General features: G+C 41.7%; 4 protein-coding genes across 10 annotated transcripts in view; 3 read left to right on the top strand and 1 right to left on the bottom strand.

Annotated features, from left to right (window-relative positions):
* The window catches only part of WDR63 (WD repeat domain 63), a gene marked incomplete at its 5' end in the record, with an annotated part of 23,967 nt that extends 18,589 nt beyond the window's left edge, over nucleotides 1-5,378 (bottom strand). The window contains 4 exons of the mRNA XM_032192252.1: nucleotides 231-335; nucleotides 810-991; nucleotides 4,106-4,144; nucleotides 5,249-5,378. Of these exons, the coding sequence (XP_032048143.1) occupies nucleotides 231-335; nucleotides 810-991; nucleotides 4,106-4,144; nucleotides 5,249-5,378 (456 nt within the window). The remainder of the gene's footprint in view (nucleotides 1-230; nucleotides 336-809; nucleotides 992-4,105; nucleotides 4,145-5,248) is intronic.
* A 4,708-nt stretch (nucleotides 5,379-10,086) lies between these two features.
* MCOLN3 (mucolipin 3) lies at nucleotides 10,087-25,066 on the top strand. The gene is made up of 14 exons (XM_032192816.1): nucleotides 10,087-10,106; nucleotides 11,029-11,258; nucleotides 13,053-13,220; nucleotides 14,562-14,715; nucleotides 15,189-15,273; nucleotides 15,354-15,450; nucleotides 16,056-16,155; nucleotides 18,147-18,259; nucleotides 18,332-18,481; nucleotides 20,406-20,507; nucleotides 20,619-20,741; nucleotides 21,328-21,534; nucleotides 21,817-21,946; nucleotides 23,818-25,066. Exons 2-14 carry the CDS (start codon nucleotides 11,031-11,033, stop codon nucleotides 23,835-23,837), a joined length of 1,677 nt encoding a protein of 558 aa, XP_032048707.1. The 5' UTR covers nucleotides 10,087-10,106; nucleotides 11,029-11,030; the 3' UTR covers nucleotides 23,838-25,066.
* A 2,843-nt stretch (nucleotides 25,067-27,909) lies between these two features.
* MCOLN2 (mucolipin 2) lies at nucleotides 27,910-46,438 on the top strand. The gene is made up of 14 exons (XM_032192803.1): nucleotides 27,910-27,959; nucleotides 30,424-30,583; nucleotides 32,909-33,082; nucleotides 35,584-35,728; nucleotides 36,223-36,310; nucleotides 36,445-36,541; nucleotides 36,983-37,082; nucleotides 38,574-38,689; nucleotides 40,080-40,229; nucleotides 41,794-41,895; nucleotides 42,004-42,126; nucleotides 43,852-44,058; nucleotides 44,595-44,710; nucleotides 45,999-46,438. Exons 1-14 carry the CDS (start codon nucleotides 27,910-27,912, stop codon nucleotides 46,033-46,035), a joined length of 1,665 nt encoding a protein of 554 aa, XP_032048694.1. The 3' UTR covers nucleotides 46,036-46,438.
* Nucleotides 46,439-48,192: 1,754 nt separating this feature from the next.
* On the top strand, nucleotides 48,193-64,893 carry LPAR3 (lysophosphatidic acid receptor 3). 7 transcript variants are annotated; one of them, XM_032192665.1, is made up of 3 exons: nucleotides 48,193-48,308; nucleotides 57,389-58,146; nucleotides 62,667-64,893. In XM_032192665.1, exons 2-3 carry the CDS (start codon nucleotides 57,411-57,413, stop codon nucleotides 63,014-63,016), a joined length of 1,086 nt encoding a protein of 361 aa, XP_032048556.1. In that variant the 5' UTR covers nucleotides 48,193-48,308; nucleotides 57,389-57,410; the 3' UTR covers nucleotides 63,017-64,893. The 7 variants fall into 7 exon arrangements, with proteins under 7 accessions (XP_032048556.1, XP_032048561.1, XP_032048563.1 ...); XM_032192670.1 differs by lacking the exon at nucleotides 48,193-48,308 and adding an exon at nucleotides 48,602-48,625; XM_032192672.1 differs by lacking the exon at nucleotides 48,193-48,308 and adding an exon at nucleotides 48,646-48,666.
* Nucleotides 64,894-70,102: the final 5,209 nt, after the last annotated feature.

Here is a 70,102-nt window from a genome sequence, read left to right as displayed (position 1 = left end):
AAATTCAGCACTCAGTTATGCTAGCCATCTGAAGTCAAATACAAAGTCTGCAGAAGGTATATTCACAGTGATACATCTATTTTTCATGATCAGATTAACCTTCGGAGAAACATTCTGGATTACCAAGCATATCAGATGTTTATGAATACAACATCAATCCTGAAGTATATATTTCAGACAAGATTCTGAATTACTGATAGATAGAGCAATGCTGTGGTATATTTCCTTACCTTCAGAAAGTTTTCCTTGGCTTCCTCAGAAGCAACAAGGTAAAAGTTTTGTCCATACTGGAAATTTGCATCAAAAACTACCAGAAGTTCCTCCCCTGGATATTCCTATTTTAATTAAAACAAACATTGGAGAAGTGAAAACAAATAGCATGCAAAAAGACGTAAGACTATGACTGCTAAAACTACCATTAATGAGATTATGTAAACTCAGAATCTTTGGTTAATCTTGTGATTTTAACACAGAATTTCACGTGTCAAATTAAACAACAAACTGTTTCAATAGTTTTCAGTAAGTAGGCTATGAATCAGAGAAAGCCAAAATATGTTCAGCTCTATTCACAGAATCAAAATTAGTATGACTTACTTTACTTTTAGCCTATTTTCAATCTAAAATTGTTGTTGTTGTTGTTGTTATTATTTAGTGCATGGTGGGCCATGACAAACTTCTAGAGTTGACAGTGGTCCATGACCTTTGGATATAAGTGTTAATGTTTTTACAGAGTCAAACAAGGACAGAACTTATCATTAAAAGAATATATGCTCTGAGAGTTTGAAGTGGGAATGAAATAAGCTACATACTAGAATAACTCTTTTGACAGGGTGGAAATCGGAAATAGCAGCTCTTGTTTTCAGGTCCTGAATTATGTCTTCTTTTTTAATAAGTTTGAAACAATTTTCTTCTGTGACATCCTCATCAACTCGGCAATTAAAGATTTCTTGGGTTTTTGTAGTGAAGACTAAGGGAAAAATTTCTGGGTGGCCTATGAAGGAAAGCAAAATTGCATGATAAACAAATTTAGAGTGTTCTTTAAATGTAAACGTATCCATTAATAACTCCAGGTCTTTACTGTTTCCTAGCAGAATGCCTTTGAATCTTGCAGCTTAGTTTTTGGTATTTTTGAAGGTGTGGAATACAAATTATATTACATTTTGCTTATCTCGGAAATGACTGTACCTAACATTTTCTACTTAATGAATATGTGTTAGTCCTAGTATGAGTGTTTTTCTTTTGATCAACAGGTGGTTATGAATTTTATGAATATATATTAAGGACACAAGAGCGTTTGATTATATACTTTAGTCCTTCCCTGTAGAGCAACGCCATGTTAAGCCACTGTTCAATCTAAATACAGCTTCAATACCACCCCAAATAAGGACGCCTCTCTGATTTTGGATTTAGGCCTTCCTCTCATTCAGTTTTGACTGTCATTGAGTCTATTTTTGAGCTAGTAGGTGAGACTGAAGTGCAGTCACTAAGATTCAAACCAGGTACAAGAGGTTTTTTTTTTAAGCTTGGCTGGAGAATATATAGTATAGTACAGAATATATAGAAGGAGGCTCAGGGGAGATCTTATCTCTCTGTATAAGTACCTTAAAGGAGGCTGTAGCGAGGTGGGGGTTGGTCTATTCTCCCACGTGCCTGGTGACAGGACGAGGGGAAACGGGCTAAAGTTGCACCAGGGGTGTTTTAGGTTGGATATTAGGAAGAACTTCTTTACTGAGAGGGTTGTGAGGCATTGGAATGGGCTGCCCAGGGAAGTGGTGGAGTCACCATCCCTGGAGGTCTTTAAAAGATGTTTAGATGTTGAACTTAGCGATATGGTTTAGTGGAGGACTTATTAGTGTTAGGTCAGAGGTTGGACTCAATGATCTTGAGGTCTCTTCCAACCTAGACAGTTCTGTGATTCTGTAATGAGGCCAAGATCTGGATTCTACTTTTGCTTATCAATTTTGGCAATGAGACCGGACTCAGAAAAAGTGCATAGTCTGTGTTGATTTAAAAAATTTAATCTTTTTAAGAAACTGCAAAAGTTGATCTAGAGGACTCCCAGGTCATCCTAACCAAAGACATGAGGCCTCATAAGGAAATGGACTGAAACCGAAGTACAAATTACAACAGAACAGATAGACTTTACATTTTGATATATTGGAGCCATAAATTAAATCTCGTTTTGCAAACTGCGTTTCTTAAAGCATATCTGATAAATTAGTAAAAAGGGGTGCAGAAAAAAAATAATGCAAAGACAAAACACAAAAACAGTAGTGGGAGGTGAAACAGTCCCCTCTTGCTTACAGTGGGAAACCTTCCATCTGAAAGTATGACTAAGAAGGTATGACTATCCCTTTGCTGTGCTCTTGACATAAGCCAGGAGGATAGAAACCTAGAGTTGCCTACAAAAAAGAATGCAATTTCCATCTCTGCCATACACAACTGGCTCACAGGACGGTATGGACAGGAAAGGCTATGGAAGAGCAGATTTGTATGTATCACAGTCTTCAGAGTTGGTTATGTGGCTAGTGCAATTTAGAGGAGTAGAAATTAAAAATTTAGAAGCATAATTTGTTGATTGTTTTGTGAATTTCTAGTAGAAGATTATTCCCATGGCTCGAAGTATATTAAAGTAAAATCGAACAATTAAATTTTTGATACATAAAAAAAAGTTAAGTAGACATAACTTTTTTTCATGAAGCTTGTATGATGACTTTTTTTTTTTAATGCTGAATCAGATGCAAACAGTCTTGTCCACAAACACTAAAGTTAAAATCTTCTCAAAGAGATGGAGGTTTCAATGTCAAGAGAAACAATACAAGCATGCATTAAAGTTAAAAGTTAAAGTTAAGCAAAATACAATAGACATCATTATGAGAGAGAGCAGAGTAGGACAGATAGTCTAAGTGGTGTTTTTTCACTGTTCAACTGCTGTAGGTTCAAGTTAAAAACAAAGCAGGCATCAGATTTAAAATGTGAATATCTTTTAGTCAAAAGTACTAATATTCTGTATTATAGAATTGTACTGTACAACATTCTATATTATAGGTCACATGTTACAGATTCTTGGGATCTATATGTAGATCTATATTGTAGATTCATAAGGAGCTGTTATTGGAATTCTTACCAGTATGAACATTTTTATTGAATGCTGTTTTCCAGTAAAAAGTATGTAGCATATATACTTCATATTTTATTCCAATAGTAAATTGTATTCATGTACTTTGAAAAGACCATAGCTCTTTGTGGTGTCAGCACTTCACAAAGGGCCAAAAACTCTACAAGAAGTAAAGAACATTTGGAGGTCTTGCACTAAGGAGATACGGTGGATACAGTTTAAATCCTGCACAGACAGTGACTAAAGAGCATCATTTTTTCATTTCTACTGTCAGATTAGGTATTACAGATCTAACCTTATTTGCCACTAGGTGGAGCTAACATTCTCTCAGTGACAAAACAAAGAATCTCCAGGAACACCATGATTTTAATTTTAAAAGTACCACTTTCATGATCTGAGCAATCACTTGTCCATTTTCTTTAATTGCAGATTACCCATTTTGGTGAAGTTAGTCAGAGTGCACTTTTCACTTTCACCTACATTTGGATTTCACCTACATATAGGATTGTGTACGAAGGCAAGTGATATACGAAGTCTTTAATAATTACCAGGTTTGTATATTCCTAGCTTGTCATGTAATATTAAATAATCAGACTTAATAATGATTTGACAAAATCAAAGATTAAAAAATGATTAAAATGCCTTTTTTTCTTACAATTACTACCTATTATTAAATGCAAACATTTTGTATCCCATAATTCTGTTGCAATGCTCTTTATTTCCCCTGATCACAGCTCCTCTCAATCCAAGATAAAAACATCTACAGACCCTTATCTGCTTCTTTTCTCACTGTGCTAGTGCTACTCAGAGAATGGTACTGTTTGTAATCACTATTGTAATAGACATGCTTCTTCACAGTTTCTATTTTTTCCCATTCATATATTATTTTTTTCCTTTTCATTCCATGGCATTAGTAACACTGAAACTTCAAAATGCTGAAAATATTCCAAAACTATTACTTTAAAGCCCAGTCATCATAGCACTTACCTATTCCTTCCATAGAAAGATCAACTTCATCTTTTTTATCTGAAATACAACGACATGATGTTATCAGTAATTTTTCTTCCTTAAAAAACAAAACAAAACAAAACAAAACAAAAAAAACACACAAACATGAATAACAGTCTTTTCCTTGTTTGGACAATGTTTATAATCTTAAAATTGTGGGGCAATCATCATGCAAATCGTGTCATGTGAGGAGGTGATAAACAGACAAGGCTGGCTAATGTGGTACAGTAGCAGAACTGGCAGGTGTGCGGGTAGGAGTAGATGTTCCTCCTCCTAACAGTGGAGAAGTCAGGCTTGCTCTGAGTGGCAGGGTACTGCAGGAGTTGGACATTCATCAGCTCCTGAGAGAGAACCTACAAACTCCATGGAGGGGTAGGATAGGAGGAGATTACCACTGATGAGCAGAATATTCTCTGCAGCACAACAGCTATTAATCAAATGGTGGCAAAAAGGTGATTAGAAGGGAAAACCAACTTATGGAAGTTGGCTGTTGTGGCCAAAAAAAACAACGAACTACCAACAAGAGATTTGTATTTAGCAAGGCCTTTTTCTAGCCTTATGCTTCCTTAACTGCACTGTAAATGACACAAGTGGTGTAGTCTCTCATCGCATCTCAGAAAAATACAATAAAATGCACTGCAATTAAATTGCGAGTCTTTGGTTTATTTTCAAAGTGGTGTTGTTGATCACTTTAGCGTGTGATTCTGAGCATCTAAACTCCAGCTGTGGGGGCACCTTTCTCCGCCATGTGTTCTGTACCTGGACTAAGTTAGCTCTTGTAAATTTCCACCCTTAAATGTATGAAGTCTCCCCATTTCCCATTCAATACTGGTTTTATGATGCAACAAGCTATTACATCTAAACTACGAAGTGTAAATAGACACAAAGTGTACAAAGTGTAATAGACACAAAGACAAAGTATAAATATTGTAATGTGGCTTTATGTTCCATATTTTGGTTACAAAGACATTATCTGTAATCATAGATCGTTCAGTTGTTTATAAAAATAGTATATTCTAATTTATCTCATGTTTACTTAAATGCCTGGGCCCAAAATAATTAAGGTAGCTGTTACGCAAAATCAGATAACTGCTTTCTTTATATCTGCAGTACCTTACATACCAAGCTGTTTTTGTTTTCCTTTTGAGGACCGCTTAGCTTTGTCACCTTTCTGTTTCTTTGGTGAGGTTTTTGGACTTTTCGAGGTGGTCTTGCTGGATCTGAGATTTCCTGACATGTTTTCAGATTTTCTAGAGAAAAATATGTATCATCAATAAACAGTAGACAGGCAGTGGCATGCACTGTGTATGAGTGAAAATTTGGCCCTTTATGTAGTTTATTATTATAATTGAAATTTTAGCCACAGCCAAAGGTATGCTCCAGAATTTTAAATCATAATCTTTATTTTTATATGATATGTGATAGTTGGAAATACTCCTTCTGTCCAGGGTCATTAAGGATGGAAACTGATTTTCCAAAACAGTAGGAAGTTAAAATAGAATAGGCATTGCCCTTAAAGAAAGCTAAAGAACCTGAGCCACAGTGTGAAAAATATAGGTGAAAATTCTACAGCTGCACATATTTGTCCCGGTGTCCTCAAGTATAAAATCATTGCACAGCTGCACAAACTATTTTTGTGCTTCTGCATTTCCATTTCATTTTTCAGTGTAAGTCTGTGGAAGACAAACTTGGAAAGAAATTGTATGCATGAGTACATGCAGCAATCACACAGCTGGAGACTATACTGCATAGAAAGTTACTTTTATTTCATTTACTCCCCTTCTTCCAAGTATCTAGAATAAGCATAAGAACAACAGTGCGGAAAAGACTCCATTCCATTGCAAAGAAGAAAACGAAACATAGCCTGCCCACACCCTACAGACTGGACAACACACCACCAAAAAATAGAGCTCCAGCACCATCATGTGGAAGATGTACTTGTAGCATCTGGTAAAGCTACACCAGAATGCTCCAGAATTTGTTATGAAAAGTATTGAAAATTGATACTGTTACTGAACAGCTGGAGGTATTCACCTGGGATAAGGACAATGGGACTCCCAGTTTTTGTGCTCCAACTATCCCTGGTGACAGGAAAGAAATTTGAACCCTCTCCCCACTCCCATGTCCCCACTTTTTCTTAATACTGTAAACTGACAGGCAGAGGAACTGTTTCTTAATATATACAGAGCAAATACAGTATTTGGGTGCTACTATCATTCTGGGTTGGTCATTCACTCCCAGACTGTGAAACATGGTGTTTATCTGTTTTATAACACAGCTCTCAAATCCTTGAGAAGCTAGCAATATAATTTTAGCTTCCAAATTATTTTTTTTTAGTTTGAAAATAACCACTGAGGGCAAGATGGAGGTCACAGATTATAGCCTGGTGGTATAGCCTGTATTTGGGACCTATGTTAACTTCACATGAATTCAGGATAAGTTTTGCTACTGACTTTAATGGCAGCAAGATTTAAACTCTTATTACAGTTATGCATTTTTATCCTGCTCCAATTAAAATAGAAAAATACTTTCTAAATCCCTGTGCTCCTTTCTCTGGATCTTGCAGATCACAGGTGATAAGTTGCAGGCATTTCTCTGTTGTCTATTTATTAACACAAATACAATCTCCTTGCTTACTCCATCTGAAGACCTGTAGCAATTTAATCTTCTGTTTTTGCCAAAAAAGCAAGATAATAACAACACAACAAGTTATTGCTTCAGAATTCTGAAACTTTTGACTTGCAGTAGCTGATGGTTTTGGAAGTTTTTTTTTAAAAAAAAGTATGTACTGTAAGGAGAAACTTAGGAGGTTTTTTCTGCCCTCATTCTTACAGTCTTTTTGTCAAGTACAGGATTACAAACATTGACAGTATATTTGTTATGTTCAACATTCAATATATTTTCTCAGTTATAACCTTTTAAAGGTGCTTCTACACTGGACAATGCCTAGTTTACAGTTCGGAAACACTTGGGGCTGCCTAACTTAGAGGGCATGCTACTTCAGATGGTTAAGAGAGGCTAATTTTCTCATTTAATGAAAAAAAAGGGTATTTTCTATCCATTTCTTTGTATATTTTAAGTAAAATCTGTTACACATTTTACAGAGGGATTTTGTGTCTATTCTAACTTGAAACCAACCTTGGTACTTCTGAATAAAAGAGACAGTGGCCTCCAGGATAGGAGAGGACAGTTGTTTTAGAAATTATTTGAAGGGCACTACGAACCATCTCATATGCATTACAGTCACAGCGTCTTACTTTCCTGTTTCCTGATTATACTCTGAAACAAAGCCACTTTGGAAAATTTGAGTTCTTCTGAGTAACCTAAACCCTAAGTCACATGCATGGAGGAAACATTGAAAGGGCAGAGATAAATCACATGGCTATTTTTAGTAGAATAACTTGCAAGTAAAAACAACCCTTTTCCTTTGAATTACTTCAAGAATATTATACCTAGAAAAACAGTTAAAATTTTTGGAAGTTGTCTCCAAGTAATGCAGTTCTTCTTCCTTTAACTGAAAGAATCAGCTGTATTATGGAGATATGGGGACCGTTGGTGAAGGCAGGGAGGGTGACCGTGTATCTATCCTATATGTTAACGGCTGCAAACGAATACAGCAATCAATAAGGACTGCTTATGGTTCCATCTGTGGTGACAGAACCTCACCAACTGGAAAGCAGATATATCCAAAACAGTTAGAAAAATACAAGTAAGTAAAATACAAAGTAATTATCTCTTTTTACAATATCCCTAATAACACATTGCATCTGCCTGTTTGTCATCTTGTGGGCATATGATTATGGTTAGGAAACATTTACAGTCTCCAATGAAAGCCAAAGCAGAACTTCTGAAAATTTCTCTGGAAGATTATCTAGGCTATATCCATTTACAAACTGTACATGCACATTTTTTAAACTTTTTTTTTTTTAAGTTAAAAAGCAAACAGACAAAACCAAGAATTATGCTACTAATCAATAGGTGCTCCCTGTGGGAAACTGGCACCAGCAGAGAACTGTAAAATATGAGCTGACCAGCAATCTTCTACTCCCCAGCTCTTCCAAAAAGAGTGAGCACATGGGGAACCCGCGGCCAGGTGCTACAGCAGACCATGCTGCCAGGCAGGGCTGGGCCTCGGTAATTTTTTGCATCAGCACACCAGGCACTGGCACCGTTGCTCCTATTCAATGTTGTGTTTTACTTCATGGGAAAAAAAAAGTGTTTGGAAAAAAAGCACTTGCATACAGTGTGCTGATTTACCTCTTGTTAAGTGTTTAGACTGTGAGACACGAGAAAATCAGTTGTTTGGCTGGTGGAAATCTTACAATCTATATTGATTTCATACAATATAAGGTCTTAAATGTGAAGAGAATTTTTTAAATCCGTGGTTAGCTCCTATCCTGTTAGGGATATTGCTGTGTTGCTTCTTTAGAAAGAACTCTATAATACAAATATTTATCCACAAACAGGCAAGAAAACATTATACTTTCGATTAATGCTTACATAAATCTATGATGCTGTGATTGAAAGTGAGGTTAGAAACAGCGTTTACATTAACAAATTTTGAAAAATTTAAAAGTGCAAAAACTACTAAAAATAAACCTTGAAAATCAGTTGTCATGTACACTACCCTATATTTTATTTTTTTAAGGTAACGTGTTATTAAAATGCTTCATTAAATATGTTCAAACTAATTTTTCAGTAAATTTTCAGTGGAACACGGTGTCACACTTTAATTGGTAATGCCCAATTAAAGCTGCAAATGTTTGACAACATCCTTTGACATTTTGTAGCCTCATTTATTTTTCGTTGGATTTCATATCCTGATCTGCAGGGTCAAGAGAAACAGCCGCCTCAGAATGTTCTCTGGTGTGTAATGGGCTGAGACAGTCACAGTTACAAAACAGGTCCACAAAGTTGCTAGGTACGGCAAAAGGGGAAAGTTAATTAGCTACCGGTAACACAAAAGCTGCTGTCAGAATTGAGGTTGGAGTGATTCATTGCTTGCCTAATTGGATGATTTAAGATCCAGCTTGTGTGCATTACTAATTTAGGCCTGTAATTTGCTACGGTTTGGAAATGACAAAACGTGAGTCCATTTGACAAAAGCACTGCGAGGAAATTATTAAAAACATGCTCTATTTTTGTGGCTTTATGGGGGGTTCTTTAGGTTGTGGGACTGTCAAGCTAAAAACCACGCTTCTGTCTGTCAACATTTGGGAACCCGTTAAAAATACCATCTTATGATCCAGTCTCCACGTAGGTTCTTGTACAGAATACATACGCAGCCTGGTCTCTACAGCAGTTCACGTTCAGTACACGCAGCGCAGCACACGGCGCTGTGCCAGTTGTCGGGAGGCACACCGCGTTCTGCTCTGCCCTACGGCGCTAACGCTACATTGACTGAACGCCTGAAGCTTGCGTTACGCAGCGCTCGTACATATTTGGACACGACTTCTGTGTGGGTGTTGAGGGGAGCAGAGCCGGCGTTTGGGCCTCTGGTTTAGTTACGTCCTGTACACACGCACAGCGGGGCCCCGCACCGCCCCGCGCCCCCTCACAGGGCGCCTCAGCCCCTCGCCCGCCCCGCTCGCCGCTACCTGCGCGGCCCGGCCCCGCCGCGTCCCTGGCGTCCCGCGGTTGTCACGGCAACGGGGCGGGTCAAGATTGACGCACCCAGCGGCCAATCAGTGCTCCGCCTCCGCGGGAGGAAGGCGCTATTGGTTATTCCGCGCGGCCGGCTAGAAAAACTACGCGTCCCACCATGCCGTGCGCGCAACGGCTTGCTGCCGGCGGGGCGAGCGGGGAGCAGAGCATCATGGGGGCTGTAGTAGGCGACCGCTCCGCGCTGCGGGCTCCGCGGACAGGGCGCTGCCGTGCCGGTCCCCGCTGCCCGTGCCGCCGAGGCGCGGCCGTAGCGGGGCGCCCGGCCGCCCGCCGCCATTAGGGCGCTGCAGCGCTGGGACCGGCTGCGTGCAGTGAGGTGACGGCAGCCCCCGGGCCGCATCCCTGGGCGGGGGGACGGAGGCGGGAGCGGGGGTGGCTGCGCTCGGAGCCGGTGCGTGCCCCTCGGGGGTGCCGAGCGGCGGGAGGCTCTCGGGGCGTGCCGGGGGGACGCGTGTGCTGTGACAGTGCTCGGGGGCAGCGGGGGCAGCCGTGCCTTGGGGGTTTACCGGGTGGTGATTTCTGTTTGAGTTACGTAGGAAACTTTTATTAAGCAAATTGAAGAAACAAGCCTAATCTGGCACGTCTGTAAGTCCATTCGTGACCTGGGCTGCCTGCTCTGTGCCTACTGCCAGCAGCCTTCCTCTCCGCGAAGCGGCCCCGGCTGCCTACTGACAGAGCCGGCAGCATCTGTCAAACGCTTGGGACGCAGGGAACCGTGCTCCTGAGGGGCTCTGCCCACCGCTGCCTCAGAGCTCGTCCAGCCCTGCCTCTGCCCCGCCGGTGCTCGCCGCCCCAAGGTGCCGTGGTGCCCGTGCCCGACAGCGGCGGGCTCGGGGCCGGGGAGGAGGCACCGCCGGGGCAGATCGGTCTCCAGGGAGTGCTGCCGGAGGCCTCGGTGCTCTGCCGGGCAGAAGGAAGAGAGTCAGGGCGCCCTGCGTGCGTGGTGTTGGTGCTGGGCAGCGAGAGGGGAAGAGGTTTTCCACAAGTGACTTTATAATTCCCCGGGGCAGAAATTCCATTGCTAAATAGGTGCTCTGAGCTCCGGGCTGTGAGGCTGCCGATATGGGCTCTGTAGAACACTGCACCGTGACGGGTTGGGTCCCCCGTTCAGGGTGACGTGCAGGTACCTTCACAGAAGACAAACACCTCGGAACCCAGGTGCTCAGTGCAGACCAGCCTGATGCTGCTGTATTCCTGCTTGCACCTTTTCCAACTGCTGTGCACCTTTGTCATTTCAGAAATGGAAAATCCTGAAGTGGCCATAAGCAGCTGCATTGCTTATGATGATGAAGGGCTCTGCAGTTACAAACAACACCCGTCAGCATCACAGGAGCTGCTGGTGGAAGACCAGCTCAGAAGGAAGTTGAAGTTCTTCTTTATGAACCCGTGTGAAAAATTCTGGGCTCGGGGCAGGAAGCCTTGGAAATTTGGGATTCAGCTACTCAAAATAGCAATGGTTACTATTCAGGTGAGTAAGTATGGAAGCAGGGACTCTTCTTAGTCCAGGGGAATTCAAAAGGGGGGTGTAGATGACAGATGCTTTTCTTGGTCTGGTGTGGAGACTGGGAGAGGATAAACTGCAAAACTGTCTTAGTTACATACATGTAGCTTACGTCTCAGGATCTCATTAGGCATAGTTTTTTTCTCAAACTGTTGACTGAAAAAGCTTTACTGAGAGTGGATATGAAAGGAACCATCTTCAAGGGCTTTCTTTTTCCCCTTTTCCACTTCCTCTCCTTTTTTGAAGGATGGCATCCTTACGTGTCTATTACCCCCAGTACCATTTTCACTCTGTGTGTGTGTGTGGCTAGGAGAAGGAACAGTGGCATGCATTACAATAGTGATAGGAACTGTAATTGATACCTGTTTTGTGTCCATAGCTTGTGCCTTGCATGTGGTATACAAACGCTTGTATCCAATAAAGCAAAAATTCTGCCCCATTCTTCTTCTCACCCAGCCTTGCACAGCAGATTTCTTGTAACAAAGTTATCTGTTCCTGAGATGCAATGGTTTTCTCAGAGCAACGTGGGTAGAGAGTTAGGAAGTTTTCCATGTAACATTTCTAATGCCTTGGGTGATCATCCTTCAGGGTTGCCCACGTGATTTACACTCATGGTGGTGTTAGTATGAAAATACAAGTACGGAGAAGAATGCTTTCCACAGTTACCTGAAAGATGGGAAAAAGTATAGGAACATTAGTTTTTTTACTACTCATCTAGAAGTATGTTTGTATTCCCCACTTTGTGCTTTAGTTTCAAATATATCCTCATCCTCTGATGGTCATTTGTCCCATTTTGCAATTAGAAATAAAATTTGATGGTTCAAGAACCTAAGTAAGAAAGAAACTAGTGGTAATTTACCCTAGACTTTTCAGAGAAAATCTGCCAATAGTTAATTAAATCTTAGTGCTGTTGATTAGCCAATGTATTTGTCTGTGCCTTGAATACCAAGCTTGCTCACAGACTATTTTAGTATCTCTGTAACTGAGTTATCCTTATCAAAAAGTATACATACAGTTTGCATCATGGCCATAAAGCTAATCTATAGACTGTTGATTCAGAATTATCTCTGATGAGTTTCTTCACAATAGTCCCAACACTAGATATGAAACAATAGTCACTGAAGAGAATTGTGAGCTCCTGCAAACAATAGAGCATGTTTTTTCGGAAACCTTTCCCAGCCTGGATGTTAGCTAGCAGGGTTTTATGCTAACTCTTCATGAACTGATGCAGTATCATTTTTTGACGGCTTTGAAGGTTATCCTATTACAAACACAGTTTTCATCAATTACTGTCAAAGCACCTTCTACCCAAACCTGAGGGAGAGATGTTTGCTTTCTTTTGACTTGTCCTCAGTTTGCCTTTTCTGCCCTGGAGTCAGGACTTCCAAGGTGGGTCTGGTTACGTCCAGTCCTGCCTTTTGGCTGAGGAACACTGATATTCCTCAAGGCAAGTTATATTAATGTCAGACTGAACTAAGAAATCACACATAATAGTATAGGGGTAGCTTGAATTTGGGTTGGTGTACTGTTCTTTGTGAAAATGTGAGTCCTTAGCCAAGACACTGGTAACCATGTTAAAAGAACACTCTTGAAAGCCATTATTTCCTTATAGTCAGACTTGACCAGCTGCAAAATGGAGTAGCCTGCATGTAAGTGCTGTGTTTACCAGCATGATGAGAGTAGCTGTTTGTAGGACAGGATTTATCTACTAGTCCAGAAGCCAAATTTGCCTTTAAACAGGAAATACGAATGTCTTTTCAGCTTGTGCTTTTTGGACTAAGCAATCAAATGGTGGTTGCCTTCAAAGAAGAGAACACTGTTGCATTCAAACATCTCTTCTTGAAAGGGTACATGGACAGAACAGATGACACCTATGCTGTTTACACACAGACAGATGTCTATGACCAGATATTCTTTGCAATTAACCAGGTAAGGGTTGTTACTGCAATGTATACAATATACATGCTTTTTACCTGTCTGCCTTTTCTCCCTCCTCCTTCCCTTGTCTGAGATTTCATGTGTGCACCTGTTACTTAGCACTCAAATATTGACTTGTTCAGGGTTTTTTTGAAAGAGGAGAAGGTTTGTGTCCCATCTATCAAATGCAAATTAAGATGTGACATACACATGGTAAAGTGTTTTGAGTTAATGTTGCCCTGGAAACCTACTTTTCACGGAAAGATGAGGACCCAAACACTGCTCTTCCTCTGTTTACAGGCGCTTTATGATGAGGTAACAAATTTTAATTGCTGAATATCAAAGGTTTTTTATTGGGTGGCAGACTCCCCTGCTAGATTTCCCTAAATACTTTGCCTTAAATCTGCCACTTCTTTCCTAATGGATTCAATAACTGCTTTTTGAAAAAAAAAATATATTGTAGGCACACATTTTTTTATTGTTTGGAGAAATATCTGCTTTCCAGCTATCACTGAATGTGAGGCAAACTCAAAAGACTGGTTTCAGTCTGGAAACCTGCAAAGCAGTTGGGATGGGATGATTGCTTTTCTGCTTTCCCTGCCCTGTGGGCATGATTGCTGCATGGGGGACTGAAGCCTCCAGATTGGGATTAAGCTAACAAGGAGTTAAATGAAACCGGATTAATGGAAGACTAGGAAAAAACTGAAGAAACTTTGATCTCACTGCTCTTCCTATATTAGACGTCTTTAAGAAATCAACTGGTACAATATTAGTTGAATATAGTTAACACTGTGAGTAAGCCATTTCTGGAATGAACTGGTGGAGAAATCCATTGATTTGTCAAGAAGAGAAACAGACTCATCAGTATACTAATTCTGCACTCGATGCACTCCTTGGGTTTGAGCCAGAATGCTTTGCAAACAGTGAATTAAATTTTCTAATAAGGACTGTAAGGAGAAAACAATACGAAGCAAAAAGGCATTTAGACCCAAATTCTACACTTCTTGCTTTTGTCAGATTCCTTCAGGTATTTGAGGACTGAGCTGTAGTGTGGTGTACATTGCCAAGTTCTTTAGGTAACCTTTTAAATACGAAGATGGGTTATGGCACAGATCCAAACATTTGTTTGTGATTTTTGCTTGTTTCATTGTTTTTGTTTGTTTGTTTGTTTTTGTTGTTTTTGTTTGTTTTTGTTGGTTTTGTTTGTTTGTTTGTTTTTGTTGGTTTTTTGTTTGTTTCTTTTTTTGTCTGTTTCTTTTTTGTTTCTTTTGTTGTTGTTTCTTTTTCTTTGTTTGTTTAAGAGACCAATAGTTTTGGTGCAATCTGACTTGTTTTGTCTGTTCTGAACTTTAGTACTTACAGCTGCCCAATATCTCTGTTGGAAACCACGCTTATGAGAAGAGGGGAGCAGAAGAGACAGCCCTAGCTGTATGTCAGCAGTTCTACAAGCGAGGAACCATCTGTCCTGGAAATGACACCTTTGATATAGACCCAGAGATTGTGACTGGTAATGGATCTCATCTATTGTATTGTTTCTCTGGGAGGAGGGACCCTATATTTACATGGTAAATTCTTAATGAACATCCAGTACTATGTTGTCTATTCAAATGATGTGTACTGAAGTTAGTACCAGCCAAAACCCACAAGAAAAATACTGTGTAACTAATCTCACTTCCAGAAAAACTGTCCTTTATAACTATTGACACAAAAAAAAGGGGTGCTGTTATGATGACCATCTAATACAGTTATTTGAGGCTAATTTCAGGAGCCTTCCCAATGAATTCATGCTCAATGTCTTGGCTGGTGTTCAGCAAGCCAACGTATTTGTATCCTAGCCTCCAAAACAACTCATCACTTAAGCATGCTATCTTGGCTACTGTAGCCAGCTGCTCTTTACAGCCTTCGGAATGGGAAAGGCAGATTACAGCTAAAGAGCATGATAACCCATGAGATTTTTTTGTGAGTACTTATCCATTGCAGACTGCTTGTACATTGAGCCGATGACGCCTTTAGACAACAGAACAGTGGGAAAGCACAATTTGAATTTCACTCTGGATTTCCACAGGTGAGGAGGAGTAAGTACTTCCCACATTGGTGTATTTGTGTGTTTCCCCTGCAAAAAGTTAATGTGAGACTCTGTTCCAGGCTAGTGGCAGTGCAGCTCATGTTCAATCTGAAGGCAATCAACCTCCAGACTGTTCGTCACCACGAGCTCCCTGACTGTTATGATTTCACTCTGACGGTACGTGGGAGCCTGCCATGCATCTTTCAGTTTGAAATGAGAATCCATTCTTGCTGATTTACTATACACAGTCAGCACAGATATTTCTGAGCTGTGCTGGGCACCATTCAGTGGTCCCCACCAGTGTCTGGATTACTCTGCCTTGAGTTGGTACCCTGTAAACCACCATCAGGTGTGATTGTAGAAGGTTAAGCTTTGAGTACTCCTGATGCAGTCCTCACACACTTGTTCAGTTTTCTGCTTTTTGTAATCTAATCCATCTGAAGTATGGGGAAAGCACAAATCTCTCCTCTTTAGAGAGGTGCTTCTAGCAATGTGTTTTTTTTTCCTATTTTGGAAATAGGGGGCTATAGTTTAAAAGAATTTCACCTATATTTCAGTATCTAGTTGATCAACCAATTTGTGGCAGATATCTGCTTCTTTCATTTTGACCATGTTTATTTGAATAAACAAAAATTACTGTAAGATTAAACAAGTTTAATAACTTCTGCCCTAGCAGAATTATTCTGCATCATTGTGCAATCTTAGCAGTACAGTATGCTGTATATTTATGGTTTTACTTTAAGAAGACATGTGCTTTTAATTAATTTATTTTGTTAATACAGATACTGTTCGATAATAAAGCACATAGTGGAAGAATTAAAATAAGTCTAGACAACGACATAGAGATCAGGGAATGTAAAGACTGGCATGTTTCTGGATCAAGTAAGTGACATAAATGTGATCTAATTTTCATGCTAAACTTTCATCGTACTAACGTAATGTTCATTAATCTTTTAATGTATTTAAAGATGATGCACTATGGACATACATTATCTAGGGGATACACTTGAAATTCTGATTTTTTTCCTAAAGAATTGTTCTTCTTAAACTCTTGAAGTGAAGTCTTGGAACCTAGCCACATCATTACTTTTCTTAACAGCTCTCAAACCTTGTACCACTGATGCAAACTTTTTCCATCCTTCTTGTTTTGGCTACTGAGCTTAAGCCACTCGCTGGTTAAGGCAGGGTTTTGCAGTATTGCTGTAGCACTGGGCAACAGAAGGACATGTGATAGTGGTGGAAAGTTGAAACTGATTCACTCTTATTTCAGGACTTAACACCAGGCAGATAAGGAAGCATTGTTGCTAAGGGCTGCTAGAGTGCGAGGGCTAGAAATGCTTCTGATTGCTGTTTAAATGATCTTTGGTGTGTATTTGAGTGTAACTGAGATGCATGGTATGGTTAAATATCTGTTTTAGATAGTTACTGACAAGAACACCCTTCGTTGTCACCTACTGTCTCCAGTCCAAATTTTGCCTGAGATCTTTTAAGATTAGAGGAAGTAATCTCTTTGAATGCCAGAAGCTTTCCAGGACTCCAAATTCCACTTGGTTTTCATTTTTTTGCTGATGTAAGCAATATGATGAAAGAAGTCCGTTTTTATATTTGGCGTTTTCTCTTATGCTGTGCCTACATTAGGAAATTCCATTATGAACAGCTAATAGTAAGAAATGAGTGTTTTGTTTGCTTTTTAAGATCCAGACTGGAATTAATTTTGCTAATTTATTGAAATGCATCACAGAGGACAAGACATACCACTTAAGCAAACACACATTCTGCTAAACAGTCTTTATCAACTGGCTTCACTAGATGCCGTGTTACAAATGCACACCAGATGGCATACTACTGCAAACAGATTGCCTGTGCAGCAGTAGAAGGTTCTGATACCAGGCTTCTACAATAATCCAAATTTCACAATTATGTAGATTGCCTATGTTACAGTTTTCAAAACCATCTCCAGAAGTACCCTATATTAATTTTTGATAGTCAAGGAAAAATACAAAGGCAGCAATGGCAAATGGATAATAACAAGCTGCTGCTGTTCTGGACTAGACTGTAAAACCAACTTAAATGGCACCAGTACCTGTGTTAGTGGCTTTTGTATAAGTAAGAGGTAGGTAAGCTTTTTCTGGGTAGTTCTGCAGTTATCTTTGTAAAGCCAACTAGAACTTCAGCATTCCATTTTGGAGACTTGCTGCCTATTCTCAAAGCATTAGCATTAATTTGCTGCTTTTTTTTTCTTCCTCAAACAGTAATAGTTTCAGCATTAAAAATCTAATCCTTATACTAACTTGATCTATTTTCTTCTGTATGATAAGGATAGAAAGGAAAAAGATGCCTAATGGTAGTTCTGGTACAAAATTTGACCTTATTTGAACTGATAAAGAATGAGATTTTTAGTAATAAAAGAGATGGAGATCTCATGTCCAGCTCAATGTTGGTCTTAGCTATGTGAGCAGCAGTGCAAATTATCTACATGGCTGTAGGACAGAAAACCCATCTAACAGTCAAATACTGTTCTGGAAGAGAAGTTAAATATTTTGTAAATATTTAACTAAGATATTTTTTTAGTCAAATGTTGTGGCTCCAGTGCTTGTAAAATGGACAACCCCCACTTTTGCAGCATTGTAAGATGCATTCACACTCTGATACGATATTTTTGATATGGCATCAACTTTCTTAAATTAACTGGTGCTATCAGCAGTGCAGATATACTTGTGTCTCTCTTGAAAATGTTAGGCAAGCTTTTGTGGGGAAAATACTGAGTTTTTTTGTAATTGTCATGTAAATGTAAACATCAAAACTTGATCCTTACTTCAATATTCAAGATGAAATGCATATGATTATAAACACATGCATTTTTGTTCCTGCAGTACAAAAGAATACTCATTACATGATGATCTTCGATGCTTTTGTCATATTGACTTGTCTCACCTCATTGATCCTTTGCACACGATCAGTGGTTAAAGGAATTCGACTCCAAAGGGTGGGTATAACTCTTCCTTTGGAAAATATTCACGTCTTGTGTACATCTAATTATCTTTTTCTGTTCCACTAGGAATTTGTAAGCTTTTTCCTATATTATTATAAGAAAGAAGTATCTTTCAATGCTCAGATGGAATTTGTCAATGGGTGGTACATCCTGATTATAGTTAGTGATGTCCTAACTATTGTTGGATCAACTCTCAAGATGGAAATACAAGCCAAGGTAAGATATTTGCGCTGTTAGGTGGAAGCAATGCTTTTTATTTCTATCCCAACTAGGTTTCAATCTCTGAGGGCTCTAGGCTGGCTATCAGTTCTGACTGGTATGGAATTTTAAAACTTTGTCATCTCTTCCACATTTATAACTGAGGTGTGTTGTTTCCAAATATCACTAGATATTATAATTCTATTTCTCTTTGCTCCTTTTGGATATCTGCAAGGAATAAAGTTAATTTCACCTCTGAAAGCTTAAGACTGTTGTCTTCCTCTCTTTACCATTTAGGACCAGTTACACTTTTTTTTTTTTTTTGCTTTGTTTTGTTTTTATTTTGTTTTAGATTTAGCATTTAACTTTCTGTTCCCCATTTAACAAGTGCTTAAGTGGCGTAGGGACTCTCCTTAAGCATCACATTGCTGCTTTCCCATCTTCTGCTTTCCAGCATGTACATAACAGTCACAGCCTGGTTTTAGGCCTTCAATTTCTAAAATAACCTTGCTGTAGAAAAAATATATATTTGATAATACATTTTTTTTTAACATCGGGGAACAAAAATTGCAATATGCTGTCCTGAAACACATTAATATTCAGATAATGTTGTTCTTCACTGAATTGGTAGCAGACTTTTGAAACATCATTGCAACACAACAGACTTTGGACAGTAGTGATAAAAGAACAGTGCTGAAATCCATCTGGTGACAGCTTCACTGTCATAAACACCCTGCACAAATTGCTTTGTCTTACCTTTGGAGACGTATACTTCTTTTTTAGAAGTAGAAAGAAGCTAAGGGGAGTTAGTTATGATAAAAGAGAGGTCTATCCCACTTGGGGAAAAGCAAAGACAGGAACAAGACTGAAGTAAGATCCTGTGTTTAGCATTCTTGTATCTCATAAGTATAAATACATATATTTATATATGTATATTTTCTAAGGCAATATTTTACTTAAACTGTTATCTACAGGTACATTTCACTTTCTTTTACAAGCTGTGTGGGTCACGATAACAAGATCTTTTTCCATGTTACTGCGTGAAAGTTAATGGCTGAATAAGAAACAAGTTTACATTAAAGTAGTCCATATTTGCTTTTTATCAAGCTGTAAGTGAGTTATGCAAATATGCAAGATTAGTCAGCTGTAAGAGGAATAAAAACAGAAAATAGTGGAAGCTTCTTATTCAAGTAAACTGTCCAGATGTGAGCATTCCAGAGAAGAGCTGCAGTTCAGGGAACAGAGTATCAGCTCACTTGGATGAAAATGAGCCAGTATGTATAGGTGGAAAGAAAAACAGCCAAGTGCCAATAAAATATAAATGAAGCTCTGGTTAGAATTAATGTAAAGCTAATTATTCTTCTCACTGTAACTTTCTGCACCTTGCAGGTCCTTGCTATATATCAAAATCCTCCTTATTATTTATCTAAACTCTGCTGACAAGTCATGATATTTTTTTTTTTTTTTAAATGCTTTGCCAGCGTGCTGGAAGAACTGTTTTTGCTCTGCAGTTCTAAAATCAGGTCTATACTGTATGTTGAGATGTGGCTGAGAGATTCCCAAGCTGGTGCAGGGAATCTGCCAATGCAGTTGGCATTGGAGAGCCGGGCATTGGTAAGGGGGTCTCTGCATCTGCAGTCCAGCTGTGCTTTTGGCCTTGCAAAAGAAACTTAGCTCATTGTCAGAATTTGTTTTGTAAACAGTCATATGTAAAGGCATGTGAAATGAATAACACTTGAAAGTTCCCTTGATCTTTGGTGGCACTTCTGCTCTCTGCTGTATATTGCCCCAAACAAACTTCTAATGGGAGAGATTTCCAAGGAAAACAATGCTCCTTATCAGATCTTTGTAGTAATGAGAGTCACAATTTAGAGCCTGTCAGTTGTTATAATATTTTATTCTGTTTTGTTTTATTTTTGTTGATGTTGTTTTTTTCCTTTAGAGTCTGACAAGTTACGATGTGTGTAGCATACTCCTAGGAACATCCACTATGCTTGTGTGGCTTGGAGTCATTCGCTACCTAGGTTTCTTTCAGAAGTATAATGTAAGGATCTCCTGAGATCTTCATGCTGTTGGTATTTATTCTGTTTGTTGCTATAAGACAACTGGGAGAAATAGCTGGTTGAATTCTTACTGTTTGTATTGCTTTCTGCAGCTTCTCATTCTAACACTGCGAGCAGCATTACCCAACGTAATGAGGTTCTGCTGTTGTGCTGCTATGATCTATCTGGGCTATTGCTTCTGTGGATGGATTGTACTGGGGCCGTACCATGTGAAGGTAACATACTCCATGTGAAAAAGACAACTTGAGTAATAGAATGGATTCCATATAAATGAGAGTTTACTACTGTTCTAAGTTTCCATGTCAAGGCTTTTCTAATATAAGAATAGTGCATGTGTCAATAGTCAACATGATACTGCTCTGCTTGAGGAGCCTGGCTGTCATGACACAGTCAGACTTTCCTCTGGTTGTGAAAGCTCTGAGTCAGGAGTGGAAGCTGCTCTGACTCCCAGTCATATGCTGGGAGTCCTGCCTGGTGTTCTGAGAAACAGTTTTCATCTTGCAGAACTCTGATGTCAGACTAAAGCTTTGGAGATGTTATCCCTTTTAAAAGTGAAATTGCCTTATCAACTCTAGAAAGTGTTCACAGGAGAATGAATCGAGTCTGCATGGGTATAGGAGGTGACAAACTTTGCTCATTCCTGTGATGTTTTACTGTTAGCACTGCGTGTTGTCATACTGTGGGCATACAAAGAGATCAGAGGAGCCAGTCAACAGTTATATAACTCCTTCATGGTATATACAGGCTTTGGCCCCAAACAAAGTGGCAATGGATGTCCTTGTCTTTTTCCCTCCTCTCTAGTTCCGTTCTCTGAACACAGTTTCTGAATGCCTTTTTTCATTGATAAATGGAGATGACATGTTTGCCACCTTTGCAAAAATGCAGCAGAAAAGCTACTTGGTTTGGTTATTCAGTAGGATCTACCTCTATTCCTTCATCAGTCTGTTCATCTACATGGTTTTAAGTCTTTTCATTGCGCTCATTACAGATACGTATGAAACTATAAAGGTAAGCACGAACTCCTACTCTTTGTTTGGAATAAAAAGGCAAGATTGGTGTTATGTAGGCTCTCATTTCCCTTGATATTTTGACTTGCAGTGCATGACATTTTTAGGAATTAATATAATGGCTAATTTTGAGGGCATAGGGTGATTACAAGAGACTTATTTTTCTGTACTCTGGTTTACTTACCTACAAGCTATTGCATGTTTTATTGTGTTTTTGTTGTTCTGCTTTAGGCTATTGTATGTTTTAGCCTTGTTAAAGTATTAACTAAATATCAATTTTTAGCACTACCAACAAGATGGCTTTCCAGAGACAGAACTTCAGCGTTTTATATCGCAGTGCAAAGACTTACCAAACTCTGGCAGGTACAGGTTAGAAGAGGAGAGTTCTGCGTCTCTATTTTGTTGTTGCAACAGTAAGTACCTAACTTAAAATTATACATTAATGTATGTGCAAAAGCAACACACCACAAAAGATCCCTGATATAATGTTCATGAAGTGTAATTAATTTCTGGGGAGCAAGGGGAAAAAAACAAACACAAAAATCAGAAACTATTTGTTATGCTGTATGGAACATTTGAATGAAATGTCTGCATCCACTAAACTTTCTTAGGAGAGGTGAGGAAAATTTTAAATTAAGAATCTCTTATACAAAAAATGGTACAAAAAGTTAGATAAAACAGGGTTCCCAAGTTACTGTGTGTATGTATCATGTGCAAGCATTAACTCTTCCTGTACCTGGTGCAATAGTTGGGACTTACTGAAATCATTCCTGGTCTTCTTATCCACTTTTTAATGATACCTTATGCAGCAAGGTGTCTTAATTTAAATGTTAGCAGTTCTGAAACTTTTTGAAAAAATTAGCTTGCAAAGGGTTTAAGATAGCATGCACTTTGAGGTACTATCATAGCACTAGGAAAAGGATTGCCTAACTTCTATGGAGAGCGTAATGCTTCAGTTAAAGTTTTGTTTCTTTAGGAGTACAGACTGCAGGATATGTGGTTTATATTTAACCTGGCTGGCGGCAGCTCTGCATCTTGCTTGCTGAAGGGTCCCTTGGTGCAGGAGCCGTAAATACTTGCAGCTCGCTAAAAAGATCAAAGAAATTTAAAGCTCCTTGATATGGGCTTTTCTGGTGCAATATATTGTTAATTGTCACTTATTTATGAAGGAGAGGAGATGGGAGCATATTTTGGAGCCAGGACAGAACAGAGCCTGCAGTGAGGCTGTCTAGAGCTGAGAGCCCTTGTTCCAACTGATTGCTTGACTTGAGATGAAAGTGTGGGATGGAAGAGCAGGCCATCTTGCTCCTGGGGAAAGGGTGCTGGTGTTAATGTTTCCTTTCCTGCACACACCTCTCAGTTTAATCAAGTAAGAAACCCAATATGAGGCAGGACACGGTGGGGACATGGTACTTTTCCCACTGAGTTGGAGGACTCTAGAAAAGCATTTGCAAATAAAAACCTTGTTGCTCTCAAGCAACTTATTCTTCAGGAGTATTGGGCAGTCCACAGAGCCCTGAATGTGAACGGAGTTGTGGCCACTGAAGTGCCTGGTTTTGCAGCCCTGTTTCCTAAACTGATTCTTTAATTATTTTTCATGGTGGCAAATGTTGTGATCCACATGTGCTCCTCATGCCATGCATGTTAGTGTTCCAAAACATTTTTTATCTGGAGGTGTTGTGGTTTAACCCTGGCGGGCAGCTCAGCACCACCCAGCCACTTGCTCACTCTGCCCAGCTGGTATATGGGAGAGAATCAGTAAATGTGAAAGTGTGAGAACTGATGGGTTGAGATAAAGACAGTTTACTAGACAAAACAAAAGCTTTGCACGCAAGCCAAGCAAACCCAGGAATTCCTTCACTACTTCCCGTCGGCAGGCAGGTGTCAGCCACTCCCAGGAAAGCAGGGCTCATCACGTGTAATGGTATCGTGGGAAGACAAATGTCATTGCTCCAAATGGACATTGCTCCTTCAGCTCAGTACTGTGGCCTTCTGGTTTTAATTGGAAACAAACGGTCCGTAGGAATAAACAAGTATCTCAGGTGGTAAAGGTTATATAGCTTATGTTCCTTAAATAGTCACATGGTCCTACACAACGTACGAAGCTCCTCTTAATTCTTTCACATGTTCAAAATGTTTTTGTTGTGGTTCATGGTAGTTTCTTATCAGTATATGTCAAATAACTAATTAGCTAGTTCAGATGCCATTTTAAGGCTCCTTGTACAGTGAAATTATAATTTTGATGCCTGCAGCTGACAACATTTTATTCCCCTCTCCTGTATAGGTCCCAGGGAATGTATCTGATGGTTTGTGGGAGCTTATCTTGGAGGCTTTGAAGCAGCACATGTTGCAAGAACTGAATAGTGGAGTCAGCAGAAAATGTTACACCTTAAGTCTGAGTGCTTTTCTCCATAAACAGCATGAGCCTGTGGCAGAAGCTTGTGGTAAACTTAACAGTCTTTCTGATTAGGCACTCTCACTTCTAGTTCAGGTTTGTTTGTTTGTTTTTTAGCTTTGTTCTATTTGTTTCCTCAGTAAATAGTGCTGGACTGCAAAGGGCATTATCAAGCTGTCTATGGTCAGACACTTGGCTAGATTGTACAAGGGTCTAGGAAGGCAGGAACTTTAAACTGCAAGAAATGGTGCTGGACAACTGTGACTTTGAACACCGAGCTGGCCCTCAGTACTGCAGGCATTCTCTCTCACTCACTGAATGAACTAAGGCAGACTAGTGCCCTCAGCATTTTTGTTTATCTGCAGTCATAGTGAAAATAAACTCCACCTATGAAATTTGGTGGAACTTGTTTCTGGAGACGTTATAGTGAATTGGTGCATAAGCCATTCAAATACGGCTGTGAGCACAAACCAAATACTTGTCTACAGAGAAGTGCCGCACAATGTCAGTGGCAGCCTCTTCTCAGGGAGGATACGACTGAAGTCAGAGGACAAGGGGAGAGGAGGGATGTAGACCATCTACATCCAGCTCCAGTAAGGGTCAGTTGCGGTCTTCAGCTTAGCAGTCTGCTTACCTTATGTTTTTAAAGGAAAATTCTGACAGAAGCACTTTCAAAGCATCTATTTTCTTAAGATGAGAACTTCCCTTGGTACACTGGTCTGCAAACCTGGAGTATAAACTAAAGTGAACACACAGACTCTGAGAGTCATCTCACCACACTATACAAACTGATGTTTCCTATCAACCTAATAACCTGGTACTGTCTGTGGCTGTCTAAAATATTAGATCTTATAGAATTTCAATTCTGGCAACTTGGATGATGTACTTTGCTCATTGTGATATCACTTAATGGATGCCTTATTTTCTATAGTCTATTCACTCTGGGAGCACAGGAGAAAAACAAAGGGAAGCATATTTTAGATAATTTACATTTGTAAGCAACAATTTAGTAGGTGTGTGTGCAAATATGTAATGAAATTCTGTATGCTGTGCACCAATATGAAGGACACTAAACATATTTTGTCTCAATGTTTACATATTGTAAATGTGCTACAATAAACACTTGTGGTTGCAGTAAGTATTGGTTGTATTACTATTCATTTCAAGAGTAAAAATTTAATGTTTTGCTGGGTTAGCATAGGAGCTTTTTTGCTTATTTTTTTTTTTTTTTTTTTTAGTAACAATGTGTAACTTCTGGCATGCAGCAATACATAGTGTGTGCAAACTTGTATTTCCTGCAGTCAGGCTAGTTCTTGTGGATCAGGGTGAGCAGCTGGTCTCAGTTTGATCCTGATAACAGCTTTGCCTGTTTGTCATAAAAACAAATAAGCAACTGTTAAACCTTATACTAAGAATGCTTTTGTGTATTACATGAAGTTCAAATTCAGCAAAGGCAAACCAAATGCCATGCGGAGGCAGAACAGATTATTCAAGGTATCTAAAAGATTCCTGTACTGAGATACTTGCCCTCTAACAGCCACCTAAGACTGCAGACTCTTGAAGCAGTTTAAGGAAGTTAAAGGCATCCTTGCCTTGAAAAGCAAATATTAAGCAACTGTGTGTTCTGGTGACACATTAAACTCCTTATGGATCTTTGAAAACACACAACATAATAATGTGCACATCGCTATTTTGTAAAGCAGTTTATGTAAGGAATTCTGCATTTTAAAACCACTGAAATGCGGAAGGCTGGCTTCTTAGCAAGGCTTTTTCATACCAAGTTAAGAGAAAGCTAAATTTTAATAGAAAATGTGAGGCTTGCATTGAGAACAACACTCATTCAAAGTTTGTACCCAAAACAAAGCTGTCCCAATAGTTGTTTGTTTGTTTATTTGTTTTTTCTCCCTGAATTAATAACTTGCTCAAAATGCAGATGCATTTTGTAAACCAATATGGAATACTTTGTTTTCCATTACATTTATAAGGGAAGTAGTAGTCTAATTTCATTTAGAAGCAAGGCAGAATGTATGCCTCATCTCTGTTAATTTACAAAGTTGGCAACAGATTTCAGCAGAATTTGACAGCTTTGAAGTATCAAATTCTTGCAAAGTTTCATAGAAGTAGGGAGAGATCACGTTAATAGAACCCTGCAGCATGAGAATAAGGCATAGAAAACTATAGTGAATGACACAAAAGCAGGACAAGATACTGTATACAGATTATTTTAATTCCTAGGAGGAGAAATCTTCTACTCGATTAGTTTCTGTTGTCTAAAGAGTAAACCTCATGGTGAAGTTTGTTCCACAGCAAGATTCCAGTTACAGCCTTTAAGTACAGCCCTGTACTTGTGCTGCAGCTAAATGGCAATCATTTGAGACACAGAGCACCGCTGCAACACCAGGCTGTGTTAGTGCTGCTTCTAATCTAGCACTGCTGATAGCTGTGTGGGTTGGGGGAGGCAAGACGCAATGCAACTTCCATTTAGACAATGATGGGAAGGGCCACAGTGTGAAGCCAGAAAAGAAGGGTTATCTGAAATTAGGAGACAGCTATGTGAAGCAGTGGGTAGGCTGGGGTGGGAGGAAAAGGAGGGACAAACTGCTCAGAAGGTTAGCAGAGCAACACTTGCATATTTCTGGCTAGGGGTACAGGCTAGCATATGAGAGAAAGAGCAGTACTTTGAAGGGTTACTGGCTGACACCTGCTCAAATTGTCCAGTTGTGGCTACAAACAAATGCTCTTTGTATTACATATCTGTTTATTTATTTATTAAGAGAAAGATGCTCAAATGTTTATTTTTCTCTGTGGTGGTGGTGCTGCCAATCCAAGTGTTTGCTGTCCAGATTTATGACCTGCTCAGTTGCTGGTGTTCAGGACCCTCCTGTGCCAGAGCACTTGGCTCACCTGAGAAGCAGCCAGGCAGTTCCATGCTTTCTGGTCTGCTGGCTGCAACCAAGACAAAGGGCAGCTCTGCCAGGAGCCCCACAGCTGCTGCCGTTGCATGTGATGAGGCTTTTTACTCTTATTTCTTGTCAACATATGATGTGCTGACTATAGCCTTGTAGAGACAACGATCTCAGTTAAAAAAAAAAAGTCTTGACCTCAGTATCAGTGACCTCAACATCAGCAACACTAGTGACACATGTAAAGCTGCATCCTGGAGACATCGCTATCTTCATGCCGATACAGCCACCAGGCAGGCACAGATAGCACTGTGAAGTGTAGGTGGTGAGAGCAAATAAGCAAATTAAGCACCAGACGAAATCATTGTGCTCAGAAATGCCCTCTGAAAGAAAACGGGGCTCTAAGCACTGTCCACGAAGGTTTGGAGGGGTAAGAGTTGCTTAGTGGAGGTTTTTGCAGTCGGTATTCCCTCATGAAAACAAGCAGCAGGGTGCCAAACGTGGTAACAGCAGTGCTGACCCTGAAGCTCGTCTCAGTACCGTGGTTTTGCACATGGCTGGGCAGCAAAAACTTCTTGTTTTTAGCAGAGCTCCTGGGTATTCACAAAATGAAGTTAGACTGAGGGGAATAGGGGCTTCTGGACACTGCTGCCCATGCCATACATCCCTGAGGGAAGGGGTAGGTGTGCATGCAAAGAGGGGAAAATCACTCCCCGTTAGGCTCACACCTTCCCAATTAAAAACCGGTGCATAAGCCGTGCAGGCGGCTGAGGGGCTCGCGGCTGCACTGGTGAAGTCCCCGCCAGCCCTCCCCGTTTGGAGGGGCACAAAACGCCGCTTCTCCAGCACTGAGGTGCCGCCGGGCCGGCCTCTGCTTGGGGGTACCGGGGCCGGGCTGGCACCGCTGGGCCTGGGGCCCCGTCCGGTGCCGTCCCGTCCCGCCGGGCCTCGGGCACGTGCCCGCCCTCCTCCGCCCGCGCCCCTTAAAGCCAGCGGGGCCGCGGCCCGGCGGGACGGCGCTGCGCAGCCCCGGCCGCTCGGGAGGCGACGCCGGCTCCCTCCCCGCCGCGGGCTGCCCATGGAGATCTCCCTCAAGTACCTGCCCGGCGGCCGGGCCGCCGCCAGCGGGTGAGCGGGGCGGGGAGGGGAGGCGGCGGGGCTGGGGCTGGGGCTGGGGCTGGGGCTGGGGCTGGGGCTGGGGCTGGGGCTGGGGCTGGGGCTGGGGCTGGGGCTGGGGCTGGGGCTGGGGCTGGGGCTGGGGCTGGGGTGGCAGCCCCCGGTGTTCCCCCGAGCTGGGCTGCGGGAGGTCGGTCCCCGCCGCGGGGCAGGTAACGCCGCGGTGCCGGCTCCCCTGGGCGCAGCCCGCTCGTGTCGGTGCCCCCGGGGCCGGGACCGTGCCGGGATGGAGCCGTGCCCCGAGCTGGGGGCTCGGAGCCGCGCGATGATCACAACATGCGGTCCCCCGCTGGTCTCTCAGAGTGCTCTAACCACCGCTTTTCACGTTTATTTCCTAATATTTTAGTTGGAAGTTGCAGTTCTGCAGTTTAACGCCGCTTATTTGAATGGTACTTTGCATCTATTCTAGAAATTAACGGGTTAGCAAGCAGTTGCTGCGTATTACCTGTTGCTGAGGGCATTATTTCTGAAATATCACACCAGAGCACTCCTGCCTGTTGGCTGCTGGAAGCAGAAGTCTAGCAGTGATGCAGGCTTGAGTCTCACCTCTTCTTCTGTAAGTCAGAACGTGCGCTGCTTTCCGTGGCCGAGTTTTCTTCCGAGAGTTTCTGCAGCTGGTTAGCGAAGGAAGCCGAAGGCATCATTGAAGATGATCCCTCGCAGCGCAGATAAGCGAGGGCTAGGTAGAAGTGAAAGTACTGCTATTAGTCAGCTCTGAGCTGCTAGAGTAGCTGTACAGGCTTGAGAGGCAGCTTCGGGGGGAAAAACAAAACGAAAACGAAAAAAAACACCGTGATTTCCATGGTATGTACTCGAATATCTGAGGAAATAGTCTTTCTCAGAAAGCTTGCTGTTCGGTTTAACATCTGCCCTTTCAGATGTGATTTACTTGTAATTTAAGGGAGGATTTTGCTTATATCTTGGGGTTCTTTTTGTCATGCTTCTATGCTTTACATATCAATCAGATCCAGCTTAAACCTGCTCAGTTTCCTCTTTCTTTCCCTGCTCCTGTTCGATTCAGTCTGGGGCAGGTCTTGTCCATTGTGTACCACACAGGTGCTTCTGCCTGTTCGTGGGCAGCTGGGACAGGAGAAGCTCTTTCCTGGGGTGTCAGTGCTGGGTTGAAATGCACACATATCTCCTTCCTTAGAGACTACTCACAGTTATAATTATTATATGTTTTTCTTCCTTTTTTTTTTTTTTTTTTTTTCTTTCAAGTTTGTATTTCATACTGGGCTAATTTTAATGGCACTTGTTTTTTCTTAAAAATCCAAATAGAAATGTATTTTACAAGTTTTCATTTTAAAGCCATTCCTGTGTTTTCCTTATCTCAAAACCAAAACCCCCCCCCCCCCCCCCCCCCCCCCCCCCCCCCCCCTTTGTTAATGATTGATTTAATGTGTAATAAAGATAACCTTTGAGATTCTGATGCTGAAATAGATTTTCACTTCCTCTTATGGAGGAATGGCACTGCGCTGCCTTTGCGTTTAGCTCTCGCTTCTCATGTTTGCCTGCTCTAGCAAGCCAAATGCACCTCATGGTCTACAGTTCGGGCGGGAATACCTGTACTCCTCAGACAGGTGGGGACAGAAGAACTAAGACTGTATCTGAGAACTTGGAATTGGTGGTTTTGGGTTTGACCTTGATAGAAAATTTCCTTTATAAAATTCAGAAGGTGGGAGCAGTTTTGTGGATGGTTAACGGGACAGATAATCAGCTGATGTAGCCCTTTCAGATGTGCTTGCTCTGCCTTAACAACTGGAGGGGGGGGGAAAAATTACATGCTTGGTTCTGACCTTTGTCTGAGGCAGGGGAAACTCTGACAACTGCAGAACCGGAGAACGAGGTTAGAAAGACTGAGAGAAGGGGAAAGCTTTCAATACCATGTTCAGCTGAGAGGAAGAAACTTCCAGTGGTTTAAGACATCTACAACAGCAGTCCTCTGTGCTTGTTCTTCTATTTTTTTAATGTATTTTATTTCTTTTTTCCTCAATTATTTAAATATGTATGACTTTAGCCCTTAAAGAGGTGTGCTCATGACGGCAGTGCGCTCTGAAGCCTGCTTGGGTAGTTTAGTCTTAAAAACACCTTTTTCTGGTGGTGGAATGTGGGTTGTTCAGTGAAGCGTGAACAGTGGCCTCTTCTTGTTTCAGAGCTTCAGTTTTAAGAGAGAGATAAAACTAGACTCCTAATTGCTATTACAGGTCCTATTTAACAAATGCTTCCTGAGAAATAGCTGTTTAATTATGTTATGGTTGAATGATTTTAATTATGTGATTGTATGTTAATATTTCTTAAATCTTACAGTTTAAAAAGGAACTGCAGACCTTTTAAGATCTGAGGTGAAACTGCAATATGAGGGAATCATTTGCTGAAGTGTTCTGTTGGGTTCTAATTAACATTATTTGTATGGCAGAAATATGATGGCTCAGTCAGATTTAGACCTAAAAGAGACGGCTCTAAAAGAGGATTTGAAATTTTACTTCATGAACCCATGTGAAAAATACAGAGCAAGACATCAGATACCATGGAAACTGGCTTTGCAGATTTTGAAGATCCTTATGGTGACTACACAGGTAACCTTTCTTCTGTTTTTACTCATAGAAAAGCAATGATATGCAGGAGAAGGAGGTATGTGGTCTTGCTCTCTGCAATCTCTGAGTATTCTTCTTTGGCTTTGACTTCCTGCTTCAGTCCAGAAAGAAAAAAAAGATTCTATGAAAGCTGTATGTTGAAGGGGAAGAATAACAAACTAAATTACAAAAGCCTCCTAGAGGTTTTGCAGCAGTGTTTGACCTAATAACTTGCTGTTTCTAAGATAGCAAATTACTCATCCCTTCCTCTAAATCCAACACCATCTTAAGAAGTGCTTGTGTCACAGTGCTGCTGCATGTTCTGCTTCCTGCTGCATTCAAATATCACTGCTTCACTAGGTCATGTCAAAAGTGGTCCTCAAAATCCAGTCAGTAACTTCAAATGTATGTGTTCCGTGTGAAAACACTAGGCAGTCTGTCTGGGGATGATCGGGCTGTGGGAATCAGGCGTGCCCCTCGCTTCTGTCACTGAGTGATGCATTTCAAACCGGCTGTAGAGAGCTGGACAGGTAGGGGCAGAGAAGAGGAGGCTGTTAAACACAGTGCTGCATGGTGTGGTTGGTTACCTTACTATCCACTGGCAAATGCTGACTGGCAAGTCCCTCCACAGCCCTCTGTGAGCAGAAGGGTGCTCTGCTGCTTTGCTTTCTAAGGCCATAAGATTTCCTGGATCAATTCCTAAGACTTCTTTCAGGTTGACCTTCGGCCTTGCTCTGACACCTGTCAGGTAGTCAGCAAGGGAAGGAAAACAAACTGTGAAGGATCAGGACAGTCTTGAATAGGAGATAATATCAGGTAGACAGATTCTCGTAGGTGTCTGTATGTTTCACAGATCCCAAATGATGTTCTGGAAGTTGTTAAGCCTTCTTGTAGCTGCTTCTGCCTCATGTCAGCCTATCACCAAGGCTCCTGTTGCAGCTCCTTAGGTGTGGCATAGCAGCTGGACATCTATGCCTTACTGAAAAGCAGAAGAGGCATCTGTCCCAGCGTGGGGAGTAAGTTTTACTCCAACTCTGTGCAGAAATCCCCTAGACAGTTCCCTGAGGAAATCCTGCTCTTTGATTTCTCTGTATTGCAGTTGGAAGACCCCTGTGGATTTGTTTTTGTTGTTTGTTTTTGTTTTTATTCTTCTGGAGTTCCTAACTAGAGTGCCGCAGATTCATTTGTAGCACAGTTAACAATTTTGTAGCCAACTGAAGATGTAATTGATTTAGAACTTGGCTAGAAGCATGAATATCTTTAATCAAAAGATAGTGCATAACAGGCACAGCTGGCATCTCCTTTTTCTTTGTTCTGGCTGCAGTTCTGCTGTGCAACCAAAACGTCTTTCTCTAAATAGTACTGCTGCATGCATCCTTTTAGCCTAGCCCAGATCGAAGCAATTACTGCCTAGGACAAACAAAGTGCCCCAGTGAAGGGGAAAAAGTAGGTGTGCTTTTCAGCTTCCATTGTTTTCAGTGAAGACACCTGAATGTTGGGGAGCCTGCCTGCTTGCTTTGGGGGACTTCTAAGTCTGTGGTTCCCCTGCAGTTTCTCCCTCCGTCTAGTTCCCTGCTTCTACCAGTTTCTTGCAGGGCTTGGAAACTTGATGCAGTAATGAGACAGTTTCACATTTACTATTAGTAAACAATGGAAGCCTGGGATGAAGGGTTAGCCATTTGGGGCCTGGGATATGCTCCAGCTACAATGTTCATGAAGAAACTCCTGCTGCTTGATTTCAGCATCTAGGGGCATCCATACAGGTGGTTAGCACAAATCCTGGGAAATAACTCTGTCTTCTGCTGCTGCTTGTTATAGCCTCCTTAAGCAGCACCTGTGGCCCCAGGTGATGCTTTTTGTTGCCCTGGGGTCCCACATATCTTTGCTGTAGCTCTGTGCCATGCCAAGGATCTGCTGGAATTTGTCCCATAGCAAAGCAGGATGTTTCTGGGGTAGTAGTCTGTGCTGTTAGGTGAGCTCTTCTGCCCCTTGCACCCTCTACAAAATTTTTGGCAAACTTCAGTTAGAGCTGCTGGTTTTGGGTGTATAAAAGGCAGCAGTGACCTAGCTCTCAGTGTAGTTGTTGCACTGTAAGTTTTGGAATCAGTAGCAAACTTTGATTTGCTGTTTCTTTTGCCATGCATGTGGTAACCTTGACTTTAGTACTCTTGTGGTGTTCATTAGCATTGTAAAGAGGCAGATACTCTGCTCCTATTGTAGCAGGATCACAGTAACAGGCACCTTTCTATTTTGTATTTATTGTGCTTCAGAGCTGTTCCCAAAATGTTGCTGCTTGAACAGTACTCAAAACTCTGTTTCTCTTGTCAGCTTATCTTCTTTGGTTTGAGTAACCAATTGGTGGTTTCATTCAAAGAGGAAAACACTGTCGCTTTTAAACACCTCTTCCTGAAAGGCTATTCTGGTGTGGATGAAGATGACTACAGCTGCAGCATATACACACAGCAGGATGCTTACGATAGTATTTTTTATGTTATTAATCAGGTAAGTGCATTTCTTCATAATGAAGAGTGTTGAAGCTGAATATAGAGCTAGTAGACTTCTGCTAAGCCTCTATTTTTCTGTCTCTATTTGAATTTCAACTTTGTTTTAGTGAATCCACTTAGGTGGGATGTTCTGAAGCTTGTGTGTAGATTTCTGCATTTTTGTCTCCTGGACATAAATCTAAGACAAATTTTATTCTGTTAGTGGATAGTACTGAAATCCAGAAAACCTGAAAAATCAGTCATCTCGCATGAACTGGAACCTTTGTTTAGGTCTTGCTTTGAAGAGCCATGGGCCTGAGTATACCTATGTGTGGTATTCAAAAAATTTTGTGCTTACAGCTATACTGAATTGCAGCTTTGTAGTGAGTGCCAGAGGCCTCAAAATGGGGAATACGGTACTCCCAGGAATGTAGGGGCACTGGCCCTGGCTAAGGATGGCATTTTATGGAACCTCCCCTTTATAACTGAGGGAGGAGGGTGAATAAATCTAGAATGAAAATTCAGTACGTATTTTTATGTTTAATTTTAATACATTCAGAAGTCATGAGATGAAAGAGGATGTGTGTGTGTAAAGTGGGACATGTTGTCTGTGTTCAAGAATGGCAATAGGCTCGGGAACAGTTCAGGTGGGATGAACAGCAAGTGGCTTTAAACCACCTCCCTTCCTGGACCTCAGGACGTTAGCTCTGACACAGTCAGAGCAGTGCTGCCCACTGTCAGCTGTGCCCAGCAGCATCTGGGGATGCTGTGGTGTGAGGCCATGCCTCCTCTTTAAATGTGTGTTTGTTCTAGGGCTTGCTGCTTCTCAGACATCTCCTCTACACTACAGCAGAGCCCTCTGCAGATCAAACACACTTCTACTGTGCAGGGCAAGGTCAAGAGTCTGGCTGTTAAAATAAGTGCTGAGATAGTTTTCTCTGTCTTCCTGCTGAGTTCTCAATATTGCTACTATTTCTGCTCCAAAACGTCCTTTTTTCTTCCTTGCTTGCTTTCTCTCTTTCCTTCTTTTGTAGGCACTAATGCTGAGGTGAAGTCCAGATAGAAGACAGTAGAGAAATAGTAGCTCATATTCTCAAGAATGAGCCGATGTGTGATACAGGCATCAGGAAAAGGTCTCTTCATAAAATGTCTGTGTTGTATAAATGTAGACATATTGTTTAAGAAGGATAAATTTGTGTAATCTGGGTGCTGGTGCTGAGCTGGGCTGGCACACAGGCTTGTCACTGAGCTGCTCTGCTGCTGGGCAGCCGAGAGGCATAGCAGGAGCTGTGCCCCAGGTGCCAGCATCACCAATGCACATCTGCAAGGTGTGACTCCACGGTCAGAGCATGTACCTGGCTTCCAGCCCTGGGGCTGTGTGGGCGGCAGGTCAGGATAGGATCAGCCTTGAAACTGAGCTTTTCAGTGGATCCATGTGTGGAGAATGCTTGACTTGACATTCATTATCAGCTTGCATTTCTAGCCCTTGTTTTTAAGCACATATGAAGAGGCTAGCACAGTGATGCTTTCCAGGTGACTTGCAGTGTATTTAATGTAAGTGGAAACTAAAGTACCTTCTTCATAGGCACACTCTGAGTTGCCTCTGTGCTTGTGTAAAGCAGACAGGTTAAATTACTTTTGGATGCTGCCCAAGCTGTGTGTGTGCTCCTTGGTTGCTAGCTGTAGATATGTGGCTTCACTCTTCTGTAGTCACAGGGAGCAGCATTGATTTTGGGGTAGGCTTTACAGATGAACATAAAACCTGTGACTTGGACTGTATGTACTTCCAACCTAAACCTCTTCATGGAGGCAGTAATAATCTGGGTACACTTATCTTCTGCCTGCTGTGAGATGACTACTTTAGGGGAGGGATTGCTGTAGAAAACTAGTGGAACTTTGCGAATCACTTACTAATGTTTCCAGGCCTAACACTAAACCCAAAACAGCTCATGCAAGTCCTAAGCTTTCCTAGTATTGTGCTTTTAACCGTTTCAACCAACATCTCAGTTCAAGACAGAGTTTAATTTATACAGCCCAGGATTTTTTAAAATTGTGCTGAATTTTAAACCAAAGATCTTAATGTTTCAAGTGGTTTGAAAATGAACACCTTCATGAGTTAAATACATAAGATGTCCCCAGAGTGTGTGTGGTTAGTAGCAGGACTGCATTGACGTCCCTGCCATGCATCTCATTAAAACTTGTCTGCTGGCTTGCTGAACAGCACATGGGTAATCATTTGCTGGCAGCCCAGTAGGTATGGGGCACCTAGTCACTGTGTAACCAGGATGTCAAGCACTGCTCATTAGTGGCCAGCACCCTGCTTACCCTGCTTAGCTTTCCGTGAGATGCCCCAAAATCTTTACTTTCACATAGTCTGCAAGTTGAGAGTTTTTTTTTTTTTTTTTTTTTTTTTAATGCAAAAGTTGTATTGACGCAAGTAATTCTGAGACAGCAAGTTACTGTCTCTTGCAGAAAGAGGAGTGTCTGTTAACTTCTAGTTCTGTTTTGCTTTTAAACTAGTACAAACAATTAAAGAACATCTCCTTGGGGACACTTGGTTATGAACATGATGGATCAGGTTTAAAAATTTGTAAACAACAATACAAGAAAGGTGCGATGCTTCCTTCCAATGACACACTGAACATAGACATTTCTACTGAAACAGGTATGGTACTGTTGCACTAAAAAGTATCTTGAACTGTGGAGTATTTAAATTCTAATGCTGAATCAGTAAAGTTTAAAACTAAGGGCTTTTTTTCTGTGGTGCTCATGTTCTTTGCCTCTTTCCCTCTTGCTGACCTACCTAAAAATGACAACTGTGTAGACTATAGGAAACTATTCAGCTGTTGTCATTAGTGGGTTGTGGTTTTGTGTGTGTGTGGTTTGTGTTTTTTTTTTTTTTTTTTTTTTTTATTATCCATTCCATGCAGATTTCTGAATGCTGATAAGGCTGGAACTTCAGTAGGTGGGTGTCCTTACCACCTCTCAGAGCAGAGAGCTGGCTGCAGCTTCTCCTCAGCTGCTTACATAATACCCTAGCTGGGGCTCTGTATGAATATTTGCTTGATTAGGACTTATGATTGAAGCCAATTATCTGAATTTTATGCTGCTTTCTATGTGAAATTTTTAGCATTACATCTTTTCCTCTTCTCTTTGCAGAATGTATCGTTTTAAAGCCACAGGAGCTGGCCAGTAAAAAGGCTGAACTGAAGCTGAACTCTTCATTCTTCAATCTTGAGTTTTATAGGTAAAGTAGTGTGGGATTTGGTTTTGCATTTTTTTTCACTTTCATATGGTTATGATGGATTTGGATTTGTACAGTTTCTATGCTTTTTATATGCATGTATTTGTGTATATTTATACACTTTTTAAAACATTCAGGCTTATACAGGTTGAAATCTCCTTCAAGCTGAAAGGCATTGCCCTACAAACAATCCATGCCCGTGAATTGCCCGACTGCTATGCATTTCAAAATACTGTAAGTGACTATGGGGTATGGCACTTCCAACACTGTACATATAATAAGAGCTTAAGGGCCCACAGTCATCATCCTTGTATCTAGACTGGAAGGGAAAAGCAGTTGAGTCCTGTCCCTTACCCCTTCTTGCCAAAGGTTCCTGAAACTCTTTCCATGGGCCAATGTTGTTTCCAGCTGTTAACTTCATAGCCTGAGAAGGAGGTAAGTAATCGTTAGTCTACTAAAGGTTAAACTTGAAGTTTGGCTTCTTGGAATACTGCCTTTAATGCTATAAGATATGTGTTCTCAAACTATTTCTGTACCACTGTTTATGGTAACAGCTTTCTTAAAACTTACCTAAATAACAAATACTGACTCATATTATGTCAAAGCAGTTACCAAAATTTGTTTTAGAAATAAATTTTTGCTGGTCTTGCTTCTGATATACTTTTGTGTTTCCAGATCACTTTCAATAACAGAGCTCACAGTGGAAAAATCAAAATCTATTTTGATAGTGATACTGATATTCAAGAATGCAAGGACTGGCACATACTTGGTTCTGGTGAGTATAGCACACACTTCTATAGCACAATGGCAGTATTACACGTCTCCTCCTGTCATTTCACCTGCTCTGTAAGAGTCTGTCTAACAAGACTTTCCCTGTCCTGTTCATCCTACCCACTCCCTGCTCTGACAACAAAAAGCTTTGCCTGATGCAACTCATTACCTCTTTGTAATTAGGTGTTTGGGAAATAATCCCCTTTCTCAGAAGAGATTGAGATAACACGGGCATCTCTGTACAGTGGTGTGTGTTAGCAGTAGGCTCTATCTGAAAGGAGAGTGGATTTTTCTCTTAGAGATTTTAATTGTTCTATTGATCTGAGATTTCTCAAACAATTCCAGTTCATGTACTAACAATGGGATATTCCTGACTCAATCCTTTTTACAGCTTTCAAAAGTGTTTATGAGCAGCTGAAGCATGTTATTTCTGGAAGAGTTTGGAGTTGTTTTTTCCTTTAATTTTTTTCCCCCACTGATAAATTTCACGATGTGCATGAACAAGGGATGGTATTTACTTTTTTTTTCCTATTGTTAAGGCTTAATCTAATGGTTGAGGATTGTGTACTAAAGACTTCTTCGCAGGAATAGTCACTGTACTGAACAGTATGTGACTACCTCTGTATGTCGACTTACTGTAAAGGACTATGTCAGAGTAATAATAGTTTTGTGTCCTACATAGGATCTCAATTAATGATTATGTTAAATAGCCTGTCTTTGGCCAAAGCCAACTTTTCTCTGATAATAGCATGTGGTACTGTTATTAAGGAGGTATTACAGTGTGTTCTGGCTTGCATCTATTTACAATAATTTCTTGGTGGCTGTCTTTCAGCTAGCTGTTCTTGAGTAGTTTATTTACATGTAATGACCAACTGAGGGACCACATGTAATTTTGCAATAAAGCTGAAGTGCTGTTTACAATGGTAAAGAGTGTTTTACTATATTTCATATAGTTAAATACATGTTGTGAAACTATGTGTTGTGATAGGGACAACTGATAAAACATCTGTTTTAGGTTTACAGAAATGCTTCTAAATCTGTGCATGAAAAGAGTACAATGCAAAAGTCAGACAAGTTTCTGATTGCAGGTCAGGGAATGAGAAATGAGGTGTGATTTTTGTTGGTTGGTTGGTTTTAAAGTTGATAGAGATGTTGACTCATATCAACATCACTTCTTTTACGCTATGTAGTTCTAGCACTGTTGGAGCACAGATGTAGATGGAGAGATGAACTTAGTGGGGAAAAAGGGGACACCTGTATTAATATTCCCACTCTTGTTTTAATTTTGAAAAACTCAAGCATGCTTAGAACTCTTGATACCCATATAATTCTCTGGTCAATTGTACTTAAGACATACTTACTCAAAAATGAGTAGTTTCATACCTTCTTTCTTCATGGGGTAAGAGTTTAAATGCAATATGTCTGACCATTTTGTAACAATATGTGCTCAAAGAGATGTGAAGACTAACTCTTTCTTTTCCTTGGCTTTTTACAGTTCTCCAGAAAAACAGTCAGTATATTCTAGTTTTTGATGGATTTGTCATCTTAAGTTGCTTAGCATCTCTCATCCTCTGCACACGATCCATTGTTCTTGCCTTGAGGCTACAAAAAGTAAGCACAGTACTCATAATCTCAATGTTTATTTTGTCTCTATCATGTTTTATGCTGGTTTTGTGACATGGGATGTCTTGAAATATTGGCTGGCAAATCACTTGCAAGGATGTTGCTTTTCTCTTACATCCTTTCTAGCAAGAGATACAGTGTAAGTGTCTGTGATGAACAGTTGCTGGCAGAAATGGGTTCTAGTTCTCGTTGTGTTGTACTGTAACATGAAATATTTCATTTTATCTCTTGAGGGTGCTAAGAGGGCACATTTTTGGGTGCGCGTCCAGGACTTAATGTTGTTCAGGTTCTTATACAAAATAAAAACAAACAAAACCATCAAAACCTCCACAAACAAAATAATACTTCTGAGTCTTTGAGCTGCTAACAGCCAACACATCTTACACCTTAAAAGTATGAACTCTCTTTCACTGACTTCAGAGCAGAAGTCCCATACAGATCATATTGTAAATTAATACTTTAATGAACATCCCTCGAAGCCAACAGTAGCTGGAGAACAGAAAGCATAGCATATATTTTAATTCTAGCTGTTTGTTGGTCTTTCTGAGACTGGAACAGATCTTTTCAGCTCCTCCTTCTCCCTCTATTATCCCTGGTCAGCCCACTGTCAGATTGCTCTTGCTTACCCTCCTTTGCAGACTCTGAGACTGACTTCATCTTGAGCTGCTTGTAGAGCCTTGTGTAAGCAGACTTGGCTCTTCTGGGCCAAAGGCAGATACAGAGACACAAGCTGGGCCCTGAGGTGTAACAATTAATTGGCACAGACTACGTAAGCATATGGCTTACGGGAGCTGGAAAATAAATGCAGGTTATGTATGATATGAAAGCACAGATACTTGTTTATCTTATTCAGTATATCCTTTTTGTAGTTTGTTGTCCTCACTCTTGTGTGGTTTACAAAATTCAGCAAAGGTGTTATGAAACTGCTGCCAGGAGTATGGACACTGTCATTTGTTTATGAGCAAAAAGAACAAGTGAGAGCAGATAGGCCACGTTGGCTCTGTCAGAAGTGAGAGCTCTTGCCTTACAGCCATGTTTGAGTTGTAGTTATCAATTATTCTTGTCTCATTCCTGTTGGGGGTGGATAGGAACCTCCTGTGAAGGCGGTTGACAAGGGGATAACAAGCCATGGCTAGGTTAGTGGGGATCAGTTAGGAAGTCAGCTGTTCTGTGGAAAGTTGGTTTTCACTGGTCTAAACTTTTTTTTCTTTCAATTTATTTCTCTTGCTATTGCCAATGACTTTTAGGCTATTATTCCAGCAAATACAATGGGAAAAGTGGGTATGTGAATCTTGAGCGTTACTACAGTACTGGGGCATCCATACATATTTTTCATCTAAGGTGACCTGTAACTAAACATCTAAATGCTTGTCAATAGAGATTTGTGAACTTCTTCTTGGAGAAATATAAACGTCATGTCTGTCATGCTGATCGCCTGGAGTTCATAAATGGATGGTATGTCCTAGTAATTATCAGTGATGTGATGACAATCATTGGGTCAATCCTAAAAATGGAAATAAAAGCCAAGGTGAGAGTTTATTTTTTTCAGGTTAAATACGTGTCTTGATTACAATCAGGTGTAATGTGTTTTTAACTTGGAGACAAATGAAAGTGAGCTACAATAGTTAAGTTATCTTGTTTGCTTCTTGCTAGTTCTTATTTCTCTTATGTCATTGTCCTCTGTACTGGAACACAGGCAGTTGCCTGAGAAATTGTGCATTTGTTCATCATTGAGGCTTATTTTGTATATCACATCAAACTCTTGGGCTTGCTCTTCCATATGAGCAGTGCTCAGAAAGGTGGTGGTGGGATTCTTGCATCCATCAAAAAGGACATGCATGCATCATCTATTAAAATGAAGGCTGTGCTGGACTATTCTTACTAATTGCTTTCAGTTCCCTTTCCCCAGTGTCGTTCAATAAAACCTTGCAAGCTGTTTAAACATCTAGTTTCCACAGTGCTAAATCCCCTAATCCCTGGTTTAGAACCTGTGGGTAGACGGTTCCTAACTAAAATCCCTGGGTTATGTTATTCCTGTAAGCAGCGGTAGTGCATGTTGCACAGGAAAGTCAGGAGTCATCCCCTTGGATAAAACAGGGGCCTCTGGCTCCAGGGGCTGGAAAAATAGCTATTAAATAGCTGTTGCTGTCCCAGCCTGCCCAAACTGCAGGCACAATCAGTGTCGGCTGCTAGTCCTTGACCTCCTCGTCTGGGCTTGCTGAAATCAATGTGTCTTGTCCAGCTGGCAGCTCTTAGTGGTGTGGTTTTTTTTTTTGTTTTTTTGTTTTTTTTTAATTTCAATAGAGCTGTGTGTCAACAATTTGTATGTTCACAAAACTTTGTATTCTGGGAAAAGCAGAATAGGTGGTGTGCTGCTGCTGTTTCATGTGTACTAATGCTCAAAGAGCAAATGCCCAGGGTGGCTTTCAGAGGAAGCACTTACCAATGTCCAGTTGTATGGTGAGGTTGGGGGGAGATGTGGGTGGGAAATTGTGAACTAAATGAGTATCTCACACTTACTGTCACCAGTTCTAGCCATCTGCTCAAGCAGAATGCAAGTAGAATTGGTTACAAATGTCCTGGTAGTGAAAATTGTGTTCTACTTCAAACAACTGGCAACCTCTTCAAAGCTGTTAATGCTTGTAGTACAGACAAGGCTGTGGTCCTGAGGCTAACTTGTCATTTAAATGATGGCTCACATTATACTAAATAGTGAATGAAAGCTTGTTGGCCTAACAACAGCATATGTTAACTTTCTCATTTTAAAAAACAAAAACAAAAACTTGTAAGATCAAATTGAATATATCTTCAACTATATAGTAACTAAAGTAAGGGCCTTAGTTCTTCCAGGCTGTGTGAAAAACTTCAGGAATGTCCATGTAGATATGCTTCCATTTGCAGCACTAGTGCATTTGTGTCATCTTGCTAAATAAGTGCAGCACAGCATGGTCTGATTTTTGTGATGTAGCAATATCCTTTGGATATCAGACTGTCCTGCTTTGTTTGTTTGACCTGCTGAAACTTGATCAGCTCTCAAGCTGACATACTTCTTGCTTGGTAACCTGACCACTTGCTCTCTTTGGATCCCTCAGAATCTTACAAGTTACGATGTCTGCAGCATTTTACTTGGAACATCAACTTTATTTGTGTGGGTCGGAGTCATCAGATACCTGGGATATTTTCAAACCTACAATGTAAGGCTGGAGTCAAATATTCAACAATTATATGTTTACATCTGTCACTCCTTTTCAGGTCTTTTTTAAATTTGTGACCTCTTTTCCTTTCCTCCATGCTTTTTGTAGGTGCTCATTTTAACTATGCAAGCTTCATTGCCCAAAGTGCTAAGGTTTTGTTGTTGTGCCGGGATGATTTATCTTGGGTATACTTTCTGTGGCTGGATTGTATTGGGACCTTACCATGAAAAGGTATGTCAGCAGTGTTACTCCTTTTCTTGTCAACTGTGTAATGTCTGTATGTAGCTCCCAATTATAAATTTAGGGCTTGTTTCTGGTATTTATTTTTTTGTTTATTTAAAAGCTCCAACACAAAATAACATGGGAGCGTTTCTCCTTCCACATACACTTCTTGTCGCCTGCTTCTTCTAACAAAATAACTATTCTTGCTTTCGCTGTCTGAACTGTACTGACCTGTAATCTGAGTGTCTGTATTGTTTGGATGAGGTTAGAGTTGCTTTGCTCTGTTCTCTGTTGCCCTCTTCTGGCAATCCCGGTGCAACTGGAATGAAGTTCACTTAGCATTTGTGGGTATCACATCCACTGACTTTGTTTTCCAAATCTTTTCCGTGACATGTAACATGAACCACTAAACCTTGACTCAGATGGGAGGATGAGTGGTTGTCTTCTCTGTTTACTTTGCTTTGTCTGGGTGTGTTGTGGCTTCTTTTATTATGTTTTGTTTGTGGAAGCTTGATATCAAAATGTTTGCCTGGTGTGTTCCTCTTCTCAGAAACCTGTGTACAGAAGTAAAGCTTTATATATTGCAAAATGCACACGAAAACAACTCTAAATTTTGCTTTCTTTTCATAATGGATGCTGTATCTGACTTTTTGGGGGGGGAGGGGGGAAGCAAGCAGGTTCCTGATGTTATGCATGAATGGACATTCAGAATTTATGACAAACATGGCTTCTTGTGCTTGATTTCTGATTACACACCCTATATACAGTAACAAAGATGCATGCTGAAGTGCTTGTTTTAGCTTTTGTTACCCCTAGGGTTTGGACTCAAACTCGTAACTCCCTCTGAAATGTAGGTGCTCAGTCTACTACATATGTTTTAAATTGAGGGTAGTTAATTTCTCTGAGATGCTGTATGCTGTGAGATCCTCTGCCATAATAGAAGCTAAATTCTTTTAAGAATCACAACATGAATACCGTTCCCTGAAATCTTCCCTGAAATCCTTGTAGCAAGTGCACTGATGAGCTGAGCAGAAGGAAATGTAGTCAACAACGTGCTTATCTATTTCCATATTAATTCATGCTAATATTACAGATTGATATCAGGGAAAACAACTGTAGTTCTGTAGGGGTTTTTGTCATTGTTGCTGTTTCTGAACACTTCCCCTGTGCCCCACTGGAAGGCAGTGTGTCGCTGTGCAGAGCACTCGGAGCCCAGTGCTGGGCTGGCAGCCTGCCCCCTGCGCTGGGAAAGGGAAGAGCCTTCCCTGCTGGGCAGGTACAGAGGAGAGAAGTCCTTATTCTCAGATATTTTGAAAAACCTTAGTTGGAAATCATAACTATGCTGTTTTTTTCCTTATTTTTTATTTTCCTGCAGGTTTAGAATAAGTTAAAATTTAAGAACTTAAATTTTATATGGTGGTCACTTATTAACAACACAAATGTAAGAAGATTTATGATCACAAAATAGACCTGTGATGCTCAACAGGCAAAAGAACCAATGTAAAATGCTCAGAAATGTGTAGAAATATAAGCATGGCTACTACTGATATGTATGTTTCAGTTTGAATGTGCAGAAAATAAGAAGGATGGTAGCGCTTCAGTTGGCTTTTTTTTTTCTGCTGAGTTAAACTGTAAGGGGAAGAAATACTTGTCTTGTAGTTATGATTTCCATGTTCCCTTTAATATGGACGAGTGATTGAAATTCTAATAGTATTTGTACTCATTATTTTCTAGTTTGAAGATCTGAACACGGTGGCTGAGTGTTTGTTTTCTTTGGTCAACGGTGATGATATGTTCGCAACATTTGCTCAAATCCAGCAGAAAAGCACGTTGGTGTGGGTGTTCAGTCGGTTATATCTCTATTCCTTCATTAGTCTGTTTATATACATGATCCTCAGCCTTTTTATTGCACTCATCACTGACTCCTATGACACTATAAAGGTAAAACATTAGTCTTCCGTTGCACTTCTGACCAGTTTTATATTTACTCGTGTTCATCGCTCAGCGCCATAATATCTGGTACTAATTATGATGACTGATTAGAATATTAAAATATCGTATACTGAACTGGTGTTCTGGAGAGCATTTCCTCTGCCTGGCTGGGGCCTTTGGAATCCAGAATTGTTGTTCCTAATGAAAATGAACCTAGGGCAATCACAGTGAGCACAGTAGCTAACTGGAACAAGGGAGGATTGATGCAAGCATGATTCAAGACTGCTTGCTTGTTCTCACAGTCAGTCAACTAGATGTAAAAGAATCTGGACAATATGAATTTTATGTCACTTTTAGTTTGCTCTGGTCCCACTGCGTGTATGGTGTGTCTGGGATGGGATTGTATTTTTTTTCTTATAGATATATTGAATGAATGAAAGAAATCATTAAATCAGTTTTTTAACTTTTGTACTCTAGAGGAGACTTGAAAAAACTTAATGCCCAGTAATTTCTGATGTGTTGTAATAACATGCTTTATTTTTCAGAAATACCAGCAAAGTGGGTTTCCAGTAACAGATCTACATGAATTTCTGAAAGACTGTGGCAATGTTTCTTACAGAAAAGAACAGGCTTCCATGCCATCCATTTGTTGCTGTAGAAGGTTAGTAGGGTGTTTCTGGTGAATGTTATTCTCAGAAGTACACCAGCTAGCTTCTCACTATGAAGTGGAGCTTCACAGATGTTGGAGCACCCAGAATTCTGCCCATGGACTACTTGGGCTCTGTTATCCCTCTCATGTTTTACTTGGTGTTAGATCTTCAGTCTGCTTGTGGTGAAGGGGAACTTTTCTAAGTTTAAACACACCTTAAGTGTTTTGCTCATGTAAAAGCTACCATGCAAAAACTGGTGGAAGTTGACAGAAGGATGGCAAAGTATAATGTGGAGCTGCCAAAAAGTCAGGAGAAGATTACGTCTCTGCAGCTTAGGGTTTAAGTCTTCTGTTTCTAAATAGCTTTTCCACTAGGCTGTGGGAAGTAGTAGACAGCAAGAGGATGTGATTCAGCAAGGGACCTGTGCTTAATTCCACAGCCATGTTGTATCTGTGAGGCAAACCAGTCCAATCTAATCTGTCACAATACCAGAAACACTTCTAAATGGGTGGTTGCCACTAAATTCAAAGCTTTGGAGATCCAAGCTGTGGTCCTTCTTAAGCTGGTCTTGGTGAGGTATGAAGATCTCATCTGGTGTTGATATGGTTTGGAATTCTAAGAACAGAATTCTGTTTCTGAGGAAACCTAATAAACCTCTGAGTGAGTGACTGAAGATAGGCAGCTTCTTGTCACTGTCACTAGGCAGTCCAGGAGAACTTGTGCTTGTGCACAGAATGATTGTGGGCACATGGTAGGGAAGCCAAGGCTATGGGAGAAGGAATAGTGCTGACTGTGAATTCCTTTTTAATCCCAATTGGTGTAATGAATCCTTGTTATATACTGAGGCTTTTGTGAAATGCAACCTTATACTTTTGATGTACTCTGGCAGAAAGAAACCCCTTTGCCAAAAAGGAGCAAGTGAGATGATGATGGCAGGTATCCCAGCAGTTGCTGTGGGCACTTGAGGGTTGACTAGTTCATGAGAAAGCCAGCCAGATACAGCTGCAGGTTTCACGTCTGACTTTCCATGCAAGCTAAGAGATTCTCGTCTGCTTGAGCATAATAGATATACTTTACTGTAATATGCTGCGGAGTGTGGTGAGGACAGAAGCTTAGTAGCTGGAATGCAAATCTGTAGGTCTTATTACTAAAACAGTTTCTGCTTGATTGTCCCAGTGCAGGTGTTGAAAGCTCTATCCTGAAATGGGAGAGCACAGGGCAGAATGATAAAAATTCATTGTAGTTTTGTATTGCTTCCTATTCCTTGCTGAATGAAAAATTGTAAATTTTCTTTTGCAGGCGACTGAGTGATGACAACTTAATACTCATTAACTGATGATTCTGCATTGAAATTCACCACTAATGTATGCAAAGAAAGCATAGTTGTATGGAGAATAATAATTCTCCAAATTGCAACAAAACCCACTATCTGGACCTGCTTCGTTGTGAACAGACTAATTGTACCTAATTAAGGTGTTGGGGAAGAAAAGCTGCTAATGTGACCGCAGCTGGCTGACCAGGAAGAGAGCCTAGCTTGGTCTGGAGAAGAGCTGTGAAGAACTGTGTTCTTGCCCCAGGTTTTGTCACGTTACAGAAGGCTGATCCTTGAGAACTGTCTATGGGAGCTCTGTTTGCTAATCACCTCCAGGAAGAAGAAAAGTGATGCTGAACCAGCAGTTCTTAATAAGAAATACATGAATGACATTTAAAAATAATTCCACAGTAAAAACAAAAACACATGTACACAAAAATAAATAAAAAGCAGAGTATTACAACTGTTGGCAAGGAAAAGGGAGGAGGCTTTCATTTCACTTCAAGTGATGCATTTAGCATTGAGACTAACTTCTACTTGGCACAATTCGTTTCCTTAGAATAAACTTATGTAAAACTACAGAGCTGCAAAAAAGTGCAAAATAATTACCGTTCTCCTTGTATATCAGTTTTAACATAAGCCATTTTTAGATCATTTTTCTGTTTGACAGCTTTACTAAAAACAAAAGCGATTTGTTATCCTTTTTTGGTTGTGAGTCTTCTCTATCATGCTCACAGTATTTGATGTATATATTCTGTCCAAATTAAACTTATTGCTTTACCTATAGATAAACACATTTTTTGCGTAGTTGGAAACTTCCATGGCAAGCATAATGTAAGGAATGATGAAAAGACTTTATTTTTTTTCTTTTACAGGCAATTTGAAATCCTGTCCTTGTATGAGTAAGGTGGGTGGCAGCTTAGTTTGGGGTAAAAAGGAAATGATGCTGGTAAAACTTGTACAAGATCCTGACTTACTGACAGCTGTTCTTACAGAAGACTCATCCTTGCAATACTGCATATACTTCCCCCTACAATCTGTCAGGAAGAAGAATCTCAGAGAGAACCAGGAATTGTTGGTAGCAGATAACTGTTGTGTGGGAAAATTGTGGTTAAGAATTAGAATCTGGCAAATTCATGCTCCAGTATTGCCTGGTTGTCAGGAGAAAAAAGTTCAACCTTTTGAAAAGGTAAAGCCTTACTAACAGTGTTGTCCAAAGCTCCTGCTCTTGTTAACAGCACTACTTGTTTACCTAAAGTAATTCATAGATATAAAAGCCTGACTTGCTGCCCTTGAGCAAAGGTATGAAAAGTTCAGTTACATTTCTCCAATACCTTTGGTAGCGCTTGGTAGTGGTACCTATTGCTTTGGTTGTGTTATCCTTCTTCTGTGCGTCTCTACTGACAGAACAACAAAAAACATTTTACAGATGTTTATAAACGTCTTGTTGGGGATGGTTGTTGCCTGTCTCCAAGCTTATAGCTGTCCCAGGTCTCGGCCAGTGCTGGGTATCAACCAGCCATGCCCAGTGCCCGAGCTGTGGCGCAGGACCTCCAGCGCTCTCACTCAGGCTGCTTCTCACTGACTTGGTCGGGCATTGAGTGTGACCTGCTGGAGCCACAGCCCAGGTAAATAGTTGTTTGTGAGGGAATCCTCAGGGAATGAGGGTACGTATTATCAACTGAAGGAATATAGAAAATGCTTATTGTTCTTACCGTTGCTGCTCAGATTTAATTTCTATAATGGAATCACAAAGCTTTCTTGTCCTGTATTGATGTCTTTTTTAATCATATGAGCTGCTTGCTAGCTGGACCGCTGCTTCAGCCCTGCCTTATTAGAACAGGTCACTAATGTATTTTAGAAACCAATTTGTGTCTTCACCATCTGGTGGTTTTTCATTTTTAGTTTTTCTCTTGGAAGAAAGATAAGAGCCAGTTGCTGGAGCTCCTCATTGGCTTTCTGTTCCACCAAGGTTGAACTTAAGAGGAAATCTAGCATATGGTGGCCCTTTCTTCTGTGCATTAGTGCGGGCTTGAATGCAGTTGCTGATTGATAGGTGGTCCCTCCTCAGCTGTTAATGAAGCAATGCACTGTAATGGAAGCAAGACCTGAATATAAGCTTTTGCGAAGTGTCCTGAAAGCAAGCTGTTACTTTTGCTTGTCTTGTTCCCTGGGAATAAAAAACTAATTGCATGTAAGGCTCAACAGGAGAGAAATAGGCAGGAAGGCAGTGAGAAGGCTGCACTAAAGAAAAGGGCAGGAAGGAGTAGAAGGTAGCTTCTTGAGTCGTCTTCAAGGTGAGCATTCAGGGGAGGGAGGATGGTGTGGGATAAGACTCAGGGCTCTTAGTTTGGGGCTCCTTTATTCATGGATAAAATGGGGGAAAAGCTGTGGCAGCAGAGGTTGCATGCAGTTCTGCATGTGAAGTTAACATGTAAGGCTCCACCCAGTCTTGAACACTAGGATTTGCGTTGTACTTGTGACTGGGTTTTCTGCAGAGTGGGGCAGAGACTTTCTGCCGAGATTTTCTTCTGACAGTTCTCCTCCAGCTGGGAGCAGACACGTGAGTAGCTCTGCACAGCACACACTAGCCTGGCCTCGGTAACCTGTCCAGGTAGGTAGCACTGGACAGACCGAGCAGCTTGCAGTCCTCAGGTACATTTCATCTTGTAGCTTTGTAACTTTCACCTTCTGCACTTGAGCTTGGTTCGTCCTTTGTGGCAAAGCTGTGTGGGCCAGGTCCTGCCCTTGGGAGCTGACTGAGCCTCACGCTTTCTGTATTGCCGTACAGATACAGGGTGTTTCTGTTTGCCCGTTTGCCTAAATACGGGCACATGTGAGGCGGGGGGCAGCAGCCGTGCACCTGTCCCGGCCTACTCTGAGCTGCTTTCCTCTAGCTCCCCGCGGCCAGGGGCTGTCTCGACGCCCCCACAAGGGGCTCTTGGGGCTCCGCGTCCCTCAGCCGCCTCCCTGGGAGCCAACCCCGGCCAACCCTCGCTGTCCGCGCCTCAGCAGGGCCCCTCCAGGAGGGGGGGCCGGGCCGTGCCGGGCCGCGCGGGCAGCGCCGTACGGGTTAAGGCGGCGCGGGGCGGGCAGCGGGCGGGCCGGCTCGGGGCGGCGGGCGCGGCGCTCCGGAGGCTGCCGGTGGGTGAGTTTCGGCGGGGCTGCGGGCACGGGGGGCAGCGGCGGGGTGGCTCCGTCTCAGGCTGGACCGACGTCGTGATTTATGAACTTTTTATTTTTCATTTATTCGGTCAAAACCGCCCTGTCTGCAGCTTTATTAAACTCGCGCTTATGCCGCAGCCTCTCCTGTTTGCGAGCGTCCGCCCCGTGCCGCCGGGCAGGAGCCGGGGGCGCCCCGGTCCCCTCGGGTTACCGGAGGTGAAGCGGCCGGGGGCCGCCCGCTGCTGCTGCACACCCCCGGGGCTGCGCCTCTGCCCCGTGCCGCTGGCAGCAGGCACGCCGTGCGGGTGGTTCCTTAGCACCTGGTTTGTAAGGTAGGGTCCTAACCCGTGTGCAGCTCTGAAAAACGCGGAGACGCGACTTTGTGGTGTGTGTTCCGATCGCTTTTTCCTCAAGGAAAAAGAACGAGTGCCTTTATACCTCGGTGTCGCGCAGGTAGGTCTGTGCTGCCGCCCGCGATGCCGATCTGGAAACCAGCGCTTTTTGTTACGGGCTGGGAACGTGCGCTGCTGGAGCTCGTTTCGCCAGCCTACCAACGGTTTGTGGTTTCTTCCGTGCTTTTAAAGTCTTCTAAAAGCTTTAGCAGAAAGCACAACTCAAATCCAGTTATGTGGGGAAATATTTGAATTCGCGAAGTTGATCTGTGTGCTGAAAAGAGAAGAAGCTAATGTGCACAGTGGGAAAGGTCGTGGCTTTTATCAGCAGAAAAGCTGAAGGATGCATTTGGCTCTCTGCAGAATGCCGGGCTGTAGTTTTGGACGAGCTGAACTGGTTGTATCCTCCTCTGCTGCTATGACCACTTCAAAGCCCCCTCCGGCACAGTCCTTATGCTATCAGGGAATGAAATAAGGTCTCTGAAGGGTAAGACAGCATAAAGAATATATTCCATAAAAGTGATTTCTCAGGTAGTTGCTCTTCAAGGTTCTCATGCCTGGATTAATTCTACATTTTTATTTATTTATTTTTTTTAAGCAATTAAGTCAACTTTCATGTGCCTAGCAAAGTGTTTCTTGGAACCCACCATTTCTTACCACTTCCACTGAAGTGAATGCTTGTAAACCACATCTCTGAATCTGTTAATAAATCAGATGCGGGCAGGTGGCTTTTTCTAATGAGCAGTGTTCTGAAAATTAGAAATGAAAGTCCACTTGCTTGTGAATGTGCTGAAGGGGTCTGTACTTCCAGTGTACGAGTTTTGTGAAAGACTGGTGATGTGTTGGGCTGCAGAAATAGATCTGTTGGTGATCAATGAGTTGATGGGAAGGTTCTGGAGAAACGACGAACTTAGTTTATAAGCAGAACAGGTATTTTCTTCCAGGCATGTTTCACAATGTAAAGGCTGTTTGAATGGCTTTGAAATATTTTAAATACTGTGTCTGTTTCCGCATTATAGGATGACCTGCCAGCTCCTTCCAGAACCACACTTAAAGGAGGCTCTAAATGAAAGCTTTGCAGTGAAGTTTTTAGTTTGGACTCCATATATAGATTTAGTAAACCATAATTTCAGAAAGTCTTAAATTACCAAAGTCTGAAGTCTAAACTTGTGGTAACTAGTGAGTTACTTAGTAGCTGCCCCAAACAACTTCTTGTAGTGGATGGGAGCTTTAAAAAGACCTCTGGTGCAGTGGGGTAGCTGTGCATTAAAAGGGATGCCAGGAGCTGGAGCCTGAGCCTTTTCAGGACTTGGTGTAGGTGACCCTGTGCTTTACAGCCAAGTTGCCCGCACTAGGCTGCCACGGCTCGCTGGGGACCAGCACTGTCACAGACTTGCACAGGGTGCCCCCATAACGATTTTTAAGCCTCTTGTCAGTCTTTATGTACAAGGCACTGTGGTCTGTGGAAGCAGGTACTGTTTCCTGACCTTACAATTTAAATATTTAGTTCAGAGCTCCTAAAATTTTGGAAGGTTTAATACTTTAAGACCCTTTGTCTGTACTCCCTATCCTGTGTACAGTACCAGGGCTATCTGATGAGTAATGAAGCCTTAGATGTTTCCACCACCAATATGTAGGAGTTGACAAATATAGAAGTAATTCAAAGAGATATGATTTATGCTTCTCAGAAATATAACATGCTTAGAGAATCATCTTGACTTCCCTCCTCCTGGCCCCTGCCTCTTTTATTCCAACCTATGCTGTCACTAAAATGGACTGTTACTGGAAGTGGCCAGAACCCTGGTGGAAGCCTGAGCATTTCCATCAAGTTAACGTTATGTGGATGAAGCTGGCTTGGAGTGGAAATGGATGTGGCACTCTGTTCTTATTCTAAAAAGAGCTGAAGACCAAGATAACAAGATAATGCTGCTTGTGCATACTTGATTTGAGTTCACAGTCAATTATCTAAAATGGGGGATACTTATGTTATGAAGAAAAATAAATATGGCCAACCACAGACAGAAATGGATTTCTATAATAATAAATTCTCTGGATTCAAGAGCTTACTCATTAAGCCTTATACCTTTATTTATAATCTTTTATTATTATTATTACTATTATTATACTTTTAACACTGAATTAAAAAGAACTTTTAAAAAGTACATTCTTAGTGCCTGGAAAAGTGGGCCATGTAGCAGCTGTTCCAAGTACAAGCAGTGCCCACAGAATTTCCCTAATAAACCAAATGTAAAACAGTTACTTCTGAGATAATTTTTCTCCGTTAAACCTGCCAAATGAATGTTGGTTTCCATTGCATCCTCTAATGGTACCAGATAAAGTCTTTGATTTAGAGCCTGAGGACTCAGGAATAACATTGTTCTTTATGCAGCAGAAACTGAGGACTAAGAATGAGGATTTAGGGAAAAATTTCTTTTGTCTGTTTCTCTGAACTGACTTTTGTATAATACTAATTAACTACTGAAGACAATTCAAAGTGAACCTAAGAGCTTACCTCACCAAATTCCTTCTTACAGTTACATATTAACATTTTTGGCTTCGGCTCTGATACACACCCTTTTCAGCATTGGTATTTCTTTCTCTTTAAGCTGAGGCAACCTGAATGGGTTTCTTGGGTTACTGTGCAATCATTTGGCTGTGTTGTTTTCCTCCATGGCCATGCATGTGTTCAGGGTGTGGAGGGGAACAAGGAACCGATTCCCTTTCTGGACTGGTAAACTGGCACTACTGGTATGCGTAGCCTGGCTGCCAAATGCTGGCCCCCTTCTGCTGCCATCGCTGCCTCTGTGGATCCAGGTGAGAAGGAGCTTCAGTGGCTCGGAAAGCAAGAGGGCAGGGACACTGGCTGTCCAGAACAGAGGAGGGGGCTGGAGGTGCCCTCATGGGCCCATGGGGCAGGCAGGAGTACAGCTAATGGGGTCATCTGTGAGTGTCCGGGCCCTCCTGGACTAGTGCTGCTGCACAGCCACCTGCTGCCAGTGGGACTTGTGTTTTAACGTGTCCTCAGCTGGATCTACAGTAGAGTGTTTCTCTGCAGTAACAGACCAGGTGCAGGACCCAGAGTGGGGGATTTCAAGCAGCTTGCCTCCTTGTTCTGCCAGAGGTGCTTGTGACAAGTCGGCCATACAACCCCTGCACCCTGCAGAGGTGCTGCGTGACAGGCCCGAGGTGCCTGGCAGAGGTCTGCCTGCTGCTGGGGCCAGGGTTGGGGCCAGGCTGCCCTGCCTGGTGCATGGCCCTCGCTGCCCACCCAGTCCTGGCCTGAAGCTGAAGTTCAGCTCCTGTCCTCTCCCCACAGCTCACATGCTCCCACCCTGGTGCATCCTGCAGCATCCGGCCAGCAGCCACTCTGAATCCCCCAAACCAATGCCAGCTTTGCAATAAGGTTGTGGCAAACACGTTGAAACAGCTTGGCTTTTAATGGACAGGAAAGGCAGTGAGGCAGTGGTGTGTGCTGTGAATCACGCTGTGGCTTGCAGGCTAAATGTTATAATGACCCTCTCATTAAAATCTCTCACTGAAATGCTATCTGAGTTTTCCCTTCAGAACAGGGTGCATTAATGATGAGAATCTCCTTGGGAGTGACCTACAGGCCGAGCTAGTTTTGAGTCAAAGTGATTTAAAAGGTGATTTTAATCACAGTTTGAATCGGCAAAATCATTGATTTAAATAACGGTACTAATTTTTCTGTAAATATGCATGATTTTTGTAACTTTCTTGATGCAAACCCTTTTCTAATTGGATAATGACTCTTACAGTGTGTTGATTGGCAACCAGCTGAAGCTTTTGTCTGAAGCTTCCACGTGATAGTTTATTTTAGTAACCCTTTGTTTAAGTAGCTAGCATGCTATAGTAGTAGAGACTCAGGCAAATTCTTGGGAACAGTGAAGGATATTTTCTGGCTCAGGGTGTCCCTGTCTCTGGCAGGGGGGTTGGAACTAAGCAGTCCTTAAGGGTCCCTTCCCACCCAAACCATTTTTTCATATGATAAAAGTTGTGTTCACATTTAAAAAAAAAAAAAAAAAAAAAAAAAAAAAAAAAGTAAAATCAATTCAAATATGCAAGCTGTCTTGAAGACAAGAGAGCTGAAGGTGCATTGGAATGAGAAGCATGTATGCTTTTTCATTTGCAAGCTGTTTAACTGAACCAAATCCTTTGAGATTTTTTGAAGCAGACGACTTCTCTCCCTCACTACCTCTAGCACTCTGAGTAAGAATAGGAAGAAATAGTTCGTCAGCTCCTGGTATTTGTAGTCACAATTAGCTGAACTGAACTAATTAAATAGACTGACAGAAGGAAAAGAACCTTTATGACAAGGGCAAAAAGGCACTGGCATTGGCGAAGTTTTGATGTCTTCACTTGCGACTGACTTGGAACAAGCAAAGAGTGTAACCCACCTGTGGAATATAGGATAGATGGTTACTGTCACTGAGTTTTTGGAGATCTATATGGAGCTCTATAAAGCCACGAGTGGCACAGAGGTGGTGAGTGGAGGTAGTTTGTCCTCTCCCATAAAAGCAAGAAGTATCAAGCTGGTGAGAGCCACTTCAAAAATAAAAGGTCTAGCTGTTTTTCTACTACTTCAGTTTCTATTAATTTTATAACTTTGGCAAACTATATTATGCCTGATTTTTTCAAATATTTGTTTAAAAAACTTAATAAACAAATCTGAGCTTTGTTTTTCTTCTCAATTTTAAACCTGCTGTAAGGAAAAAGGTCTTCAATTTGACTGTGGAAGTGAAGACCTGGAGAGTAAAGTCTTGCAATGTGTTGATCTATGCCACGCTGGGAAATACGGGATCTCCTCTTGCACACTCGTTGTGCCTGGTGTGGATTGGTGCAGGGCTATTGAGGATACAGCTGCCCTGAGGCTGTGCCAGTTCTGCTGTAAGGATACAGACGTAAAATGAAGGTGTGAGATAGTCATGCTCTGGATGAGCCCTGGAGTGAGGAGTAGTGCTCGCTTTATGTAGGCCGGTACAGACAGTCCTGTGCTCTGCAGTACTGGGATGCAAGCTAGCTCCAGTTCAGCTACTGCTTGGATGCAGCCTCTGTCCGGACATCTCCAGAGTCGACCCTGTGACCTTCAGACCTTAGCCAAATGCTTTCCTACTCCCTTCCTGCCTTATCTCAGCATCACAAGACATCACTTTCAAAGTCATTTGCCGTTTGAGCTCTGCTGAGTGACAGTGTACTGTGATTATTTTGGAGGAGAATTACTGATAGGTGATTTTTATTCTTTTTGGGGGTACTATTTCAAATGAGTATGGCATTTCAGTAAACTGAAGTATTCAGAATAAGTTCACAGTTGATAATATTGATTTCTTTAAGCTTGTTGCCCAAATAAAGTGTAATAATGTGTCTGCAGATGTCTTTGCTCTCTTGTCACTGCAAGCAAGAGATTCATCTCTTGAGATGATTACACAGTAAGATACATGTTCAGAAAACCTTCCCTGTAATTTTCACAGATTTTTTTTCTTTTTCTCCTGCTACTCTTGCCCAAAATGCTACTTCTATATGCAGGCACTTGGGTTGTTCTTTAAAAGCTTCCTGCCAAGCTCAGCAAGTCCTTTACTGCCTCGGTGGGTAAGACCAGAGCTGTCTGGGCTGGGCAGGGTTCCCAGCTTGAGTAGCTGTCTTCCACAGCTGCTTAGGGACTTCTGGTTGCTTACAGATTTAATTGCATCGTGTTCTTCTGAATACTTTAAGTGAAAATGGGGAATTTACTGATTGCCCAACTTTACTGTGCTGCTTTGAGCTGGGAGAGGTAGGTACCAATCTCTAGTTGACTCCTGATGGTGGTTCTGAGTTCCTGAGGCTTCTTTATTTTTAGACAAAGGGATGTTCTGTAATACTTCAGTACAAGGGATGATTTACTTGTTTCCTTCCACTTCTTATCCTTAAACAGCTGTTCTTACTTCTGGCTATATACTTGAATTTGATGCTTTAAATAAGAGATTCTTGTATAAAAGAAGCAGTTGCCTAGGTTCTTGAGGGTAAAAAAAAAAAAAAAAAAAAAAAGACATCAACATCAAGTAGCCTGCCCCTTCATGCTGATTACTAGATGTAGGGTGGAAACCAGGAAAGGCTAAAAAGCCAGTTCAGAAAAATGAAGTATGCAACAAATTTTCACTTAGCTGCAAATACTAATCACAGAATAGTATGAGTTGATCTGAAGTTAGATGATATGAATACTGTGTGAGGGAAATAACAACGGTAGCATAACGTAAATCACAGAAGACAAACCTTTTATCTTGAAGCTCAGAAAGAATCTTTAACATAAATGTGGATTTTTAGCCAGCCTGCTGGGGGTTGCTTAATTTGCTTCTCACTCTCCAGAGAGATGAGATACCACTGCTAGTCCATTATTAGCCTGTGGTTACCTAAGTGTACCTGATCTTTATCTGCGATCAGTCTTAGCTGTAGAGGTGAGAAGCGTATGGCTTTTCTTGCATGTGCCCATTTTCTGCCTGTGCCCATTGCATCTGTTCTTTCCATCCTTTCAGCCCCGCTCAGCCTGCTGCTCTGGCACTCACAGCGCCCTGAGACTGTGAGAAAGTTGCCAAAGCTGGCAGCCTTGTTCCTCCAACAGTACTGCATCCCCAGCCACCTCCTGTCCTCAGGCAGGCATGGATTTGATGCTCTGTGTGGTGTCTGCCATGCCTAGGGCCTTGCGCCATGGTTGGGATCCTGGGTTTGGCAAAAATTATACAGTATTTGTTTGCAAAGTCATGGTTAAAACACTTAGGTCCTGGCAGTGAATGTGAGGGGTCGTGGTGATCAAACACACGCCTGCTACTGGGCTGTGAGACCCTGCACAGGGCCTGCTCTCCCTGAGCAGCTGCTGTCAGAGATTGCTGACGTTCTCCTTGTGGAGAAGCTGCAGTGTGCTGTCTTCTGGTCACCAGAGCTGCCCCTCTGTCATGTCTAATAGCCCCATGTCCACAGCAGTGCTGAGCAGATGTCAGAAAACAACCCTGTGCTGCTGCTCTTCCTGGGCCATTCTTTATCCTGTGGTTGGGTATGGAGCTGCGTTTTGGTTTTGAAGATAATTGGTGTGTGTGTGCTGCTCATAGCGCTCTGGGTTGAAAGCCCAATAAAACAATCTGTGGCTTCAGCGAAGACAAATATGCACAGTGTTTTTTTCACTCTTCAGCACATTTATTTGAATCCTGTAGCAGTAAATAATAGGCATGTGTTCAGAATATATATATCCTTAGCATTTTATATACATACGTTATTGCATTCATTAAAATATAATTTTTAAAAAAGCTTTTTTTTTTCCCCAGTAATAAGCTTTTCATTGCTTAGTCAGTAAAATGGAAGAGTTATGATTTATGCTCCGCTGTCCTGACTGGATGCACTGAGAAATGGAAATAATGATGGGGCTGTGGCTCAAACATGGGATTTCACAGTAAGAAAGGCCTGGCTGTAGCTCAGGCTTTCTTTGTGACCTCCACTTTTAACCTCATAACTTCCACATTGTTGCCTGCACAATATGACTGCTCGTGCAAATGGACTGCTGGCTGTTTGTAAGCGGGTAAGACTTGCAAAAAATCCTCATTCATGGAAGCATCATTAATTGCAGTCCTTTGGAGGACAGAATATCTCCTTCTGCACTAATAAATTGTACAATGTGAATTTTTACTTCCAAAAAGTTTCCAAATTCATGCCCCCCTCCACCACCCCCCTCCTCACCCCCAAGGGAAAAAAAATTACCCCAACATGTTAAGTATGGTAATCTGAGCAAGGACCAATAGTTAACTTTAATTCTTTCTCTTTTCCCCTTTCACCCTTCCTAGGATGCAGGGGTTGTAATCCAGGATGAACGAATGCTACTATGATAAGCGCATGGACTTTTTTTATAACAGGACAAATACTGACACAGCAGATGAGTGGACAGGGCCAACGCTTATTGTTGTTCTGTGTTTTGGGACATTTTTCTGCCTCTTCATTTTCATTTCAAACTCATTGGTCATAGCAGCTGTGGTCAAGAACAAGAGGTTTCATTTTCCATTTTATTATCTGCTGGCCAATTTGGCAGCTGCAGACTTTTTTGCTGGAATTGCTTATGTCTTCTTGATGTTCAACACTGGCCCAGTGTCTAAGACATTAACTGTAAATCGCTGGTTTCTGCGCCAGGGTCTTCTGGATACCAGCCTTACAGCTTCCCTGGTGAATCTCCTCGTCATAGCTGTTGAGCGGCACATGTCAATCATGCGGATGAAGATCCACAGTAATCTCACAAAGAAGAGAGTCACCTTTTTAATTATATCTATTTGGGCCATTGCTATTTTTATGGGCGCTGTTCCTTCCCTGGGTTGGAACTGCCTCTGTGACATTACTGCCTGCTCTTCCCTGGCACCTATTTACAGCAGAAGTTACTTGGTGTTCTGGAGTGTCCTAAACCTCGTTGTTTTCTTCATTATGGTGGTGGTTTACATAAGAATCTACATGTATGTCCAGCGGAAAACTAATGTTTTATCATCGCACACTAGTGGATCCATTAGCCGCAGGAGAACCCCTGTGAAGCTTATGAAGACCGTCATGACTCTCTTAGGTAAGAGGCTACCAACCATATGGAGCAAGGCTGGCAATGCCAATCAGTGTTTATTAAAAAATAAAACTCCCTAAACTTGTAAGTGGTGAAGTCACTTAACCTTCTGTCTAGCTTAAACAGTGAAATCAATGTTGTACGAAACAGAAATGCAAAGCAGAGGGCCAGTTGGCAGCATGTGGAAGAGATGTGTCTCTGGTAAATGCTCACACAGCTTGTTAAAAATGCGAGCTGTCCCTCGTTTGTTGCAGGGGACTGGGAGGTTACAGAATGGCTGTAGAAGACTTATGAAGGTTCACTGCTACCTAGTAAAACTCTTTCAAAATAATGTTCTTTAATATGTGCACAAGGCCCTGAATCCTGTGGCTGTATGTGAGTAGCTTTGTCTGTACTTCTTCCTCTTGTCTGTTTCCTGAATTTACTGAACATTTACCTTCACTGGGGAAAAGAAGGATGCCTGGTGGATCTGTAACGTTTTCCTGTGGATCTGTATCGTTTTGCTTTGTAGGAGGAGAATTTGCCTCTGTTTTGTAAAGATTGCATACTGCAAAGTACTTTCAGATGGTGATATGGTACAGCCTTAGATCTTTAGATCAGAAAATGAGATGTGACCTAGATTTCACCCTAAGGAAACTTTGGTTATCTGAGCAGCTCAGATCACTTCAGTTAGTTGTGATGTAGCTGCTTATTAAATAGAGGCGCACAGAGTGGATGGTTGATCGCTGGAAGAAAGCACTAGCTGGTGAATTTTCAGGCGGTATGGGCAGTGAACATCTCCTAGTGGAGTAGTGAGCACCTGTAGGATAAAGTCCAAGGACCAGAACAAAGCCCTTCTCCAGATGTAGTTACTTACACTTGTTTCTTGAGGCAGCATGAATCTGTTCCTGTTCCTCCTTAGGCATTGAGAAAAGAAATAAACCCAACTTCAAGTTTCATGTTCTTCCTTTCAAATCATTTCTTTCTTTTGGTGGGGACAGGGGCCTTTGGGCTGATCTAAAGATTGGGTTTTTAGCCACCAGATTAAACTATAATTCAGGCAAAGCATTTGATGATAATACTTCCTGGATCAGGCAAATTTAACTTAGTCTGGGTGCTGCTTTGGAGGTTATAATTTTGTATTTTTCTTTTGCCAGTCAGAAATAAAATCAGAACGGTCTGCTTTCATAGAAGTCGAATGAGTGCATATGTCAATGGGTACAAGATGTACCCCAAACTCCCATGTCAGATGAATTGTCTCTTGGCTTGTTTCTTCTCATCAATTTTACAGATATTGACTCTGTGAGGCTTTTTGTAAATATTTATTTATAGGAATGAAAATTTATTTCATAGAACAGCTTGAAATGTGTATTCCTGGCCTAGTCATTCAAGTGCAATATGCAAAAAGCATTAGAAACTGGATTGTCATGTTTTATGGCCTTCTTGATTACCAAAGGAACCCCCAAGTGACCACACTGGTGCTTACAAACTGCTCTTACATCCACTTATGCAACAGCCTATAGCTATATGCAGCAAGTGGGCATGGGGTTTTCAGCTCAAGGCAGTTACTTTCAGTGGCTTATTCTTAACCATCTGAAGAGATGCTTTGCAGTAAATGGCCAGTATGGTCTCAACTAAAAGCTATTACAGGAAGCGCTGTTGCTGGAGGAAGCACGATGAGAACGAGAGTGCTTGTTAACTTGCTGTATTGATGTCATGGTAGGTTCATAGTGTTGGCATACTGAGAGACAGCTTTGATGTGGATTTTTAAGGCATGGTGCCACCAAAGCATCAGTAGTATGTCCAGGTACGCAGGAAGCCATTAATTTTTAAGTAGAGATGATGTAATCTACAAGAAAATCCATGTTTGAAACTAGTGGTAAATCCTCAAATTGACCTTGAGGCTCTCTGATTCCTGATGTCCCATAATCTGGTGTGAAGTCTCAGTGCTGTTCTTCTGATTCATGTTGCAGCCAGGCTGTACTTCATGTCACTCACTGAATTGTAGAGTCCCAGAAATGAAATTATTTTTAAAGCATGGCACTTTATCAGAGAGAGGAGCTCCTACAGGATAATAAAAAGTCTGCAAAGAAGATTGCCGAAGGGCTGAGACAAAGGTTTATATTTATGTTTAACCATGGGTCCCTCTCAAAGTTCTGTGGTAAAAATAGCAAAATCCTAGAAAGACCGCAAGTCTGAGCCATGGCTTGCTTTCATCAGTGCCACACTGTGAGTAGGGTGTGAATTGCTTGGTGACAGCGAAATGTGTTTTGGATGGAGTTGAACAGCCCTGTGAACTGCAGCACTGCCCCCTCCTCATTGTTGCCTGTGGAGTGGGTGCAGCCTCCCAGCAGGGGAAACTAAAGGGTTCTGTGTGCAGTCCTCTGGGTGCCAGAGAGGCCTGCAGATGTTATCCCACCATACTTTTGCCTTTGCAACCTTGATAGGGCTCCCACAATGTCTCCTGAGAGTTCGTGGACTAATCCTGCTTGTGAGGTCAGGGTTTTGTTTGCAGGAAAGATTTCTTTGTGGTTTTTGTTAAATGTGGTTGTGGGGTCCCTTTCCTGTCCTGCTGACCTCCATGAAAGCCGGGTTGGACCTTGCATGCTTTGGTAGAATTAAAAACTAATAATATTAAAAAAGGCAGGTGATCAGAATGCTTTCTGTGCGTATTCTGAGGAGGGTTTGTTACCAGTTTAATTTCTGCATGGAGGTGGTATGTTGACAACTTTGTCAGTGACCTTTGGTGGCCGGCAAAAGCATCCTTTCCAAATTCTTGCTGAGGCACTCATGTAGACACAGCCATGTCTGGGTGGTCTGGTTCCAGCGCTTGTTACAGTGGGTGGGATTTGCCCTTGAACTCCAGGGCCATAAATCAGTAGGATGTTTTCTCCTGCAGCCTGTAGGAGGGAGCTGGTGTCACAACTGCTTACTCAGCGTGGTGGAGCCAAATCAGCGTGCAGCATAGCGCGGAGGCTGGCCAGGGAGAGCGTGTGCTGTGGTCGCAGCTTGCCACTCCTGGTGCCAGTGGGTATTGGAGGAATGTCACTGATGTTGACCATTAACTCAAAACTAACACCATGAAATTGGTACTTAGCATCACAGACATCTTGCTACAAAAGAAAATGTAAAAAATGCATTTCCTGAAGGAGGTGGTCTCTCACCTTTCCATTCTGTGTAATTCTTCCTGGAATGCAGTAAATGCATCAGTTGGATTTATTCTGGACTCCTTACGAAGCTCTTTGTAAAAGAGGCATCATTTTGCAACAAGGTCTGTGGGGTGTTGTACCAGATATGTTTCGCAGCAGCCAGTGTCACATTGATTTGTTTTGTATCCTGTTAGGGCCTGGGGTAGGTGGGCACCATGACCCCTGAGCTTCTTAGCAGGGGTAAGTGTGTGTGCCCCTGAACCCGGGCCAGGCACACACAGCCAAGGGGATGCCCGTGGTGCTGCCCAGCTGGTGTCCTGCTGCTAACCAAGCTCTCCCGCCGGGCTGGGCATGGCTTGGACATGGGAAAATCAGCGGCCTCAAGAAAAGGAGCACAACCAAAACTGTTGAACAGATACCAAGACTCCCAGGAGAGCTTTATAGCATGTAGCTGCTGCCATCCTTATGTGTTTGATTATTTTTCAAGCCCCAAAAAGGGGTGCTATGCTCCTGTAAATGATTGGAATTTGCTCAGTACGTTGTTTGAAATGTGACTGCTGCACAGAGTTGTAATTTTCTATTTCAGTACGTCAGGCAGCAATTGTGGCTTGTGCTAAGTTAGCATTATCGTGCGCTGGGCTGCATTCTCCATGGGCTCCCAGGCGAGGACTGAGAGGCTGGTGGTGCCACGGGGGGCAGCTGGGGCCGGGAACCTCCCAAACCCGGGGCTGTGATCGAACACCCCAGTGTTGTCCTCCCACCAGCCTCGCTCACACTCAAGGAGATGAGAGCCCTGTGGCTCTAGGGCTAGTCCTTTGTCTTATTCCCCAAACCACTACTTTCCTACTTCCTCATCTTTTTGTTTTTTCTTTTTATTATGCACTTTGCTGCATTTCTTTGCCCTGGCTGCCACAGCCTTGTTTTATCTTCACTGCCTCATCTTTTTCTTTCTCTGTTCTCCTTTACAAGCGGTGGCAGTGATGGCCACACAGTGATGCCACAAGGGTGGACATCCTCCCCTCCAGCATATGAGATACATGAAAAGAGGACATCTTCTCTGTTCAAAGTGCTAGCTGTGTGCTCCAGAGATCCTGTTTATTTACCAGAGTGGACAAATTGTTGTGAGGACTTTTCCCGACTTGTGTTTGAGGTGATGCTGACAGCAGCTGGATTCTCATTCCCTGCCTGCTTCTGAGGGCTTTGTGCTCTGGGCCTGGCAGAGAAGCTGTAGCAAACACCATTTTGCTACTGTCACTAGTATTTTGTCCTCTCTGGCTTTCTTAATTTTTGAGTAATTTTTTGATGAACAAACTAGTAAGATGTTTAAAAATCAACAAAGCCAGAAGTCTGTTTTTTTAATTTTTTTTTTCTCCTTTTCTCTGTCTCCTTTGTTTCCAGGTGCCTTTGTTGTCTGCTGGACTCCTGGACTGGTCGTCTTACTGCTTGATGGTCTAAACTGCACCTACTGTGGGGTTCAGAATGTGAAAAGGTGGTTTCTTCTTCTGGCCCTGATGAACTCCGTCATGAATCCTGTAATTTATTCGTACAAAGATGATGAGATGTGGAGCACCATGAAAAAGATGCTTTGCTGCTCGTCTGATGATAAGAGCCAAGAGAGACGCTCGTCACGGATTCCCTCCACTGTGCTTGGCAGGAGCACGGACACCACAGGGCAGTACATTGAAGATGGTATTATTCAAGGGACGATTTGTGGGAAAGGAGATCTTAATGATAAAGGAAACTCCTGAGTAATTCAAGGGCCTGAGCTGGCTAAGAAAAGGAGGGGGAAGGGAGAAGTTTTGTAAGAGAAGATTGACTAGCAAAACTGGTAAACAATATATCCACTTCATTCCAGAGCCTCAACTCCAGTGTTAACAAAAGTTCTTATAAGTAATTGCCTAATGGAAAAACACTTTGTAATGAAGAAAACTTTCTGTGCTTCTTTTTCTTTTAAGTGCCTGAAATTATCTTTTTTGTGAATGGAACAAGTATATCTGAGAGACTTTCTGTGTGTGGAAACAAAACGTAAACAGCATAGTGAGGTCCTCCAGTGAATGGCATTTGTGCTTTGAACAGTTTCTTGAGGAGGATTGTAGGCTTGGTTAGATGGGATTGTGGCCTCTTCGCTTTCCCTGTTTACAAGTTCATACTTCTCTTGTCCTTCTCCTTCTCTTGCTTTCAGGATAAGTAGTTTTATGGTTTATTAAAGCTGTGCCAGAAACTCAGCTGTGATGGGAAGACCAAATACCAATGTGTGTGTATAAAATTCAGCCATAAATCGTCAGGATCTGACATTACAAAGTGTACAAAAGCCATTATTACAGGCCGATGAGCGCTGCAAGGAGACACGTTGCACACTTTGCTGCTGTCACGTAGGCAGCTGTGGAGGGTGGACTAAGAGCAAGGCAGTGCTTATTAAGCCTGTTTCTTACTTTCCCAGATAATATCAAATGGGTGGCTCATCCTTCTTTGTGACTGCTGTGCCGCTGAGCAAAATGATGCCTGAAACCATGTTGTAAGATAGCAAACTTATAAGGGGTATTTAAATGTACATATGATATATACAGGCTCAATTAATTAATTTAAAATATAAATTAATTAAAGAAAAAAGCCTGAAAACAACTTAAACTCCTACAAGAATACAATATGAATTGATCATCTGACCTCGTCTGGACCACATTTAACCTCTGATTTGCAAGCAAGTCTTAAGGGAAGATGCTTGAAGAGGCTATGAAACAGCAAGTGATGAAGGACTTTCAGCATTGTGACTGATCATGTGCAGTGTGCGTGCGGTCGCAGCCATCCAAAAAATGAAGTTTAGACTTATGGACTATGCTCTAATGGAGGATCCAGCAATTTAAAGCTCCAGGGTAATGTTTTTAAATCATAAACTTTTAATTTAAAAATTTGAATGTGGATTTCTCAGTGGTCTAAGAACCTATCTCTTGATGTCTGATTTCAACAGCAGTGAGCTCCCTGCTCCCCCTTCCTAAATTCAACAGGAGTTACCTGTGTTGTCCTACAGAAAACTTGATCCCTGGTACTAAATCAGGCAATCACATGCAGAGACCATGTGGAATTGTTGGAGAACATCAAGAGCATATTGTACAAGGCCAGAAGATAATCTGTGGTTTGGTTTGGGCAAATTCTTTTGGCACAATTTGCTTGCAGATCATCTGGATCGTGCTGGTTGAAGCAGAACCAGTGCATGGCTTAAAGGCCAAGTTGCAGTTTTATAGAAGTCACTGGGGGATTTGGGAGCTGGCCTTGGTTTACGAGCACAGTAAGCCCAGAGAGTTCCCCTGTAACACAAGTTAGGTAGCATGGGTATGGCCTAACATTTCACAGTAAATGCTGTATTTATGAGTAATGCTGGAAAGGTTTACACATGTGGTATTGTTGTTGGTTTTGGTTTTGGCCATTATAATGCAATGTTCTTGTGCAATTACTACTTCATTAGTCTGGTGTCTTGAAAATTACGTAAAGTTGTGCTTTGTAAAGCCAGTGACATTGCAAAGGCATATCATGCAAATGTTTGTGTCCCTAGAGCTACCTGCAGTGCACAGTTTGTGTTAACCAGGCCAAAACTCAGTATACAAAGCCAACGGAAAATAAAATGCTACTTCAAAATAAAATACTTGTTTTGTTTCCTGTTTGGGTGGTGACTGAACGTTACCTGGCACCACAGCCAGCAGTAAATGGCTGCTGCTGCTCATACTTGTTTCCATGGAGCCACCAGAGCTGAGACTGATTGAGCTGCAAGTAAAAATAAAGATGGGAAAGCCTTGTTTTATGTTATCACAGAGGGATTTTTGTTTTAATAAAATTGCGATGTTTATTGGCAACACTAGCCGGTGTAATACTTGGTTGGTCAGGGTCTTGAAGACAACTTCCATGAAGGCCTGGGACACCTGCAGCAGTGGAGAAAGCACTAGATTTCTCCTGCAGTCCTTGGGATTTGAACTGCAAAACAGTAATGTGTGGACAGTTTCTCCAGATAAGCAGGAAAAGGTGAATCCCGTAAAAAGGTAAAGGACAGCATTGCTTGTAGTATTCCTTCGACAGTAGATTCGCATTCTGGGTGAAGTCCTGAGAGGTATTAACAACTGTTCTGTAAGTGAAAGGATTTGAGGTCTGCACTTCTAGTCTTCGTGTCGTCTCATTTAAAAACAAAACCAAACAACCAAAATATGCCCCCATGCTTCTCCCTGTGTGTGTGGGGGGGGGGGGGGGGGGGGGGGGGGGGGGGGAAGCTCTGTAAACTGGTGTTCTGTGAATAGCACTTCTTGCACTGTGCCATGGCCTCTGTTCTGGCATGATGCTTCCCTTGGAGAGCTATCAAACTGTCTAAACATCCAGCTACTCATATAAGGGAATTTCTTTTTAACTCTGTAAATATTTATCATAAGAGTTTGTCTCAAGGAAAACATTATTTGTACTTGAGTTATATTAAAAGAAGATGGAAAAGGCATGTTCTATGGGGTTTCCCTGTTTCCCTTTTCAGTAATAACCCTAAAAAAGGTATGAGTATCCTCTGACTTTGCATGTGTCTGCTCCTACTTACATATGGCAGTGTACTGATGTATGAGATGAAACATGTTTTTGGGGAGGGCTTTAGACTGAACACGCACAGGAACTCTAGGAGGATAATTCCTAGGAGAGCGAGGAAGGCAAGTGTAGAGTTGGCACAACATTGCGTAGCTACAAGACTTTGTGTGTTCCTGGTGATGCTGGAGGCCTTTCTGTCTCTGGGAGACCCTTGAGAGCTGCTGTATTGTTTTAAGTAGTGAGCAGGTATTTTTAATTCAATGTGTTCACAGAAATTATTGAGAATCTTTGTGATGTCTCCTCCTGTACCTTTCCCAGCTGCTTGTCTCCCAGACCAAAGTTGCTCTTCCAGTTGGTTAATAGGTGTAGGAAGAAACATTCCGTGGCTTTTCTCAGGCTGAAGAGAGGCTGGGAGAGTCCTCCATGGTTAGCTCTCCCATGAAGTCTGCGTGGTCATGCTCGTTATAGATCGTTATAGAGATGCCTTTCAGAGAATTGCAATCAAAAGCTCAAGCAATGTGGCTTTATTTTACATGGTAGATCTTTTGAATCTTTCTGCATAAGCAGCTAGACTGGTCATCGTTTACTAACTGTGCGTGGGAGAGATGTTTCTCTGCCAGGATCTGCACTGTCACTTTGACCGAGGTGGGGTGGGTGATGGGGCTGTCTGGGAGAGCAGCCAGACTGCTGCAGCCTGCGTGGCACTGCTTCTGCGGCTCTTTTACCATGGCTGTTTTTTCTTTCTTTGTACTTCTGTGGTTAATTTTTTTTTGGTTGTTTTATTTATTTATTGTAGTAATCATTGTGAAATGGTGAAATACAACAGAATTTGTATGTATGGCAGTTTGTGCATGTATTTGTGAACTGCAATAACTACTGCAGCTCTGTGAAGTTATGCTGCCCTTCCCTGATCATATACATACTATAAATAGTTATACATAGCTTTTTTTAAAAACAAACAAACAAACAAAAAAACTCTTCTGAGTAGCAGTTAAAAATGTGAGCAATGACACTACTATGATTCTTCCATGGTTTTAGTGAACAAAACCGTTTGCTAAAACGGCTAGGTTTAGGTTTTAGGTCTAAACTGCAGGTTAATGGAAGCTGGTGGGGAAGGGTCAGTTTAGGCTTGCGGTATTTTTTACACTTCTTCCCTAGAGTTCTGGCTATTTTGGCTGCTATCCTAGAGAGGATGCAGTGTGGGGTAAGGCCCTGGTCTAGCCCAAAGCAACTGCTGCTTGCAAGACTAGACCCCAAAAGTGGAAATACTGAAAAGAAGAAGGCAGGTAAATTTTGTTTGTTAGTATGTAAGTCTAAAGAATACTTATAACTTACATGAAAGAAGTAATTTCACTTTCCCCCTTGCACCCACTCCCCACTTATGCTGGTGCAGCCATTTGTGAGGCCAGATGGCGAAGTGCAGCAGGTAACCAATCCAGCTGAAAAATAACTCTGATGTATGCTGGTAGTAACTAGAGAAGAGTTTCTGCTTGCCATTACCTAGCAGCTGAATTATTTCATTGGCCTGTTATATAGTCACACAGATGACTTGTTTTCTGGAATTCTTTTTAAAACAATCCTCCTTGAATTCTGTGTTTTGCAGCGAATATGCATGCTTGTCAGGAGAAAGGGGGAGAAAATCCCTCATGAAATAAGGAATTAGGTCATGTTAGGCTTCCTAACCCCCTCCCCACCAAGGCCTTTCAGAAGATAAGGAATTTAAACACCTCTGTGCTTTGAGCCGTTCTTCAAAACACCCTGCTTAGCTTTCAAGTAGTAATTGGTCCCTGTGCTTCTTTTATGCTTCTTTTTATATGATGAGGGTGCTTTTTCACTGCAGCAGGCAGAAGCATCTGCTTTCTCCCAACCTATTTAGAAGTGCTGTTTTACAGCCTGTAAATATGGTAGTTTGGATCATCTTCTGTAAGTATCTAAGTGCGTTTTTCTGTGTATATTGAAATAAATTATTTTCAAACTAACCAGTGCTATGTTTACCAGATAGTTATGTTAGAATTTTATTTTATTTTATTTTATTTTATTTTATTTTATTTTATTTTATTTTTTTGTGAACTAGACTTCACGCATTTCTCTACTTGTGCACTTAGGGCTTTGATGTAAAACCCTCTCAGGAAATCAACATGCACAATAACAAAAGCACAAATCACTTATTAATCGGTTTACACTAATGTCTGTCTTTTAATTTAAACAGTAGCTTCACTGAAACCATGGATACAGTCTAACTTCTCCAAAAAATACTCCCCTGCATATCTGTAGGCCAGGAGTAAGTCAGCCTACTTAACTTCCCTGACCTTTTTAGTTTTGCTCGCTTGCTCTGATATATATATATGAAAATAAGGAGGTGATGTTTCTGAGCAAAAGTGGATTGCTTAGTGTTTCGGACGGTGATGATCTGGGCATGTACTTTTCATTTAGGGAGGTCCTTTCACTTTTCTCCTAAACTTCCTGTGGAGGAGATGAGACTGTGGCTTGGAAGAGCTGGTGCTCTCACCAAGTATTGCATTTTGTACATGTAATGGTTAAGAATATGTATCTACTATCTTCACCCCAAATGTTCTTCACCCAAGATTCTCCTGCATATGCTAGACTCTCACAGTACTGCAGAGTTAATTTTATCTCCATCTTCCATTTGTGTTTACACAAACAAACACTTTGGTGTGTTGGCTTTAATTAGGTCTCTATTAGAAATACGTTATGTTACTAATGGATGTCAAAATGCAGGGAAGTAAAAAGGCTTGACCTCCAGAGATGGAAATATTATTAATGCTTAAATGATTCTATTCAAATTGTGGTTAACGCATCAGTTGTTATGAATGTCAGTGTGTTTGTGCAGTGTACTTTGTGATACTGGACTGTGATTTTTCCCACAGGTATAAATGAGTTAATTTAATTAGAAATGCAAGGGTTTGTGCCTGTAGGGATAAAGGGCCCATAGACTGTGAATTCATAACTGCTCACACATGTGCTTAGCTGTAATTTTTGCACAGTTGTGTTGCTTCCAGGAGACCTTTCATGTGAAAGGAGCCAAGCATGTGTCAGCATTTGTGAGATCAAGACGTTTAATGTCTGGTTTGGGCTGTAAGTTTCTGCTATATGACAAACGTTCCCATTGCATTGTTACCAACAGGCGCAGCAGTAGAAGGCTGGATTGGCCCGTGCACTAATCCCACCCTCAGACACAACTGTTGACTTTAAGGAGGAAATATTTGGGCCCATAAAGCAGAAACTTGCAATGTTGGATTATGTCCAAAATTTGACCTACACTGTTTTGTCCCATTTTCTCCTGTATAATCGCTTTGCACAGTCTATGTAATTTTTTGTGTTCTGCTTTGTTCTTCAAAGCACAGATTAAACCACGCTTTTCTCTAAACAGATAAATTCCAGCAGTACTAGATCCTAAAGCAACCCTCCAATTTCACAGACCAGAGAGCCACAAGAAGAAATAGATATGGTTGAGCAGACATTTTCATCGTGTTTTTTTTTTTTGCAAGGTCAGAATACTGACAATAACAACAAAAAAGTAATGTTTGCGTACATTAGTTAGATGCTGGAGAACAATAAATACTTTGGCTAAACAAAAGTAGACCCCAGGCATATGATTGATTTCTACAATTAACACATTGGGAGTCTTAGGCTGTCAACCAGGGAGTTTTCTGGAGAGGAGAACTGAAGAAATCTTTTTTCTGATCAACTTCTCTGAACTGCACTGTGACTGCAGTATGTATGCAGCCCCTCTTGGACATGAGAACCCAGCGTGGGGCACAACATGCTGAGCCCTTGCCCTGGCGAAGCTCCCACCCACATCCATGGGCTCACGGGACCTCTGCTGAGTCCCAGGAATGGGGCAAAGCCTGGGGCCGGAGCTATGGTAGCTGGGCCCTGCAGGAGCTCCGACCAAAGGCTTTCTTGCAAGTGTTTGGTTATATACGTGAATTCTGAAAGCTCTGTGTCCAGCAGGAGAGATTTGAGTGAGCCAGTGATCACACCTTTGTTGACATGAGGGAACTGTAGGGACTGCAGCCAGTCACAGGAGATTCCCAGTACACAGGGCTACTCATCTTATTAACTAAACCTGATGCTATTGACTTTTCTTTGGGTTCTGCTGCTAAGCTGTTCAGCTGACAGTTGTAGTTTCCAGCTCTTTTTCTCTGAATGGGAGTGGAGTGGGCCAGCCCATGATGCTGGTGGGATTTCACAGCCTTGGGTGCCATGTCCAGGGGCAGCAGGACCAGGGCATTCAGTGCCCATGTACCAGGGTTGTAAGCAGG

This window comes from Aythya fuligula, chromosome 8 (genome assembly GCF_009819795.1).
Source record: "Aythya fuligula isolate bAytFul2 chromosome 8, bAytFul2.pri, whole genome shotgun sequence".
Classification (NCBI taxonomy): Eukaryota; Metazoa; Chordata; class Aves; order Anseriformes; family Anatidae; genus Aythya; species Aythya fuligula.
Note: the sequence above shows the minus strand (reverse complement) of the source record. Positions and strands in the feature narration are given on the sequence as shown.

What these genes read in the sequence shown, in the direction of transcription:
- MCOLN3 (XM_032192816.1), top strand. Translation starts at nt 11,031, where the DNA reads ATGGAAAATCCTGAAGTGGCCATAAGCAGCTGCATTGCTTATGATGAT. An exon ending in GTTATGATTTCACTCTGACG is followed by an intron (nt 15,451 to 16,055) that starts GTACGTGGGAGC and finishes TTGTTAATACAG; the next exon opens with ATACTGTTCGATAATAAAGC. An exon ending in GTTTCTTTCAGAAGTATAAT is followed by an intron (nt 20,508 to 20,618) that starts GTAAGGATCTCC and finishes TGCTTTCTGCAG; the next exon opens with CTTCTCATTCTAACACTGCG.
- MCOLN2 (XM_032192803.1), top strand. Translation starts at nt 27,910, where the DNA reads ATGGAGATCTCCCTCAAGTACCTGCCCGGCGGCCGGGCCGCCGCCAGC. An exon ending in TCCTTATGGTGACTACACAG is followed by an intron (nt 30,584 to 32,908) that starts GTAACCTTTCTT and finishes TTCTCTTGTCAG; the next exon opens with CTTATCTTCTTTGGTTTGAG. An exon ending in TCCATTTGTTGCTGTAGAAG is followed by an intron (nt 44,711 to 45,998) that starts GTTAGTAGGGTG and finishes TTTCTTTTGCAG; the next exon opens with GCGACTGAGTGATGACAACT.
- LPAR3 (XM_032192665.1), top strand. Translation starts at nt 57,411, where the DNA reads ATGAACGAATGCTACTATGATAAGCGCATGGACTTTTTTTATAACAGG. An exon ending in GACCGTCATGACTCTCTTAG is followed by an intron (nt 58,147 to 62,666) that starts GTAAGAGGCTAC and finishes CTTTGTTTCCAG; the next exon opens with GTGCCTTTGTTGTCTGCTGG.